Here is a 61,333-nt window from a genome sequence, read left to right as displayed (position 1 = left end):
ATGAGACATTTTCAGGGGGCTAGTAACCTAATGCACATTCTTGTCAGCCTATAGTCTATAGTCACCGCCCCCTCTTAATTATCTGGTCCTGCCAGTACTACTCCCATTTTAGAGAGGCCATAAACCATGAACAATACACAACCCCTGGAGGGAGTTATCAGTGCTGGCGCCAGGCCAGGCCTTTAAGATGTGGTCTCATGGCACCCACCCCAACACACAGGGCTTTTTGCAAAGCCCGCGAAAGACCCAGAAGTCCCATCCCATATTTGGGGGACAAAGAAACCAAAGGGCAGGGGTCCTCAAACTTTTTAAACAGGGGCCAGTTCACTGTCCCTCAGACCGTTGGAGGGCCGGACTATAGTTTAAAAAAAAAACTATGAACAAATTCCTATGCACACTGCGGGCCCGGGACAAGTCGGCTGCTAAGCAGGACAGGCAGCGGCACGGCGGGCCGGATAAATGTCCTCGTCTGGCCGGATGTGGTCCACGAGCCGTAGTTTGAGGACCCCTGCCAAAGGGTATAAAGGGAAAGCTTCCTCCATATTGGCTTGCTCAGGATTTGGAGAGAAACAGCCTCCCCTGAGTCCTGTTCTAGTCCATGTGAAACGTCTGAAATTAAATGGTTTTTCCTGTGCTTCTGGTACTCCTGCGTATTTTTCAGTCACCTGGTAAATTCTGTAACACTTCCATGTCACTTTTCAAAGTTTCCTTATGTATATTCAAACTCATATGACTACAGATCCTTATTTCTCAACCACTTTTTCACAACAGGTAGCCTATGATACACAGTGTTCTGTCCATTAACAATTTTTTACAATGAATTTGTGGTGGGCTTCCGTATCAGTACACAGACAGTGCCATGGCTAGTCAGATGGGCTGATGAAAGAACTTAAGGTCTCATCTAAACTGCAAACCCTACATCCACATAAACAGAAGTGCCTAAGTACCTCCCCACATGCAGCCTCAAAGCAAGGAGAGGCCCTTACTACTCTCCCCAACCCTAACAAGACCCTGCCATACACTCTATCCAGGATTTTGGGAGCTTCCCTTGACCACCTAATGGTTTGCACATATATGTTCCCAATGTTTCCTAGCAGTAGTTTGCATACTTTCTCGATAATGCAGAAAGTGGATTCCTATCAGCCTTGAGCAGAGGAGGGAGCTAAGTAGACAGTAGAGTGGAAACTCAGTTGCTACTCAGACTCAATTAAAATATTTTCCCTAAACATTTAATCAAGTTAACACATGCACACAGATTTTAAAAAGTTAAATGGCACCAAATGGCTTAAAATGAACAATTCATCTGCTGTGTTTATAGGTTTTTGTATGTACATATTCCTAGTCACTCACAAAATATTATACAACAGCTAAGACATTCTGGTTGAAGCACCTTGGCTGCCCAAGACTTCAGTGAGAGCATTTTTGATTTGTTGGTTTGCCTTTTCTTATATTTACTTAAAAGTGTATGTACCAGCCCACCAAACCTTCCAATACAAGACAGATCAGGTATTCACTGAAGAGACAGATTCCACAGATGGAGGTGATGGCAGACCTGGTTCCTAGCAGAGCAGCCCTAAAACTTGAACTCTGGAATCTGCCTTAGTCCTGGTAGTAGCCAAAAGAAGAGGGGGTGGTCTGACAGGTGGAAAAGCAAAATGTGCCAGACTGCCTTTTTTTGGATTGGTGGAGACATTCTGGAAAGAGGAGCGGGAGTGCTGGGATAAGATTACCCTGAAAGTTTACACAATCTCCCATAGTCTTCCCTTTTATAGTTAGTGATTTACATACCATTAGCTTTTGGAGTATGTATTTGGTGATGGGGATAGGGGTGGGGGGGCATGGGTTGCTGGGAAAGTAATTTATTCACAGGAAGGAAAGTGTCCATGGAATTGCTAGAGGGGTTAGTGGGAGGAAAGAAAAAAAAAGGCTTATAAATGACTGTATTCCCTTGCTTAGTTGATAATTGACTTTCCATGGAGAACAACTTGGCTAGATGTAAATTTCTTATGTTAATTTTTCCCTCAGAAAACTCTAGACCTTGTTCTACTGTTATCTGGCATTAAATATTACTTTGGAGAAGTTCAAGGTCAACCAAGTTCATTTCTTCTTGTATATGCCTGCTGTATAGTAAAAACTGTGTCTTTTGTTCCTGGTTTCCAAGTCCTTGGAGACTCTTTATCCTTGGAACTTCCTGAGTAATAGGAGGGCCTTTGCTATTCATGACTCCTTAAGTCACACCTGAGCTCATGCTGGCAGGATGACCCAGATGAGGGGTCCGCTCACCAGAAATCATGTGATTAGAAGGCTGGGGCTTTAACGTTAGCTCAACCTCTGGGGAGACGGAGTTTAGTCATATGACTGACTTGTCGATCAATCATGCCTACATAATGAAAACCCCAATAAAAACTCAGAGAAGTTCCTGGATGGTGAACACATCCATGTGCCAGGAGAGTGACAGTTCTTGGGAGAGGGCGTGGAGATTTGCATTTGGGATTCTCCCAGACCTCTTAGCCTATGTTTCTCTTCATTTGACTGGTCCTGATCTGTATCTTTTATAATAAAACTGCAATCTTAAGTATACCACTTTCCTGAATTCTGGGAGTTGTTCTAATGAATTAACAAACATGAAGGGGTTGTGGGACCAGTTGGTCAGAGATATGGGTGGCCTGGGGACCTCCAAACTTGTAGTCTTGCTGGGGACTGTGTCCTTAAAGCTGTGGGATCCAATGCTAAGCCCATACAGTTAGTGTCAGAATTGAGTTGAAATGCAGTAATGTAGTGCTTTACTTAGTATGCCCAGGTGCTTATATAATTCTTTTTTAAAATAGTATTTATTAAATTAATTGGGGTGACATTGGTCAATATGAACACACAGGTTTCAGGTGTGGGTTTCTATGGTACAAGATCTGTATATTGCACCATGTGGCTACCACCCAAAGTCAAATCTTCTCCTGTCACCATATACTAGTATTAGAACACTTTTTCCCTCTGGTAATCACCACACTGCTGTTTGTGTTCATGAGTTTCAGTTTTATATCCCACATGAGTGAAATCATATAGTTCTTAGCTTTTTAGTGACTTATTTCACTTAGCATAATGTTCTCAAGGTCCATCCATGTTGTTGCAAATGGCGCCATTTCATCCTCTCTTATAGCTGAGTAGTATTCCTTTGTGTGTATGGACCACATCTTCTTTATCCAGTTCTCTATTGCAGGACACTTTGGTTGTTTTGATTGTTTTTTAGCCACCACGAATAATGCTGCAATGAACATAGGGGTGCATAGATCTTTGCAAATATATGATTTCGAGTTTTTTGGATACGTTTATACCCAGGAGAGGGATTGCTGGGTTGTATGGTATCTCTAATCTTTTTTTAAAATATATTTTTATTGATTTCAGAGAGGAAGGGGAGAGGGAGAGAGAGATAGAAATATCAATGATGAGAAAGAATCATCGATCAGCTGCCTCCTGCACGCCCCCTACTGGGGATCAAGCCTGCAACCTGGGCATGTGTCCTTGACCAAAATTGAACCCAGGACCCTTCAGTCTGCAGGCTGATGCTCTATCCACTGAGCCAAACCAATTAGGGCTCTATTCTTAATTTTTTGAGGAATCACCAGACTGCTTTCCACAGTGGTTGTATCAGTCTACACTTCCACCAGCAGGGAATGAGGGTTCCCTTTTTCTACAACGTCTCCAATACTTGTTATTGCTTTTCTTGTTGATAATGGCCACATTAACAGGTGTAAGTTTTGATTTGCATTTCCCTAATTGCCAATGAGGTTTAACATCTTTTCATATATCTAGTGGCTGTTCATATGTCTTCTTGGGAGAGGTGTATTTTCAGGTCCTCTACCCACTTTGTGATTAGGTTGTTTGTTTGGTGTTGAGTTTTACGAATTCTTTATATATTTTGGAAATTAAACCTTTGTCAGAGCTACTGTTTGCTGATATCATCTTCCATCTGGTTGGCTGCCTCTTAGTTTTGTTGTTCGTTTCTTTTGCTGTGCAGAAGCTTTTCAGTTTGATATAGTCCCATTCATTTATTTTTGCCTTTACTTCCCTTGCATTTGGGGTCAAGTTCATAAAATGTTCTCTATGACCAAGGTCCATAAGTTTAGTACCTATATTTTCTTCTATGTGACTTATTGTTTTGGGTCTTATATTTAGATCTTTGGCTCATTTTGAATTAATTTTTGTTCATTTTGTTCATTTGTTTGCATGTGGCTTTCCAGTTTCCCCAGCACCATTTATTAAAGAGACTATCTTTACTCCATTGTGTGATTCTGGCCCCTTTGTTGAAAATTATCTGCCCATATACATGTGATGTTATAGCTGAGCGCTCTATTCCATTCCATTGATCTGTGTGTGTGTTTCTCAGCCAATACCATGCTGTTTTGATTATGTAGCTCTGTGGTATAATTTGAAGTCAGCTAGCTGATACCTTCAGCTTCGTTCTTTTTTCTCAGGATTGCTTTGGCTACTTGGGGTCTTTTGTGGTTCCATACAAATCTGATGATTTCTTGTTCTATTTCCTTAAAAAATGACATTGCGATTTTGATGGGGATTGAATTAACTTTGTATATTGCTTTGGGTAATATAGTCATTGTAACTATGTTGATTCTTCCAATCCATGAACATGGATATTTTCCCATTTTGTTGTGTCTTTTTCAACCTCTTTTAATAATGCTTTGTAATTTTCAGTATATAGGTCTTTCACGTTCTTTGTTAAGTTTATTCCTAGGTATTTTATCCTTTTGATTGCAACTGCAAAAGGAATTGTTTTTTTTTTCTTCATTTCTTTTTCTGAAGTTTTGTTGTTAGTATACAGGAAGGCAATCAATTTTGCACATTGATTTGATATCCTGCAACTTGACTGTATTTTTTTATTGTTTCTAACAGTTTTTTGATGGAGTCTTTAGGGTTTTCTGTATTTAGAATCATGTCATCTACATGTAACTCAGCTGGTTGGGCATCCTCCATGCACTGAAAAGTTGCCCATTCGATTCCCCGTGAAGGCACATGTTCGGGTTTCGGGCTCCATCTCTGGTAGCAGGTGTGCAGAAGGCAGCCAATCAATGTTTCATGTTCACATGGATGTTTCTCTCTCACATGGATGTTTTTCTCTCCCTCTTCCTCCCCCCCCCAAAAAAAAAGAAATATTTCCAACATTGCCAAGGGAATTACTTTCTTAATGAAATAATGATGTAGTCATGGAGAAAAAATAAAAAGGAATAAACAAAGAAAAATAATCAAGAATAAGCAAAGGCTGAGTACTTCAGAGCTGGACTAAGGACCTGGTTCAGAAGAAAATAAGTGGAAGTGTTATCTGTGATTGCCAAGGGATGGAGGGGCATTGCAATTCTAACATCTAGACTGGGGGTAGAAGATATGCATATTTTTCTGACCTAATAGGGGTACTCCTAGCATAGTCAGCACATATGAAATACAATAAATTGAGTTTGGTTTTTCAAGTTTGCCTCCTGATTTGCAATTCCGGCATGGAGGACACAAATATGCTTGGAACTCAAAGTGAGTAGAAGGAAGGAAATAATAAATATCAGAATAGAGCCTGGCTAGTGTGGCTCAGTGGCTGATCATTGACCTACAAACCAGGAGATCACAGTGCGATTCCTGCTCACGGCACATGCCCAGGTTGTGGGCTCGATTGCCAGTGCAGGGTATGAAGGAGGCAGCTAATCAATGATTCTCTCTCATCATTAATGTTTTGTTGTGTTAATTTTTTTATTTTATTGATTTCAGAGAGGAAGGGAGGGGGGAGAGAGATAGAAACATCAATGATGAGAGAGAATCATTGATCGGCTGCCTCCTGCACGCCCCCTACTGGAGATTGAGCCTGCAACTCCTGGCATGTGCCCCTGACCAGAATCGAACCCAGGACCCTTTGGTCCGCACGCTGACGCTCTATCCACTGAACCAAACCAACTAGGGCATCATTAATGTTTTTATCTTTATCTCCCTTTCCCTTTCTCTCTGAAATCAATAAAAATGTATTTTAAATAAATAAACAAATGAATAAATAAGTAAATAAATAATATTAGAGTAGAAACAAATGAAATGGAGACAAAAAATAGACAAACTATCAATGAAACCAAGAGCTGGTTCTTTGAAAAGATAAACAAGGTTGATAAATCTTTAAGCATACTCATCAGGAGGGGGGAGGGCCAAGTAAATAAACTAGAAATGAAAGAATAGTAATAACTGACACTACAGAAATACAAAGAATCATAAGAAAATATTATGAGCAATATGTCAACAGATTGGACAATCTAGAAGAAATGAATAAATTCCTACACATATACAATCTTCCAAGACTGAATCAAGGAGAGAGAGAAAATCTGAACATGCCTATTACAAGCAACAAAATTGAAGCAGTAATTGAAAGAACTTCCAAAAAAACAAAAGTCCATGTGGCTTCACAGGTGAATTTTATCAAGCATTCAAAGACTAACACTTATTCTTCTCAAACTATTTCAAAAAATTCAAGAGGAGAGAAGACTCAAGCTCATTTTACGAGACCAGCATTGTCCTAATTCCAAAACCAGAAAAGACACTATCATGAAAGAAAATTATAGGCCAATATATTTTTTGAACATAGATGCAAAAATCCTAAACAAAATATTAGCAAGCTGAATTCGGCAAAACATTAAAAAGATCATATACCATGACCAAGTGGGATTCATTCCTGTGATGCAAGAACAGTTCAACATCCACAAATCATTTATTGTGAAACACCACATAAAGTGAAAGAGAAAAATTATATGGTCATATCAATAGATGTAGAAAAGCATTTGACAAAATCCAGCACCCATTTATAACTCTCAGGAAAATGGGATTAGAGGGAACATATCTAAACATAATAAAGGCCATATATGACAAACCCACAGCCAAAATCATATTCAACATTATAAGACACTGAAGAAGATACAAATAAATGGAAGCACATACAGTGTTCATGGATAGGAAGAATTAATCTTGTTAAAATCACTCTTATTCAACATAGTGCTGGAAGTGCTAGCCACAGAAATCAGAAAAGAAGAAACGATAAAACGCATCCAAATTGGAAATGAATAAATAAAACTGTCATTATCTGCAGAGGACATGATACTATATACAGAGAACCCTAAAGATCCCATCAAAAAACTACTAGACCTGATAAATAAATTCAGTAAAGTAGTAGGATATAAAATAAATATTCAGAGATCAGTTACATTTTTAAAAATATATTTTATTGATTTTTAGACAGAGAGAAAGGGAGAGGGGGCAGAGAGAAAGAGAGAGCGAGAGAGAGAGAGAGAGAGAGAGAGAGAGAGAGAGAGAAACATGGATGAGAGAGAGAAACACTGATTGATTGCCTCCTGTATGCACCCACAACTGGGATAGAACCCACAACCTGGGTATGTGCCCTGACTGGGAATTGAACCAGTGACCTTTCGGTGCCCAAGATGACACTCAACCAACTGAGCCACACTGACCAGGCCTTGGTTGCATTTCTATAAACCAATAATGAATGATCAGAAAGGGAAACTAAGAAAACAATTCCATTTACATTTGTATCAAAAAGACAGACAAACAAACAAACAAAACACACCTAGGAATAAATTTAACTAAGGATATAAAAGTCCTATACTTGGAAAATTATAAGACACTGAAGAAGATACAAATAAATGGAAGCACTTACCGTGCTCATGGATAGGAAGAATTAATCTTGTTAAAATGTTCATACTATCCAAAGCAATTTATAGATTCAATATAATGATTATCAAAATACCAATGGCATTTTTCACAGATCTAGAACAAATAATTCAAACATTTATATGGAACCACGAAAGACTAAAATAGCCACAGCAATCTGGAGGAAAAAGAAAAAAGTTGGAGGTATCTTGGCACCTGATACCAAACTGTACTACAAGGATTCCTAGTAATCAAACAGCATGGTATTGGCATAAAAATAGACACACAGACCAATGGAACCAAACAGAAATAAACCCACACTTATATGGTCAATTAATAAATGACAACGGCGATAAGAACATACAGTGTGATAAAGGCCGTGTATTCAATAAATGGTGTTAAAAATATTGGACAAGTACATGCAAAAAAATGAAACCTTCTTATACCATATACAAGAATAAACTCAAAATGGATTAGACTTCAATTTAAGACTCAAAACCATAAAACTAGAAGAAAAGATAGGTAATAAAAATCTCAGAAGAGGCATCCAAATTGGAAATGAAGAAGTAAAACTGTCATTATTTGCAGATGACATGATACTGTATATAGAGAACCCTAAAGATTCCACAAAACACTAGTAGAAATGTCATTTGGAAATGTCATTTGGATGATATTTCTCTTAGTGATATTTTTTCTGACATCTTCAGAAGGGCAAGGGAAACAAAAGAAAAACTAAACAAATGGGACTACAGTAAACTAAAAAATTTTTGCACAGCAAGAGAAACCATCAACAAAATGAAGAGACAACCTACAGAATGGGAGAATATATTCACCAATGATACATCTGATAAGGGATTAATATCCAAAATTTATAAAGAACTCATATCGCTCAACACCAAAACAAACAAACAAACAAACAAACAAACAACCCACTTAAAAAAATGGGCATAGGACCTGAATAGACACTTCACCAAAGATGTCATACAGATGGCCAACAGATATATGAAAAAAATGCTCAATGTTACTAATCATTAGAAAAATGCAAATCACAACCTATCAGATGGCTATCCTATCTAATAAAGAGGAAATATGCAAATTGACTGTCACACTGTCACAAAGATGGAGGCGCCCACAGTGGAGGCGGGGTTTTCATAACACAAGATGGCTGCACCCACAGCAGAGGCCGAGTTCCCTTAATGAGCCTTAAGGAGCAATCAGCAGGGACCTGAGCCTGTGCCCCCCACCAGGTGGGGCTTGACAGGGGACTTCAAGCAGTACCCACCCACCCCCACCCGGCAGGGCTTGATGGGGGACCTCAGGCCGCCCTGCCCGCCCTGCAGGGCTTGACAGGGGCCCTGAAGCTGCATCCCCCACCCGGCGCCGGATCAGGGGACCTGAGGTTGCGCCCCCCGCCTGGCGGGGTTTGACAAGGATGGGGCCGGCTGGGTCTGGATCTCACCCAATGGGGGTGGGGCTGACTGGGTCTGGGTCTTGTGCAATTATGAGGTGCCGCGAGTGGGCGGGGACTTAACTCTGGGTCCTGCAGTATACCCCAGATGCTGACAAGAGGAAGATTTTTCATATACATTTTACTTATTTTCTTTCATCTCTGACACTTCAATTATAGAGAAAGGGCAAATAGAAATCCTATCTAATAAAAGAGTAATATGCAAATTGACTGTCACTCCAATGCACAAGATGGCCGCCCCCATGTGGTCAAAGATGGCTGCCACAAGATGGCTGGCAGGGGAGGGCAGTTGTGGGCAATCAGGCCAGCAGGGGAGGGCAGTTGGGAGGGACCAGGCCTGCAAGGGAAGGCAGTTGGGGGTGATCAGGCCTGCAAAGAAGGTCCGTTAGGGGTGACCGGGCTGGCAGAGGAGGGCAGTTGGGGGTGACTGATCCTGCAGGGGAAGGCAGTTGGGAGGTCCCAGGCCTGCAGGGGATGGCAGTTGGGGGGACCAGGCCGGCAGGGGAGGGCAGTTGGGGGGGACCAGGCCTGCAGGGGAGGGCAGGTGGGGGCGACCAGGCCGGCAGGGGAGGGCAGTTAGGGGTGACCAGGCCTGTAGGGGAGGGCAGTTAGAAGCAACCAGGCCAGCAGGGGAGGGCAATTAGGGGCAATCGGGCAAGCAGCAGAGCAGTTAGGTGTCGATCAGGCTGGCAGGGGAGTGTTTAGGGGTGATCAGGCTGGCAGGCAGAAGTGGTTAGGGGCTATCAGGCAGGCAGGCAGGCGAGTGTTTGGGAGCCAGCAGTCCTGGATTGTGAGAGGGATGTCGGTGGGATTGGGCCTAAACGGGCAGTCGGACATCCTTTGAGGGGTCCCAGATTGGAGAGGGTGCTAGCTGGACTGAGGGACACCCCCCCCCCATGGATTTCATGCACCGGGCCTCTAGTATTAAAATATTTCCTCTAATTAATCCCCCTTTAATGTGCATGAAGTTCATGCACCGGGCCACTAGTCATTAATAAATCAACAAAGAACAAGTGTTGCTGAGGATGTGGAGAAAAAGGAACCCTAGTGCACTGCTGGTGGGAATGCAGATTGGTGCAACCACTCTAGAAAACAGTATGGAGGGTCCTCAAAAAATAAAAAATGAAATAGCCTTAAACCTAGCAATTTCTCTTCTGGGTATTTATCTGAAGAAACGGAAAACACTTTTATTACAGTTTTATTTACAATAGCCAAGAAATGGAAGCAACCCAAGTGCCCATCATTAGATGAGTAGATAAAAAAGTTTTGTGCATATATATATATATATATATATATACACACACATATATATATATATGATTGAATATTACTTGGCCATAAGAAAGAATGAAATCTTAACTTTTGGGACAGCATGGATGAATCCAGAAGGTATTATGCTAAGTAAAATAAGTCAAACAGAACAACAAACACCCTATGACTTCACTTATATGTGGAATATAGAAATAAAATGAAACAACAAAAACCAACTCATAGGCACAGAGAACAGACTGGTAGTTGCCAGAGGGGATGAGGGTTGAAGGGCTGGGTGAAAAGGGTGAAGGGATTAAGAAGTACAAATTGGGCCCTAACTGGTTTGGCTCAGTGGATAGAGTGTCGGCCTGTGGACTGAAAGGTCCCAGGTTCAATTCCGGTCAAGGGCATGTACCTTGGTTGCGGGCACATCCCCAGTAGGAGGTATGCAGGAGGCAGCTGATCGATGTTTCACTCTCATTGATGTTTCTAACTCTCTATCCCTCTCCCTTCCTCTTTGTAAAAAATCAATAAAAATATATTAAAAAAAAAAAAGAAGTACAAATTGGTAGTTACACAATAGTCATGGGATGTGAAGTACAGCATAGGGAATATAGTTAATAATACTGTATTGTGTCAGGGGTACTAGACTTTTTAGGGGCATTACTTCATAAGTTATATAAATGTGTAACCACTATGCTGTATACCTGAAACTAATTACAAAATAAATCATATTGAAAAATAAAATATATACTTGGGGCTCAAATTATACAGTGTTTTTATTTTTATCTGTTTGCCAACTTCTAAGATCCTGGTGCCAGAGGGCAGTATATGGGCAACGGAAATGTAGCCAGAAGAAAGTCAGACTCTTTGGGAGACCAATGCCCTTTTCTAGCTTGGTTCAGTGAGGTGAGGACTTGGGTGTATTTTCCTTCTTAAGCTTTCCTTGATTATCTTTTTCTTTTTCATGTTAGTTCAATTTGACAACATTTTTTGATTATTTAATATGGACAGGGCACTATGCTAGGCACTTAGGATGAAAGGATAAATAAAACAAGTTTCAGCCAGCTCTTTCTCTGCTTCCTGACACCACAGCAATGCCACCTAATGAGATTCTTCTTCACAACCAACCAAGGACCTCTAGAAATCTGTGCTATGCAATCTCCACCAATGGCATTCTGAAAAGTAAAGGCTGCTCTCAAACTATAGGTAGAAGCAAAAAATCAGTGTTGACATACTTTTCGGAGACTGGTAGATTTGGGGTTAGAACCAAAAGTGAGGAATGTGGTTTCCTGCCCAAATCAAGTGCACCTGGAACAGTAATTCACCAAAAGGTTACTGTCCCTTGTTGCAAGATCAGTGTCAAATAAACGTGTGTGAAGAATCTGATAGACAGTATTTTTGGTATTAATATAAATGTATTTCACAAATTAAAATGTTCCCATAGAGACAATTTAATGTTAAGAAGTTTGGCTAAGTTTCCTTGTATTTTTTATTTCTCATTGTGATAATCAGGTTTCTGACTTCAAGAGATCCTTGTACTTTGTGTCCTGTTTTTCTTTGTACCTTGGGCTGAGGTCCTGCAATAGGAGTATTAAAGAAAGAAAAGTGTATTGAAAATGCACATTTTAATAGGAGCAAAAAATAGGGTGTTTTGGAAGGCCCCGTTGACTTCTAAGAAACGTTGGCTTGTAAGAGGAATGTAAGAAGTGTGTCTTGCTTTTCAATAGCCTCTACCTCAGTATAGGGCAATTACTGGCACATAGGTGCTTAATAAATATTGAATCAATGAATATTAATACGTAAATGAAACGATGCTTTGCAAACTCCATCTATATGCCCTTAAAGACCAGCTTCACAGGCCACTGCTCCAGGGAAACCCCTCCTTCCGGGGCGAGGGTGGGGCGGAGGCGCGGGGGGGGGGGGGGGCGGGGGAGGGGACGGGGCGCCACCCCGCCCACCGGACCGCGGGCTTTAGGACCAGCGCAACCGGAAACAGCTTGGAGGCGGGGCTACGGGAGACCTTCGCGCGTCCCGGCGTGGCACCGGCGCCAGCGGAAGGGTCGCCACCGCCGCCGCGGAGCAGCGCGTTTCTCGCCGGCGCCCTGCGCGCACATGGCGAGCCCTGCGCAGCCACCCCCGCGCGGCGGCGGAAAACGCAAGGGGAAGGCGCAGTATGTGCCAGCCAAGCGCGCCCGGCACGGCGACGGCGCGGGCCCGCGGCAGCTGGAGCCCGGGCTGCAGGGCGTCCTCATTACCTGCAACATGAACGAGCGCAGGTGTGTGGAGGAAGCCTACAGCCTGCTCAACGAGTATGGAGACGACTTGTATGGGCCGGAGAAGGTAGGGCCTGCGCCGGGGGCTACCGTCAGGCTTTTGAACAAGGAAGGCCGCCCGCCTTCAGACGCATGCGCGAGCCCCGCGCCTGCGCGGGAGGGGCGTGGCCTCTCACTTCCTGCCCCCTCGCATTTTCCGGTAGCGGAGCCGTGTGGCGTTTTGAGCGGGAAATGCTGCCATCTTGCATTTGCTTCCGGTTATTAATCGCGGCGGCCCCTACCTATAGACTGCTTCTTGCGGTCCAGGCTTGTGTTTCTCACGAGCGCCTTGTGAAGTGATGTTCAGGAGAACACCGAGGGTTAAGTAGGTGAAGGAGAGGGCCCAAGGTCACAAGAAGCAAACTTGATTGGTCCGCATGGATTTTGCCATGTGGTACCACTGTCTGAGCACCTTGGCTGTAGTAATGTCTGTCCTAATTGGTATCTCTGAAATAGTGGGTTTAGTATTAGTTCTAGTTATTTCTCAAATGCATGTATAAACACATTTTCAAAGTATAAACTTTTGTACTGTAGCACTTCAAATTTAATTGCCCCGTCGCAGTTTGCAAATCATTATATTCTTGGCTTAGGATCTAGACTAACACCTGTATGGACACCCCCCCAGAGTTAAATGAAGGAGGGCTGATACCCAGGGGCTCGGGCTTGGGCACAACATGCCATGTTATTCTGCTGACTTAGATAACAAAGAGAATAATGATAGTACTTTTTAAGGTTGACTGAAAAGTTGCTTATGTACATAAACTACCTCCTGATGTATGGTAATGGCCCCAGAAATGTGCACACTTACTAGTACCTGATTGGCAACTCCATTGAGGGGGCAGAGAACTGGGCAAGTAGTGCTTGTCCTTTCTACACTGCTACCTAGAGCAAGTTCCTTGAATTATTTGTTTCCTGTTCTTCATTAGAACACGAATAACCGTTTTTAATTCCACAACAACATGGTCTAATCTCACCCAAGGGAGAGTGTCATTAGGCACAAAGGTATCTAGGGATGGGATGAAGGTCCACCCTGGAATGATTTATCTGATGATCATATTTCTCTCTGTCCCTGACTGTTAAGGTGTTTTTGGAAACATTTTCAAATGATAAGCACCACAATCCTCATTTTGGAAGAAGTGATATCTCAGTATCTTAATGAAAAGTTTTGTTGTCAATATTGAGCTGTCTGCCACTGGGGGTTTCACATAAGTAGTTTATTACAGCTTTTCACATGCGCTGTTACGGCTTCTCTGCTCATTAGTTTTATGCAAACAGTTTACAGACAAGGATCAGCAGCCCTCTGGAAGCGAGGGAGAGGACGACGATGTGGAGGCCGCCTTGAAGCAAGAAGTTGGTGACATTAAAGCGTCTACGGAGATGAGGCTGAGAAGATTCCAGTCAGTGGAGAGTGGAGCGAATAATGTAGTCTTCATCAGGACACTTGGGATAGGTGTGTCTGGCTAATATGCCTTGAGATTACTGATCCTATAATATCTGGCCATCTCCCCATCACAGAGCACTAGCTCCCTCACTACAGTCTTAAGCACGAGGCATACAGAAAGGCAGAATGGGGTGGTGGACATAGCACTGGCTCAGGAGTAGAAACTTGGGTTTGCCATTTTCTTTGTATGTAACTTTAGATAAAACAAGTACATGCACTATCTAAAAGGGGCAGCCGCTACCCTGCTCCAGCCCATTTGGAATGGCTTCCGACTCTAGGGAATGTGGTCCTGGTAGGGCCACATCTTCTGGTTTTTCAAAAGAAGTTGGAATTCTGGAGAAGTTCCTAGATTTTTAAATGCAGTTAACTAATTTAAACGTATTGAAAGCACTGAGCAGCCCCAATCAGATTTGTATATTATTAGGATGTGACCTAAGGACTACCGCCTGACCTTGTGCAGGTCATGGTCTGGGGCTCTTCTAAGGTCTGAGATCTAGATTTATGTACAAACTTAGCTTCTGGATTGATTAAATCTTTTTAAGTGATTTGCAGATTCTTGCTTGTTTTTGTAAAATGTGTACTATTTATTGTTTGTTACTTAGATAGTTGCCATTTTTTATAGGAAAACAGTATGGTTTTATCATTGAATAAGTCAGATATCATAAAAATGTAACTCCGCTATCTTCCTGAACAGTTGTTTTTGGTAAAAGCAGTAATGCTGAAGAGTTAAAATACTAGATATGGTATTAATACATAGTAGGCATTGAAGAAATACTAGTTGGAAAACATGGTTGGTTAGACTTATTTAAAATTCATTATGATCACTTCTTATACTCTATTGTCCACTTATGTCACTGACAATGAAAATTCATTTTAGAGAGTTTGAAGAGGCTTTAAAATGTCTGAAAACTTAGATTCTCAACTTGTCTGTTTTGTGCTGTTTTTTTTTCCTTTTCTCGTAGAACCTGAGAAACTAGTACATCATATTCTCCAGGATATGTACAAAACCAAGAAGAAGAAGACCCGGGTTATTCTACGAATGTTACCCATCTCAGGCACATGCAAGGCTTTCTTAGAAGATATGAAAAAATATGCAGAAACTTTTTTGGAACCCTGGTTTAAAGCTCCAAATAAAGGGACATTTCAGATTATATATAAAGCTCGAAATAACAGTCATGTGAATAGAGAAGAAGTTATCAAAGAATTGGCAGGTAAATTTCTCTTAGTGATTTTACATTGGGGTGCAAGGTAATTCTTATTCTTGTTTGTACGAATTTTTTTTAGGAAACTCCACACTGTTTTCCAAAGTGATTGCACCAGTCTACATTCCCACCAACAGTGCTCCCTTTTCTTCACATTTTCAACAGCTCTTGTTGATTGATTTATTGATGATAGCCATTCTGACAGGTGTGAAGTGTTATCTAATTGTGGTGTGATTTGCATCTCTCTAATGATTAGTGACGTTGAGCATCTTTTCATGTGTCTATTAGCCATCTGTGTGTTGCCTTTGGAGAAGTGTCTACACAGGTCTTCTGCCCACTTTATATATATATATATATATGTATATATATATTTTAATTGATTTCAGAGAGGAAGGAAGAGAGAGATAGAGAGATAGAAACATCAATAATGAGAGAGAATCATTGATTGGCTGCCTCCTGCACGTCCCATGCTGAGGATCGAGTCTGAAACCCAGGCATGGGCAGTGACCGGGAATCAAACTGTGACCACCTGGTTCATAGGTTGACCATCAACCACTGAGCCACGCTGGCTGGCCCCACTTTTTAATTGGGTTGTTTGTTTTTCTGGTTTTGAATTGTCTGAGTTCTTTATAAATTTTGATATTAATCCCTTATTGGACATGTCATTGGTGATTATGCTCTCCCATTCTGTAAATTGTCTCTTCATTTTGCTGTACAAAAATTTTTTAGTTTACTGTAGTCCCATTTGTTTATTTTTTCTTTGTTTTCTTTGCCCAAGAAGAGGTGTTGGAAGAATATCGCTACGAGAAACGTCCGAGATGTTCTTCTAGGGGTTTTATGGTTTCGAGAGTTCAAATTTATGTTTTTAATCCATTTTGAGTTTATTCTTTTTTAAAAAATATATATTTTATTGATTTTTTACAGAGAGGAAGGGAGAGGGATAGAGAGAAACATCCATGAGAGAGAAACATAGATCAGCTGCCTCCTGCACACCTCCTACTGGGATGTGCCTGCAACCAAGGTACATGCCCTTGACCAGAATTGAACCTGGGACCCTTCAGCCCGCAGGCCGACGCTCTATCCACTGAGCCAAATCGGTTAGGGCTTGAGTTTATTCTTACGTATGAAGTAAGAAAGTGGTCTGGTTTTCTTTTCTTTTTTTTTTTTTTGGCATGTATTCATCCAATTTTTCCAGCACCATTTATTGAATAGACTGTTTTTGTCCCATTGTACGTTCTTGCTTCCTTTATCAAAGATTAATTGACTGGATAGGGGTGGGTTTATCTCTGGACTCTCTCTGGTTCCATGATCTATGTATCTGTTTTTATGCCTGTGCCATGCTGTATTGATTTCGATGGCTTTGTAGTATAGTTTGATATTAGGTAGTGTGATACTTCCCACTTTGTCTTCTTTTTTCAAGATATCTGTCGCTGTCCTGGTCCATGTGGCTTAGTTTGTTGGAGTGTGGTCCCATGCACCAAAGGGTTGTGGGTTCAGTTCCTGGTCAGGGCACATATCCAAGTTGTGGGTTTGATCCCCAGTCAGGGTGCATATGGGAGGCAGCCAATCGATGTTTCTCTGTTACATCTATCTTTCCCTCTCTCTCCCTCTCGCTTCCTCTCTCACTAAAATCAGTTAAAAAAAATAAAAGATTTCTGTCACTATTTGGGTCTTTTGTGTTTCCATACAAATTTTTGGATTATTTGTTCTAGTTCTGTGAAATATACCATTGGAATTTTGATAGGAATTGTGTTGAATCTATAGATTGCACGGTATATATTTCTACTTATTAGTATCTTCTTTGATTTATTTCTTCAATGTTTTATCATTTTCTGTAATCTCCTTGGTTAAATTTATCCCTAGGGCCCTGGCTGGTATGACTCATTTGGTTGGATAGTCAACCCATGCAATGGAAGGTCTTGGAGTTGATTCCCAGTCAGGGCACATACCTAGGTTGTGGGTTCAACCCCCAGTTGGGGCAAGAATGGGAGGCAACCGATTGATATAGTCTCTCACAGCCATGGTTCTCTCTCTCTTTCTCTCCCCCTTCCTCCCCCCATCTTTCTACCCCTCCCTTCCTCCTTCTCTGGAATCAATAAAATAAATTTATTCCTAGGTATCTTTTATGCAGTTGTAAATGGATGTGTTTTTAATTTTCCTTTCTGATAGTTCATTATCTATATATATAAAAGCCTAAGCGACCGTTATGACCAGTTGACCAGTCGCTATGATACACACTGACCACCACGAGGCAGACACTCAATGCAGGAGCTGCCCCCTGGTGTCAGTGCGCTCCCACAGCCGGACAACTTCCCCCAGCCAGGCGGCCGGCCAGCCTCCTGTGGCCTTCCCTCCCCCCCCTTGCCCCTCCCCTCCCCCCTGCTGGCAGGGACTGGGCGAGAAGGCCCTGATAGCCGGCCAGGCCTAGGGACCCTACCTGTGCACAAATTCATGGTCCGGGCCTCTAGTTGTCATATAAAAACGCAACTGATATTTGGGTATTTATTGTGTATCCTGCTACCTTACTGAATTCATGTATCAGTTTTAGTAGTTTTTTTGTGTGGAATATACAGGGCTCTCTATATACAGTATTGTGTCATCTGCAAATAATAACAGTTTTACTTATTCTTATCCAATTTGGATGCCTTTTTTTTTTAATTTCTTTATTGATTAAGGTATTACATATGTGTCCTTATTCCCCCATTACCTCCCACCTCCCATTCATGCCCCAACCCCCCTGTTGTTTGTGTCCATTGATTAGGCTTATATGCATGCATATAAGTCCTTCGGTTGATCTCTCCCCAGTTTGGATGCCTTTTATTTCTTCTTGTAGGATCACTGTGGCTAGGACTTCTAGTGCTATGTCGAATAAGAGTGGTGAAAGTGGACATCCCTGTCTTGTTTCTGACTTTAAGGGAAACACTTTTAGTTTTTCCTTATTGAGTATGCTGTTGGCTGTGAGTTTGTTATATGTGGCCTTTATTATGTAGAGACTAGTGGCCCAGTGCATAAAATTCATGCACATTAAAACGGGATTAATTAGAGGAAATATTTTAATATTGCTATTTGCCCTTTCTCTATAATAGAAGTGTCAGAGATGAAAGAAAATTAGTAGAATGTATATGAAAATCTTCCTCCTGTCAAAGTCTGGGGCGCACCACGAGTCAAGTCCCTGCCCACCCATGTGCACCTCAAAATTGCGCGAGACCCAAACCTGGCCGTCCCCCTCCCCCCTCCATTGGGCTAGATCCAGACCCAGCTGGTCCCACACTTGTCAAGCCCCGCCAGGCAGGGGGTGCAGCCTCAAGTCCCCAGGCCCGGCACCAGGGCAGGGGCACAGCTTGAGGTCCCACAGCCTGGGCCGGGGGTCCAGCCTTGAGGTCCCCCGTCAAGCCACGTCAGGTGGGGGACACGGCCTGAGATCCCCTGTCAAGCCCCGCTGGGCGGCGGGCTCAGTCTCCGGTCTCCCGGCCTGGCACTGGGAGGGGGGTGCAGCCTCAGGTCCCCCAGCCTCGCGCCAGGATGGGGGGCGTGGCCTGAGGTCCCTTGGCCCAGCACCAGGGCCAGAGGCACACCTTGAGGTCCCCTGTCAAGCCCCACCGGGCAGGGGGTGAGGCCTCAGGTCCCCAGGCCCGGCGCCAAGGCGAGAGGCACTGCCTGAGGTCCTCCGGCCTGGCGCCAAGACGGGGAGCACAGCCTGAGGTCCCCCAGCTTGGCACCAGGGCCGGAGATGTGGCCTGAGGTCTCCCGTCAAGCCCTGCTGGGTGGGGGGCGCGACCTGAGGTCCCCTGTCAAGCCCTAAGGGGCAGGGCGGGGTGGGGGCAGCCTCAGGTCCCTGGTGATTGCTCATTAAGGTCTCCGCTGTGGGTGCAGCCATCTTGTGTTATGGAAACCCCGCCTCCACTGTGGGCACAACCATCTTGTGTTACGGAAACCACCTGCCTCCACTGGGGGTGCCGCCACCTTTGTGGCAGAGGTATGGTCAATTTGCATATCCCCTCTTTATTATATAGGATATGTTTCCTCTGTTCCCACTTTGCTGAGAGTTTTTATCATAAATGGGTGCTGGATTTTGTCAAATGCTTTTTTGCATCTATTGATATAAAGAATTGACCTATGACCCAGCGATTCCAGTCCTGAAAATATGTCCAAAGAAGCCCAAAACACTAATTCGAAAGAATGTATGCATTACCATGTTCATTGCAGCATTATTTACAATAGCCAAGATATGGAAGCAACCCAAGTGCTCATCAATAAACAAGTGTATAGAAAACCTATGATACATCTACATAACACACAATGGAGTACTACTTGGGTTGTACTTTTTGCGACAGCACAGATGGATCTAGAGCAGTGGTTCTCAACCTTCCTAATGTCGCGACCCACAGGTTGAGAACCGCTTGAAGGGTCGCCTAAGTCCATCGGAAAACACAGATATTTACATTACGATTCATTAACAGTAGCAAAATTACAGTTATGAAGTAGCAACGAAAATAATTTTATGGTTGGGGTCATCACAACTTGAGGAACTGTATTAAAGGGTCGCGGCATTAGGAAGGTTGAGAACCACTAATCTAGAGGATATTATGCTAAGTGAAAAAAGTCAGACAGAGAAAGACAAATACCATATAATTTCACTTATATGTGGAATCTGAAGAACAGAATAAATCTAGAGACTCAGGTACAGCGAACAGAGTGACGATTGATAGAGGGGAGGGGGTTGGAGGACTGGGTGAAAAGGTGAAGGGATTAAGAAGTACAAATTGGTAGTTAAAGAATAGTCACAGGAATGTAAAGCACCACATAAGGAATATAGTCAACAATATAATTATGATAAAAGGGTAATATGCTAACTAGACTGGGAGACCTTCAGATGTCTTTCCGGACAAAGCCATGGTGGTGGGGCCGAGGCAGAGGTGGTTAGGAGCAATCAGGCTAGGAGGGGAGGGCAGTTGGGGGTGATCAGGTCAGTGGGGAGGGGCAGTAGTTGGGGGCAAGCAGGCTGACGGGCGGGGCAGTTGGATGCTATCAGGCCAGCAGTTGGGGGCGAGCAGGCTGGCAGGGAGGGCAGTTGGGGGCGAGCAGGCTGGCAAGGGGGCAGTTGGGGGTGAGCAGGCCAGCATGGGGGGGGCAGTTGGGGGCAATCAGGCAAGCAAGCAGAGTGGTTAGGGGCGATCAGGCAGGGAGGCAGGTGAGCAGTTAGGAGCCAGTGGTCCCGGATTGTGAGAGGGATGTCCGACTGCCGGTTTAGGCCCGGTGGGATCGGGCCTAAACCAGCAGTCAGACATCCCCCGAGGGGTCCCAGATTGGTGAGGGTGCAGGCTGGGCTGAGGGACACCGCTCCCACCCCCACCCCCCGTGCACGAATTTCATGCACTGGGCCACTAGTATGATTATGAATGAGGTCAGGTGGGTAATATCGGTGGGGGTCAGGGGGACCATTCCATAAATTATGTGTTTGTCAAACCACTATACTGTTCTTCTGAAACTAATACAGAATAATATCAAATGTAAATTATAATTGAAAAAAATAATTTTGTAGAAATAAGTTTTTAAAGGTTTAAGGCTTACATTTTTTAGTGTAGAGCAAATACATAAAAATGTCTTTAAAATAATATCAAACCTAACTGATTTCTGTATGTTGGATATGAGGTTTTCTGATAGTTAGATATTAACTCTTTTCCAAACCAAGATTGAATTTTTCTTTGGAAAATAATTACTCTTATTAAAGGGTTTCATTTGCATTTATTTTTTGAAAGAGTTCAGGGTATGTGACAGGCCTATGTGGAAGAGTGGACTTGTTTTGGTTTAACAAGTCCCAGGCAGAGAGATGAAAGAAAGTTTTTGTATCCATGAAGCTTCACAGTATCCTCTCAGCCTAAGTTTTTCCCTCTTCTTTTTGTTACAGGAATAGTAGGAAGCCTCAACTCAGAAAACAAAGTGGATCTTACCAACCCACAGTACACAGTGGTAGTAGAAATCATTAAAGCTGTCTGCTGCCTGAGTGTTGTGAAAGATTACGTGTTGTTCAGGAAGTATAATCTCCAGGAGGTGGCCAAGAGCGCTCAGGACCCGCAGCCGCTTGACCCCAAGCAGACAGCCCAAGCAGGAAATGGGGAAGAAGCTAAATTGGAAGCTGGTGACAGATCAAATCAAAATGACCCAGAAGGAGGAAAAAATAGCCAGCAGGTACCAGAGAATAGTGAGGAGCAGGGGCAGGCAGAACCTGTATCTGAGACACAGGTGGCAAACGAGGGAGAAGCTAAACCTGAACTTGCAAGTCAAGTCACAGAAGGATCAGAGTCATAGGAAAAAAAGTCATTTGATGTTGGAGGTGAGTTTCTCTACTGGGATTCTGCGAGCTGTTGCTGGGGTTCCATATAAAATTGCTACTGAAAATTTTGTTTTTGAACTTGTGCTTGTATAACGCCGTGCTGACATAGTGAGCAGTGACGGAGCAGCCCTGCTGACAGTTTCCTTAGAACAGTGGTTCTCAGCCTTCCTAATGCCGCGACCCTTTAATACAGTCCTCATGTTGTGGTGACCCCCCAACCATAAAATTATTTTCATTGCTACTTCATAACTGTAATTTTGCTACTGTTATGAATCGTAATGTAAATATCTGTGTTTTCCAATGGTCTTAGGTGACCCCTGTGAAAGGGTCGTTCGACCCCCAAAGTGGTCACGACCCACAGGTTGAGAACCGCTGCCTTAGAGATTGTGTCCGCCTGTATGGCAGAGTGCAGTGGGCCCCCACTGGGGTGAGCTAGACGCTGTGGTGATTGGCGAGCACCATTCACAAAGGGAGTGTGGTAGGAGTGGGACATTGCCACTCCCTCCTGACTACCTGTCACAGCATTGCTCACTGACTAATGGGGGCGAACTTCGAGGGAAATTTTCATTCTAAGGAACGAATTATTGTGTGTTGCAACTCAGTTGTCTCCTGATACTTTGTTGTAAACTGCAAAAACATGGGTTATAAAGTTTAGAAGTGAATTGTTTTGTGAAGTTTTTGAACTTTTTGTGATTTCTTATTTAGCTGTTATGCCCGTTTCGTATTTTATTAAAAATAAAATTTGTTTATTCCAAACAAATCTGATGGTCCGGTGCAAGCATTTTTGAAGGCAAGGTGTGAGGTAGAAGAGGACTGTGCTAGGCATAGAACACAGACATTTCTGATAAGGTTAGTGATGAAGAATTATAGTCTTTTGAGTTACTTGAGTATATTAGTGCAACAAGGGACAGAAAGAAATTCTTTCTTTACAGTGAAAGCTACTTCGTAATGGTTTTATATGGACGTATAATCCAAGCTGTCCTATCCCAGGGTACATTGTCTGGAATGCACCCTATAAACCTAGCATTTGGTCCAGCAGTTGTAACTAAATCATAGCCATTTGATAAGTAAAGGTGATGATTATTTTAAACGATTTTTGGAATATTAAAATAGTAAAGCTTTTTTCAAAAAATCACATTCAGTGAAAAGGTTAGGAAGCAAATTATCTAGTAGCAGAACTTATTCCACAAAATAAAATCTCACATAGTTGGTAAGAATCTAATAATACCAACATTGAAATGCTAGGGCAAGAAGTTAAATTGAAAATATTTTATCCAATTTAATAAATTGACTTATATATCACATGATGCTAAAAAGTTTTCTTTTGTCATTAACTGCAAAGTAGCAATTTATCTGGGTTGATGAGTCAACAGATTCCACAAATATTTTTTAATTTACTTTTAATTTTTCAAGTACAGTTGACATTCAATATTATATTAGTTTCAGGTATATAGCATAGTGGTTAGACCAGGGGTGGGCAAACTTTTTGACTCGAGGGCCACAATGGGTTCTTAAACTGGACCGGAGGGCCGGAACAAAAGCATGGATGGAGTGTTTGTGTGAACTAATATAAATTTCAAAGTAAAGGAGCAGAGGGGAGAGCCAAGAGAACCGGATAGAACAGCCGGATCTGGCCCGTGGGCCGTAGTTTGCCCATGGCTGGGTTAGACATTCATATAACTATGATGAATATTTGACATAGTGCAGCAAGACAGGATTGATAAATGATGATGAAATTCAAGAAAACTTTTCTGCTGCTAGATGCCTCCCAAAACAAAGGCCAATATAAATTTAATCGGTCTTCATATCTGAAAAGCAAAGGTCTGTCATCTGTACTCCAGTGCCGATCAGTGGTTGGCTTCATGACACGTTTTGCCTCATTTAAAAAAAAATCTAATGTTGATATAGCACACTGCTCTCTCCACAGAGGTGCTGATATAAAACACTAGATGGAAGTTTTGGATAATGCTGCACAATGGTTACTTTATTAAAGACTTCACTTATGCAAGGATATATTTTTTAAACCCCTAAACTAAAACCTGAACAAAGAGCACACGACTCTCTTACATATAGAAGCCCTTGGGTTGAAGGTGAATTACCAGAGTACATACAAGAAAATACTGGGCCAGGTTTTGCTGAAGATGAAGAATGGCTAAGATATTTCTCATTGCATGAACAAACAAATATGTTTCTGCAAGGTCCTAGAGAAAAGATTTTTTCTTAAAAGTGACAAGATTCTTAGATTAAAAAGAAACGGACTCTGGAACAACCACTTGGGCTTGAGAGTGAAGAAAGTAACAAGTCCCAAGCCACTAACTCTCCTGGAAGAACTGCAAAACCAAATTAAATAGCATTTCCCTCCTTTGCCTAACACTTGTGTATGGCTGGGAGAGGAACCCCTTTCTGAGTCTCAGCCTGAGATTTTGTCTGGGAGAAGAAAATGAACTGCGTCCTACTCTGACACTGGATTTCTGTGACATAGAGTACCCTTCAGTTTAATGCTCTCATCAGACCATGAGGGTTCCTTTAATTTGAACGTTTTTTCAAGGGTTCCTCCAGGGCAAAACTGAAAAAAGCCGGAAGAGGCAGACACCAAAGGGGGTTGCAAAATTAAGAATATTAAAGGGCTGTGAAGTTAGCTTTTGAAGATTGATTCTTAAAAAAAAAAAAATTTGGAAATGCCCATCTAGTGTAGTTCAGTAGTTGAGCATTAACCCATGAACCAGGGCCCTGCCCGCCCCCCCCCCCCCAAAAAAAAAACACACCCTGTTTGATTGCCAGTTGGGGCCATGCAGGAGGCAGACAATGGATGTCTCTCATCAATGTTTCTATCTCTATCCCTCTCCCTCTCTATCTAAAATCAATAAAAACATTTTTTAAAAAAGTTTGGAAGTTTTACAAATGGTAAGTCTTCCCTCACCAATGGCTATGTTTGTTTAGAGCAGTGGTTCTCAACCTTCCTAATGGCGCAACCCTTTAATACAATTCCTCATGTTGTGGTGACCCCCAACCATAAAATTATTTTCGTTGCTACTTCATAACTAATTTTGCTACTGTTATGAATCGTAATGTAAATATCTGTGTTTTCTGATGGTCTTAGGCGACCCCTGTGAAAGGGTCGTTCGACCCCCAAAGGGGTCGTGACCCACAGGTTGAGAACCGCTGGTTTAGGGACTAGTGAGCATGTGTTGGCAAACCACACTAGAAGATTTGGATGGGCAAGGGGAATAGACAGGGCTGCTAATGCAGGTGAGGCTGGGACTTCCCTGCATGTCCTTACATACTTAGAATGTCAGCTCCTAATAGGTTGAAGTCAACTTGAAAGGATGATAAGAGCATTCAAAGTATCATTTTGGGGAACAGGATAGGATTCTGGTGCCTTCATCAGACTTGATCCAAGTCAAAGATTATTTTTATTTCAACAGTGCAAGACTCTGGGACTTGGAATTAAAGTGGCTGTACCTGCACCTGCAGAGCTGGGTTCCTTTAATTTCGTGAAAGCTGCTACTACAGGAAGATTCAGGTGTAGTCGTTTGTTTTACTCCCCACTGTGTTTGTTACGTTCAGGAGACCCGAGTGTGACCAGAGCTGACCTCCCAGCTGTAAAGGGCTGTGTTCTGTTGGAATCTGAGTTCATCCAGTGAGACTCATTTTCAAGGTTACCAACTTCATTTTCACTGACATTTGAGCATGTTATTCTATAAGTGACTAGGTTCCAGGTTAGAATTGAATGCTTTCTTTAAATTTTTCTTTTAAAAAAATTATGTCAGTTTTAAAAAGTAACCGTAATGTTGTGGTCCAGTAAACTTGTTTTGCTCTATGGAGAAATGAGCATTAAACTTGCTACTTTCAAACATGTTTCTCTAAAATTAAACATGATTTCTGAATGTTATTCTTACTTGCATTGCTTTTGGTTTTACTTGTCCTGATTTTGGTACAGCCAAATATCGAGCTTGTTTTTTTATAGTTTCTGATATTTTTAGAAAAAAATCAAAATAAAATTGTTCCATAAAGATTGGTGTTCTGTACTTTTTTTTCTCTTTCTGCCTCTTAATAAATCTCTTGCTTTATAGTAGACATAGCACAAAAGATGTTTATATGTCAAATTGTCTTGTATATCTATAAAAGGCTAATATGCAAAGTGTCCCCTCCGGAGTTCAACCGGGAGGCCGGAAGTTCGATTGCTCGCTATGACATGTGCTGACCACCAGGGGGTGGCGTGGAACATGGTGGGTGACCTGTGGCAGCAGCGTGGCACTGAGGGAGCCAGGGAAGGAGGAGGCAGGGAGGTGGGGAACCTGATCACCAGCCAGGCCTAGGGACCCTACCCGGTGCACAAGTTTCATGTACCGGGCCTCTAGGGTATTGATAAAAGTTATTACATTGTCCTTAAAAGTAAAGATACAAAAATTTATTTTTAATAATTACTTTCAAGTGGTCCAAGTTTCAGATATTTTATAGTGAATCTACTTCAGAATGATAACTAGTAATATAGTACTTAATTAAATTTACTTACTGGCTTTTGAATTACATGTTTATTTCTTGTTTTAACATTAATATTTTAATCCCTCTTAAAGAATTAGTAATATATAAATATATTAAGCAGAATTCTGTCTTCAACGTTTCTCTCAGAATACTTCTAATCTTTATTTTTGTTTAATCAGGCACAGAATAAATTCATTGTCCACTGTGTATTTCCAAGCAATCATTTGATCCCTGCAATTTTAAACACTATTAATCATAATCATTGCCTGTGTCGGTTTAGTTATCATAACAATTTTCTTCCCAATATTTAGATTTTTATTTATTTTTTGGCTAAGTACAAAACAGACTCAGTTGAGTTTTCAACCAGGAAAAATCTTACACATTTTAAGAGAGTTGTCACTGAACCATCAGGAAACAGAAAGCTGCTCTGTCGGTACTTCACGCTCGCTTCCATCTGGTCATGTCCGCCCCCACTCCTGGTCTCTTAGGACGTTGCGCTTGATTTTCCCTGTGATGGTCTTCGGGAGCTGTTCAACAAATTCCACCTAATCAACAAAACATCATGAGACATTTGATTCCATTGGACTTGTCCCAACTGTCAGTACAAGGCCTATGCTTTGAATTTCCAAGTATATTAGGCCCAAGAGCACTCTGGTAGCTGAATCTGGTACTATCTTTAGGAACAATTTGCCACCATTTTTTCCCCCTCATATGTAATGGGACTGATTTAGTCATATGAGGCTTCTTACTAGTTACTCAGTACTGCAGAGTTAATTAAAACTTCTGGTTTAGCAAGCATTTGTAGTGTCCTAGTATAAAATATTTTAAAGCAAAACTCCTAGAGCTTAACAAATTGGAATGCATATCTTCTGTATATAATGAGAAAAAAGGGGACATATGTAATCCTTTCACAGTAAAGATTTTAAAAAATTAAAATTAAATAAAAAGCTAATAAGATCTAGATGTACCAGTTAATGTGGATTTTTTTCAATAGGTGGAGTTACACATATGTTGATATATATGCGATTTGATATGTATGCTATTTTGTTGTATTGACAGCAAGCTTCAAAACTTCATATGTCAAATTTGCTCAAGGTGTTAACATCATAGATATTTTTACACTTAAAAATGTTGAATTTTGTGCCAAAAAAAGAGCATTTGTGGGAAGTTTTAATTCATTACTTTATTTTGAAGAAAAAGTTATTGTATACTTTGGGAAGCTTATGGTGAACATGCTCCATCTCAAGATACTTGTGAACGTTGGTTTAAACGCTTTAAAAGTGATGATTTCAATGTGAAAGACAACGTCCAGGTCAACCGAAAAAATTTGAAGACCAACAATTATGAGCATTATTGGATGAAGATGCATGTCAAACTCAAAAACAACTTGCAGAAAGATTAAATGTTGCTCAGCAAACAATTTCCGATCGTTTACAAGCAATGGGAAAGATTTTAAAGGAAGGAAAGTGGGTGCCGCCACATCAACTGAACAAAAGACAAATGGGAAACCGAAAAGTCATCAGTAAAATGTTGCTTCAACGGCAAGAAAGAAAGTCTTTTTTGCATCAAATTGTGACTGGCGATGAAAAGTGGATTTATTTTGAGAATCCCAAATGCACAAAATCATGGGTTGATCCAGGTCAACATCGACTGCGAAGCCAAATTGTTTCGGAAAGAAGACAATGCTCTGCGTTTGGTGGGATCAAGAAGGTGTGGTGTATTATGAGCTGCTAAACCTAGGTGAAGCTGTTAATACTGATGGCTACCGACAACAAATAATCAATTTGAACCACGCTTTGATCATGAAACGACCAGAATGGTCCAGAAGACACAGCAAAGTAATTTTGCTTCATGGTGACGCACCATCACACACTTTAAACCAGTTAAAAACACGTTAAAAGATCTTGCCTGGGAAGTATTAACCCACCCGCCATATTCACCAGACCTTGCCCCTTCAGATTACCATTTGTTCCGATTGATAGCACACGTACTTTCTGAGCAGCACTTCAAAATGTATGAAGAAGTGGAAAATTGGGTCTCTGAGTGGTTTGCCTCAAAACAAGAAAAGTTCTATTGGGAAGGTAGCCACAAATTACCTGAAAGATGGGGGAAATGTGTAGCTAGCGATGGACATTACTTTGAATAAAGCACTTCTGATGTTTCTCTTGAAATTATTGTGTTTTCTTTGATTACAAAATTCGCATTATTAACTGGTACACCTAGTATATACTTACTAGCTTAGACCCTTGTTTGGTCACATACACTTAACTTTGGGGCAAAATACTTGCCTTTCTTGGATATTTGTACGGAGCAGTTACTTTTTTCACATGCTTCTGAAGCTCAAGAGTTAATTTCTCTGGGTCGGATGATTTGAAGGGCGCAGATAAGACCACAAAAGCTTTCACTACCTGCAGGAGGAGAATAAGAGTTGGGAACCAGTCAGGACACAGGCACTCATGGTTTGCTAGCAGCAGCTGAGTGGTGAGAGCAGCGAAGCCAGATTCCCCTCTGAGTCTGAACAAGCGTGGGCACAGTGAGGCTGGAGGTCTAACCCACAGGAACAGTCTGCACGGGAGCCAGGGGTTCAGTAAAGCTGAAGTTTTCTTACTTCTATGTCACACGTGTATTTGCATTGCAGTCTCACAGATGCCCCCTCACTGTATCAAACCTGCACCGCTAGGAAGCATGAGTGGCACAAATGGAGGTTCTGGAGAATGTGTTGTGAAAGGGGCTTGGAAGAATGAAGGGGGATGGTGTTTGCTGGGAGATGGAATCTTGAGGAGGATTGAGCTACCTTTGAAAGGTCTTGTTTGCCTGCTATTTTTCGCTTCTCTTTGTAATACTGTTTAAGACCCACCAGTTAGGTAATTATTAAGGTTAGCAAGTATAGTTTAAATTTAATTCACACATTGACTCTAATTTGTGTTTACTTTTGAAGCTCAGCTGAAATCAGTTATGTTGAGAGGATGAGAAGATGGTGGCAGGAGAACAATATTTTGGAGACGAACCCACTGAGTAGAACTGGTACAGGGTACACGGGTCTGGGATCCAGGGGCACTGCAGAGGGCACTGCTATGTGAGGGGTAGAGAAAGAGCTGTGGGAGGATACTGACAGGCAAAGTAATTTTGAAACGTTGCCCTACTGAGTGTAGGAAACGTCTGTGAGGAAAGGAATCTCTTCCATCCCACGTGCTTCCTCCTAGAGCTGAGCTACTGCCGTCATTCCCCAGGCTTCCTGTCATCACGTTCTAGGTCGGCTCGTGGGGCTTGTTTGGCAACCTGGCCAGCATCTCCTGTTTGCATTGTTTCTGTGAGAAAATATGTTCTGAGTCCATGACAATGTACATACAGTACAACCCGCAGCCCTTGCTTGTGCAGTATCTGTCACTCCCTTTTTGGTAACAGTGCCCTGATTTTCCTGAGGAGGGTTACCCTAACCTCTGGGGGCGTTGACTCTTAACTACTGCCTCCAGTGACCAGCATATGATCCTGGTCTGGCCAGTCCGCATCACCATCCTGGACCACTTTGGTTAGAGACGTGATCTAAGACCAGGCACATGGATTCCGGGAGTTGCTTGAGACTTGGCAAGGAAGCTGTCCCCTTCCCTGAGGTGGTGAAGCTGTGCATATCTGGAACTGACTGCTGTCGAGTAAACCGCGCCCCCGCCCCCAAATGGAGGCACCATGAAGAACAGCAGAGTCAGTAAATCAGCCGTTCTCAACCTGTGGGTTGCGACCCCTTTGGGGGTCGAACGACCCTTTCACAGGAGTCGCCTAAGACCATCGGAAAACACAGATATTTACATTACGATTCATAACAGTAGCAAAATTACAGTTATGAAGTAGCAATGAAAATAATTTTATGGTTGGGGGTCACCACAACATGAGGACTGTATTAAAGGGTCGCGGCATTAGGAAGGTTGAGAACCACTGCAGTAAATGGAGACGCTAGGTTTTGCCAACTGCATGTGAACCCTTGGGTGTGGCTGTACCTGTAGGCCTCACTTGTGGTAAGCCAATAAATTCCTTTTAAAAAAAAAAAGTCAGTTTGAGTTGCATTTTTATCACTTGCCACCAAAAGAATCCTAATACATCCCCTTTGGGACACGATCCACGTGGGATGTGGATGCCAGTGTACATTTTTGCCACGTGTGTGCCTCATAATGAGAATTACATGGCTACTCTTGATTCACTCTTTAGAGTGGCCAAATGGACAGAGCTTGAAAGTATGAAGTTGCTGCTTCCATTAGCGGCATTCACGCTACCTCTCCCCTGATGGGGTCTGGACTGCTGACCACGGCTGACTCCACAACTGCGGGGTGCTCAATCAGCGCGCTCTCCACTTCAAAGGGCCCGATGCGGTACCTAGAAGAAGAGAGACAGGTACAGCCCTGCACCACCGAGTCGAAGGCTCCCCTGGAGAGGGACTGCTCTCTAGCTGTGGCAAATGTACCAACCCGGAGGTTATGATGACATCATCAGCTCTGCCAACAAACCAGAAGTACCCGTCACTGTCCATCACGCCTCTGTCTCCAGTGACATAAAAATTCCCTCTTACCGTGGCGGCGGTTTTCCCTGGATTGTCCTAGGAATCAAAGGTGACACGGGGGTTAATTTGGTCAGAATAGAAAAGGCACCCATGAAGTGACTAATACACTGCACATCCTAATTCTAAAAGAAGGGAATTCTTAAAAAGGTAGCTTATAGTGTAGAACACAGAAGGCCCAAGAGTATAACACAGTCAATCTCTCACCTCTAGGGCCTTATCCCCCTCCCCAGCAGCCTGTCGGGGGTACTTTCTGAAGATAGCCGCCGCACAGGTTTCTAACATGCAGACTTTGATATTTACAAAACTGAGGAGACAGAAGATATTCTCCCTTTACAGCTGAGATAGACTTGGATGCTGTGACTGGCCCAAGGTTCCATGCAGAACCTGGTAGTAAATCTGGACCCGGGTCTGTCTGAATCCCTACGCCAGCTTTTCTGTTAAAGCGTAAGTAGCATGCTCTGCATTCTCGTACCACATATTCTGAGAAGAAAGAGAAGGGCCGGGTAGGCTTTAGCGCGAGGGCAATATCTCCTTCTTTGCCAGTTGGTAGGATGTTGCCATTTTCATCTATAATCTAGAATGAAAGAATCAACTTAGGTTCTTTAAGTTTTCTTTTCACAAAATGGAAATGGGTTAGGAACCGTTCTATAATGATCAGCGGAAAACGCTATAAAACATTCTTTATTGAACCAGTCGGATGTCACCCACCTGGACATCATAGGGCAAGACTCCCTTCCCCATCGAGCCCGGTTTAATGTCCTGTCCTTTCAGATTGGCACAAATGATGCCCTGTAGGGAGCACATTTTATATAAGCAAGCAAAGATTCCTTTTCAGCAGCTATTTATATACAACAATGCAACTAGGACTCGGTTTTTACCAATTTTCCCAGTATGTGAACTCATATTCTAAAGCACTTTAGACTAGTGGTTCTCAAACTTGAGTGTTTGTCAGAATCGCCTGGGGTTTGTTAAAACACAGGTTCTGGGCCCATCCCAGAGTTTCTAACTCAGTAGGTCTGGAGGGGGATTCTGAGAATTTGTATTTCTACCAAATTCCCACATGCTGCTGACACTGCAGGTTTGAGGCCCACACTGTGAAGACCATTCCTTTAGGCTAAGGTACCGTGACAGGCACCTATCTGGGTCCTTCGAGTGTGATGGAAAGGGGAGTTGCAGAGCCCTGGTGGGGTAGCTCACTTGGAGAGCATCGTCCTGATATGCCAAGGTTGTGGGTTTGATCCCCAGACAGGGCACATACAAGAATCAACCAATGAATACACAACTAAATGGAACAACAAGTCAATGTTTCCCTCTCAAAATCAATAAGTAACAACAACAGTAATAATAAATAAAGATGAGCTGCACAAAGCTGAACCTCTGCAATCCCTCGCCCTCTAAAACTGGGTGGGGAGGAGACAGGAAGACTATAAGGAACAATCACAATTCCTCTCCAGCCAGCCCTGACTGGGTAATTCAGAAGTTTTGATAACTATTGGCAGGGGAAGGAGCGCCCTAAAAACTTCAAGCATGATAGGGACACTCCAGGGGCTTGGCTGTGCCCCCTGCACGTACCACTTCCGTCTGTCCATAGCCCTCGTGCAGGTCCAGCCCCGTCTGCCCCTTCCACTGCTCCCGCACTTCTGCGTTGAGGGGCTCCCCTCCCGTCAAGCAGCGATGCAGCTTCAGGAATTTGTATCTTGAGAGACAAAGAGCTGCGTGAGATCTTGGAGTGGGGGGGGGGGGGGGGCGGGACCTGAGTGGCTTTCAGCACAAGATATTAGGATGTTCTAGCAACAAGCAAACAGGCTGGGGAGGCATGCCTCCCAGGAGGTTACCTGAGGAGCATTTGCTGAGCACCTCCGTCTTGCCACCTTGCCACATGCTATTCTACGCATGTAAATGATGAAAACAGTTTCCTGGCAGAGCGGACACCTTAGCAGGTTAGTAAAGAGGAGAAGGGGTAGGAGGAAATGCTGATAATGCTAGTAATCCCTGGCTGTGAGCATTTACAAGTGATGGGACAACACTAGCCGTGGCTGAGCGCTGACTGGTTGAAGGGCTTTAGGAGCAGTCTCATAACCCTGAGCCCCTTTGACGGGGGAGGAAACTGAGGCTGAGAGGCATACGGAGCCTCCCAAGGCCTCACAGGGAGGGCGGAGCTGGCTGCTCTTGGTGAGACACTGGCAGGTGCCTCCCCAGGCTGACACCACGTCCTCACCACAGCCATGAGGTGCTCTTAGTCCTCTTAGGGTGGAGGTAAAGGGAGCTTAGTGAGGTCGCTGTGGGCCTGAGGGCGCACTGTTGGTCAGGAGCACAGCCCCGCCTTGTTTACTTCGGAGCGGGAGCTTCTAACCACAGGACTCAGGTGAGAGGCTGGAGCAGCCTGGCTCTGCCCCAGGGAGGTTCCCACGGGCCGGAGGTGTGCAGGCCGTGAGTGGCCTCTCCCACATGCCCAAGCAGCCTGCGAGTCACTCCTGAAATGGGGCCAAGGGGCCGCATCTGAGGGCCAGCCACACGGGAGCTGACACTGACTCAAGGGAAGGTTCAACATCGGCTCTGTTCGGCCTCTCACAGCCTCTCGCCTTCTGGTGTCAACACCTCACGGAGCAGAGGGCGGGCGAGCCTGCGCCACTTAAAGCGTTTCTCTCCTCCTGACATTGCAACTCCACTGGACTTTCAGGTGATTTGGCCAAATTGAGCAGAACTTCGAATCATAAGGCTTCAGGCTTCTCGTCGGGACAGTATAAATGTAGTTATGGCTGTTTCTGGGGGTGGGAGGTGGTGGGGGTGCTGGAACTGTAGGGCTCTGGTTGTCCCTGGAAAATGTTCAATGTCCCCTAGAGGCTACCCCTGTTATTCTTAAACTGGGGGGCATTTTTGTCCCTCCCCCTTCCCCGAGATTTTAACAGGAGTGGGAAACGTCCGGCCCACGGGCTGTAGAAGGCTTTCAAAATCGTTTGGTCTGGGCCTGCCAAGGCATTAGGGGTGAGTTATTAAATGTTGGACCAAACAGAGCAGGGTAATTTTCAAGCTGATAATTTTCCATGGCCTGTGAATGAGGCTATACATATCCACATGGCCCTGGCAGAGAGAGGGTCAACCCCTGCTTTAGGCACTATATGGAGACCCTTTTCATGGTCACGGCTGGCAGAGAGGGAGGTCTACCAGCACCCAGTAGGTGGAGGCCAGGGATGCTGCTCAACCTCCACATGCACAGGATGCCCTGCGGAGAGAGAGTTTTGCTCCCATTATAGCTTTGCTTATAGCTCAGATGGAGATTCCTACCCACGCACCTCTTAAGGTCTTTCTGCACGAGCATCCGGTACACAGTGGGCGCGCAGCACAAGGTGGTGATGGGGTAAGTGGTGAGTGTCTGGACAACAGAGAGAGACACAGGTGTCAGATGTGGCTGATTAAAGGCCACGACCAGAGCTGATGTCTACAGCCCCAAATTCTCTTGTGTCCATCTCACAGGGATAACAAAGCAAATACTAGTGACTGTATGTCTGTTGGAAATTTTCAATTATTGGAAGGAATCTATATATATAAAAAAGCAGCTACCGTAACGGCCCTAACGACCTAACAACCAGTCGCTATGATGCCCACTGTGGCCACCGAACCGCCCGATCAGGGGGTGGGGCTGGCAGCTAACCTTGAGACCTCTCCCCCCTGCCAGCCTGCCCCTGATTGGACTCTCCCACCCTGATAAAGAGCAGGGCCTGCCAACCAAATGCCCTCTCCCTTACTCCCCCTCCCCCAGCCAGCTGCACCTCTGATCAGCCCACCCAACCATGATAGGCCCGCCCCTGATTGCACCCACCCAATAGGGGGCAGGGCTGGCCAGCCAACCTTCTGCAGCCTCTCCCCCTGGCCAGCCATGCCCCCGATGGGCCCCCACCATCCTGATTGGCGTGCAGCCCCTCCCCCAAGCTGGCCCCACCCCTGATCGCCCCCAACCCTGATTAGGGGCAGGGCTGGCTGGCCAACCACCCATGGCCCCTCCCCCAGGCCGCTGGCCCCCAATCGGCACTCCCCACCCACCCCAATTGGCGGCAGGGCCCACCAGCCAATCACGGCCCCTTCCCCCAGCCAGCCTGGCCCTGATCGGGGGCCCTGATCAGGCCCTGATCCAGGTGGGCCAGCTGGCCAACCTCCCGCCATCTCCTCCTCCCAACAGGCCCAGCCCCGATCCACCCTGAATGGAGCTGGCCTGGCCAGACCCCACCCATGCATGAATTCGTGTACTGGGCCTCTAGTATGTATATGTTACAGTAATAGACATGCATAATCAAATCCAACAGAAAGTGAACTGTTGAATTTGAGAACCACCCCAAACTGGTTTATTCTACTTTGGGGCCGCAAATGACCTCTCCTGGGGGAATTTTGAAGTGCTGACCCCTGGACAGCACCAACCCGGATCTGTAAGTGAACCTACCCCAACCTTCCCAGCACTGCTTCTATAGGACTTCAGTCCTGTTGAGTGGACTGGTGAAATGCATAAGCAAGGCTTTTTCAGGCCTTTGATTAGCTGCTTCAGACTTGCAGGGCTCATTATGCCTCTAGCTCAGCCATGGGCAAACTACGGCCCGCGGGCCAGATCCGGCTGTTCTATCCGGTTCTCTTGCTCTCCCCTCCACTCCTTTACTTTGAATTTATATTAGTTCACACAAACACTCCATCCATGCTTTTGTTCCGGCCCTCCGGTCCAGTTTAAGAACCCATTGTGGCCCTCGAGTCAAAAAGTTTGCCCACCCCTGCTCTAGCTCCTTAAAATCAAAGGCATCTCACATCTGGAGAAATACTCATGTTTCAAGGTCCTCTTTCTAGACAGGGCCCACTCTGTCCCATGACCGACAGTCCATCCGCATTGAATGTAAGCGTCAGAGAGCACGCTCTCCAGATGGGTGTCTAGGCCACCTGGGTGTCATGGACCAAGTATGACGCTCACCTGTAAGCAAGCATTTCTACTGTATGTGCTTGCTTCCTGGATTCCAGCTGTTCTCAGTAAGTGGATGTCTCTGACTAAGAATAGTGCAAATCCATAAATGCTTTCATAGCACTTAAAATGCACACATTGTATTTGTATAATAAGAATGTTCTTTTTTTTCTTTTTTTAGAGAGAGAGAGAGTGGGAGAGACAGAGAGAAAGAAACATCAATATGAGAGAGACACATCAATCGGTTGCCTCCTGCATGCACCCTGACTGGGGCCAGAGATCTAGCCTGCAACCAAGGGTTCAGTGCCCTTGACCAGAACTGAACCCGAGACCCTTCAGTCCAAGGGCTGACACTCTAACCCAGGGGTGGGCAAACTTTTTGACTCGAGGGCCACAATGGGTTCTTAAACTGGACCGGAGGGCCGGAACAAAAGCATGGATGGAGTGTTTGTGTGAACTAATATAAATTCAAAGTAAAGGAGCGGAGGGGAGAGCAAGAGAACCCTCCGCTCTTTCGGCTCCGCGGGCCAGATAGAACAGCCGAACGGGCCGGATCCAGCCCGCGGGCCATAGTTTGCCCACGGCTGCTCTAACCGTGAGTAAAACAGGCTAGGGCAAGAATGTTCTTATTTTAATATTTTATGTAATGTTATGTTAAATACAATTAATTGCATAACCTATCATTATATTAATATACCAATTAATAATATTAACAATTAATATATTGTTAATAGATCTTACATAATATTATATTAAGCACTAGAGGCTCAATGCACGAAGATGTGTGCAAGAATGGGCCTTCCTTCCCCTGACTGCTGGCACCGCCTTCGCTCCAGCCAGAGCCGCCTTTCTGCCTTCCCACGCTGCCCAGAGGCCTGGGGCAGCTGGGGCAATGCGGAATGCCTGCATCATCACCATGGTGATGACGCAAGCATCCCACCTCGCCCCTGGCTGCTCGGTGCCTGCATATGCAAATTAACCTGCCATCTTTGTTGGGTTAATTTGCATACTCGCTCCTGATTGGCTGGTGGGTGTCACAAAGGTACGGTCAATTTGCATCTTACTCTATTATTAGTATAGATAATATATTAAAGGTGCCTTTAAACAAAAAAATTTTAAGTATAAAATATTTAATATTTTATAAAGACATATTTATTTTAGCCCTGGCAAGTGTGGCTCAGTTGGTTGGAGTGTTGTCTCATGTCCCAAAGGTCCACAGGTTTGATTCTGGGTCACAGCACATATATCTCAGTGCTTTTTTAATCTATGATTTTTTTTTTTTAAGTTTTAGGTTTTGGGTTTGATCCCCTTTTGGGGTGTGTTTGGGAGGCAACCAATCGATGTTTCCGATGTTTATCACATCAGTGTTTCTCTCTCTCCTCCCTCTTCTCTCTCTGATATCAATAAAAACATATTAGGTAAGGACTATATATATATATGTGTGTGTGTGTATGTGTGTGTGTGTGTGTGTACAGTATATATATACATATATATATACTGTATATATATGTATATATATATGTATATATGTATACATATATATATACATATATATACATATATATATATATATATACACACACATATATATATATGTATATTTACAAATGCAGGTTTGAAACTGCAGAGTTAACTTGTGTACCTCAGGACATTTTGTACACTTGCTGTGAGATTCTAGTTCTTACATTCCCGACATTCCTGTTAAGATGGCAAGCCATCTCGTCAGGCCACCTAACAAAATAGCAGGGTGAGACGAGCCTTTCTGCCCACACAGGAGTGGTGTTCATTTAATGATATGTGTTTCTTAAACTTAATTGGTGTTTCATGGTGGAAAATAATTGGCCTGAGTCCCCTTTTCTAAAGGTTAAAGGCGGGGCATCTACTCTGCAACCTGGCTGAGTGGAGGGGCTGCTGGCTCCAGGCCACGGGTCCTGAGAGTTAGCAGAGTCTCTCCTGGGGAGAAGAAGCGGCTGCTCTGGCAGCAGGTAACCCCACCTCCAGCCTTCTCCACACAGGGGTCTGGATTTGTCAGTCACGGTCTTTGTTTCGCTAATCAGAAACCACAGATTTGTTTAGACTTAAGACTTTTAATTTGTTATCTAGAGTCAGATTCTTCAGCAGCCATGGATGTAGTGACAATAGCAAATCCTGAACAATTTGAAGCACAAGATTGGGTTTTATGCCCAAGAGTGTGATGCATGTTCCCTCTCCACTCTGGTGAAAGTACATTCAAAAGCCCCCGAAAGTGCTCGCTTCAGCAGCACATATACTAAAATTGGAATGATACAGAGAAGATTAGCATGGCCCCTGTGCAAGGATGACACGCAAATTTGTGAAGTGTTCCATATTTAAAAAAAGAAAAAAAGCCCCCAAGAGTCTGTGTTTTACAAAGAAGTGACTTTGCTCAGCCAGTGTGGCACAGTGGGTTGGAGCACCAAGAGGTAGCAAGTTCGATTTCCAGTCAGGACACTTACCCAGGTTGCAGGTTTAATTTCAATCCCTGGTCAGGGCATGTGCAGGAGGCAACTGGTCCATGTTTCTCCCCCCCCCCCCCTTTTCTGGGGATTCATTTCTTTCTCTCTTTTTTTTTGAGGGAAGACAAAGGAAAGCTGCAGCTAGAAGTTGAGACTTACATCTAGGAAAGTGTCAGTGTCAAACTGGGCCATCTGATGCACAAAGACACAGGCTCCCTGGAGCCAGGGAGCAAACACGCTGCCAATGGCGGCCTTGATCCAGCCAGTGTCGGACATGTTCCATATGGTATCTGAGGACTTCAGATCCAGCCAGTACCTAAATGACATGGAGAAGAACAAGACAGAACAAAACAGCCAGGGAAGCCAACAGACTGGTGTCTTTGAGGACTGGCAGGAACCTCAATGACTACAAAGAAGGGTCAAAAGAAGCCCCAAGGAAAATGAATGCTTCTACCTCCCACTTTTGGTAGAAGACTGTTCAGAATCCTAGGTAGTCTGAGAGTGGAGTGGGAGGCTGGGCTTGGCATAATTTTCTGAGTTTGTCCATTGATGCAACAAATATTTACTGAGCAAACATTATATGCTAGGCACCTTCTACAAGCATAGTGAGCAGGACTGGCCAGATCTCCACTCTTATTTTAGGGAGGAGACGGTGAGGAAGCACAAGATGAATTAGTGTGTAAATCAGTATCGTGGTTTCACATAGTGATGTGCTGTGAGGGAAATGAATGGGGTGGGGTGATCATGTGGGGATACCTATGAAGGCTTTCTGGGTGCGTCAATGTACCTGGCGGAGAGGAGGAGCCAGATGGATTCTCCCGTGGGGACTGAGCCAGGCAGGTTCCTGAGCTCCTGCCTGATGAGGAGCCGCTCATGGAGCTAAGGTTGGGCAGGGGCCCCGAGAGCTGTTTTGTACATGTTACATGGGAGCTATCCACGCAGCAGGGGTGTCAACTAGGCAGTTAGACACACGTGTCAGCAGCCCAGGGCAGACTAGCAGAATCGGCGTTTTCTCCTACCTTCCACAGAGAGTGTACCCAATGCCAAGGCTGCTGTGAGAGTGCTGGGCCATCTTAGGCGAGCCTGTGGTCCCGCTGGTGAAGTATATGGCCGCCGGTTCCCGGCTGCCCGTCTCCACACGACTGTGCTCTGCAGAGGCGCATCTGTAAGGCATGGACCACCTGATGTGGCTGATGTCGGCAGCCCAGTTCAGCTCTGGCGTCCTTTTGCTCTCTACTTATGCCCTCTTGGTCCCGAAGACAGTTAATAGAACAGAACCTAATCCAAAGCCTCCTGAGAGGCTTTCTCAGGCGTGGAGAGGGGCTTTGCAGACCAGTGCTGAGGTTAACAGCTACTTCTCTCTAAGCTCCACCTCCCTGTAGACCAAAGGCATGGCCAAGATCACTTTCAATTAAAAGAAAGAGCAAGATGCCAGCTGGCATGGCTCGGTGGTTGAGTGTCGACCTATGAACCAAGAGGTCACAGTTCAATTTCCAGTCAGGGCACATACCCAGGTTGCGGGTTTGATCCCCAGTAGGGGCGTGCAGGAGGCAGTTGGTCCATGATTCTCTCTCATCACTGATGTTTCTATTTCTCTCCCTTCCTCTCTGAAATCAATAAAAATGTTTTAAAAGAGATGTGTACTTTATTTAAACTTCTTTTTTCTCAGTGCTTTTTTAATCTATGAATTTTTTTAAAGTTTTGAATCTATACATTGTTATTAGCATTTCAGGAGTTTTTATGATTTAAAGGGAGATCTTTGGTATTTGAATCAGTTTTCAATACTTTTTATTTAATATCTTCAATATTGCTGACACAGTTAATTGCTTACCAAAGAGACCCCATCCTCCTTGCATTGGTAAAACTCTGATCTTGTCAGGTATGTGGCAGCCATGTGCTTCAGCAGGGACTGGGGGTCAGGGAGAGGGTGGGGCTGAGTCTTGTTAACCTAAGCCAAACATGGTTTAGGGATGGGCACAAGAGGCAGTTCCGGTCAGAGAGACTCACAGGCTTTATGGGGAATGTTTCCTTGTTCTAGAAAGAGCCAGGAGGAAGGGCTGCTGCCCCCCCTCCCCACCCCGTCTTGTTCTCTGGCCTTTGGATGTTGCTGTGAAAGTGCAGGGGTCTGGAACTACCCAGCCATGCTGGGGTCCCCTGGGGGTTGGCAGACACCCAAGGTGGCCTGGTGGGAAGATGAGTGAACCTGGATCCTTGTCAATCATCAAACCACTTGCTCAGCCAGCTCTCACCCACAGCTCCACTTTGTGTAATAAAGCGGCATTGTTTGCCCACTTTTGCTTGGTCTCCCGTGGACCCGCAGACCTCGCCCTGGTCCTCCCTGTGGGGCGGGGCTGGCTCGGGCTCCCGGGACCAGTGGCTGTGCAGGCGCCAGGCCCAAGCCTAGCTCCGGCGGCTTCACTTTCACCTTCACTGGGAGGAGCAGGCATCTGGTACAGACGTTCAGAGAGTCCCGCTGAGAGAGAGGCTGTGGAGGCAGTGAGGCGCCCCAGCCAGCACGCCTGGCCCCCCACGCCCAGCCCAGTGGATGCCGGTCGGCTGCCTGCGGAGCCTGCGCCGACGCCAGCCCAGCATTTTGAGCAGATGAGGGATGGCTGTTTGACACAGTTTCGGGGCGTTTGGTTACTCAGTAGATAACTGATAAAATGCCTCCAAGCCTGTGAGACTCTTGTATCATAGTTTCAAGTTCCTGGGCCGAAGGGAACAGGGTTGAGGACACCATGTTAGCTCATCTTGACGAACGAACAGTATTGCCATTGAAACGCAAACAGTGAGACTGAGGATATGACCACCCCTGTACTGTCTATGTGGTTTCATAAAACATGAAAGTGGTTTTCCTGCTGACGTGCCTCTTCCCCCCAAAGTAAAAAACAAAGCACAACACAGCGCCATCCGCTGCATCGGTCCCTCTCCGCCTCTGTGGGAAGAACCGCTCACCGCATCCACCCTGTGAACACACCTCCTGCTCTGAATGCTTCTCAGTCCGCTCAAAGACGCTTGGATATAAGGCTTTTCATTCTTTTTATTTTATTTTTTACTAAAAGCAGAGCTATTCCAGTCTGTGAGTGACAAGGAGATTTTCAAGCAGGACTCCACGGTCTGCCTCCCTTTCTTGGAGACTTGAGTCATATCCTTCGGAGCTGATTAAATGCTGATGAGTTCCAGAATTGTATCTTTATCTCCTTGAGTCCGAAATGCACATCTCCACCTGCTGGGTGTCTGGCTGTTCACGGGCCATCTCAGCCTGCCCAACCTGGCACTCTTCCTCCCTGATGGGATCCACCCCGCAGTCGCCAATTAACCAGCAGGTCAGCTGGGCTCCTGCCTTCATCCTCCAGATCCAACCAGCCTCCAGGTCCTGCTGGGCTTCAGCGCCTCCTTCCTCTGTCCCATTCACCAGAGTCAGACGCTCCTCGTCTGCCCCCACATTAGGCTCCAGGACCGTCTCTCTGACTCCAATTTGGTCCTTCGCAAATTCGCCTCCTGCACAGCTGCCGGGGAAATCCATGGAGACCCAGAAATGACCTGGCACTTCCCTTCCAAACACTCGTCAGCAGCCTCCCTTGCTTGTAGGGTGAAGGTCAGGACTGAGCAGGTGAGGTCCTTAGAGGAGAGGCCAGCCCCTGCCTCGCTGCGGGTCAGCTTCGCGCCCCTGCCACCCACACTGTCTTGCTCCACACCTCTGAGGGCGCTTCCGCTTCCACCCTCTCTGCTGTCCCTCTGCCGGGAGCACGGCTTCAGTCCCGCGGGACCAGAATCCAGGGATCCGGACCCACAGGGAGGAGCCCTTGCTGCCAGGGTGGGAAAGGAGGAAGCCCAACCTGGCCCATAATCTGACCTTCCCCACATCCTGTTATAAATGTCCTGGAAAGCGTTCGTGGACTTCTGTCCCTGGGAGGCAGGAGGAGGGGACCTCCTTGACAGAACATTGGCCCTAACAGTGCGACCTTAGCCCGATCTCGCTGGGGGTGGGTTTCTGAACGACGGCCTGTGTCGGCAAGGCCAGCGCTCCGTCCCGTGGCTTCAGAGAAGCAGTCCGTGACCCTTTTGGAGCATGTCGCACCTAAGTCGTTCATTCCAGTGGCGCTCCCTTTGTCCTGGAAAACACCCCAGTGTGAAGTTTCCCATTCTAACTTTGCCTGAGTTCAAAAGTATTTTCTTTTGTCGTCTTTGCGGCCCATTTAAGGTTCTGGGGCCTAGCAGCACGCTGCAGGCTGGGGCGCGGTGCCAGGGTCTGCGGCTCAGCGGGGACTGTGGCGGAGGAAACCGGGAGAACTCCGAGTGCATGTGGTCCGGTACCTGTCCTTTCACATGTTTCTCTTTTACACTGCACGATGCACAGAAGCACACGGTCCTGATTGGGAAGCAAGTGCACACACGTGTGTCGGGGAGCATGCTGGAAACCCTTTCCCATGGGGATGTGCATCAGGCCTCTGCAGCCAGCGCCCGGGGCCTGCGCCGGGAGGACCTCGATGTGAAGACGGCCAGGAGGGCGACGATAACCCCTGGCCCCGCCAGGCTCTGAGCCGCCCTGCACATGCTTCGCCACTCGGCCGCTTCCACACCCCGAGGGAGGCCCCCGCCTGCTTTCTGGAGAAGACACAGGCTCAGGGATGCCTCCTGATTGCCAAAGTGACACAGCTTATAAAACACAACAGCATTGCTGGCATGGCCCTGGAAGAGAATTTGGGGATTGGCCAGTCGGATTTGGTTTATATCATTAGCTGGATAAAACTTCATTCCCACAAAGGAAACTGCTCTGTTACTCAACAGGGTTTCATGTTTTCCTCTATACATTTCTACAGAACAATTGTTTTCAACATGAGCCACCTAACAGCTGCTTGAGGGATCAGACCACCTATCAGTATTCCACGCCCTTTCGCAGTTTAGGAACCACTTTCTCACACGAGCGATGTCCTCAGCGCCCCGAGACGCTGTGCAGAGCAGTCATTCCCTTTGCACATGTGAAGGAACGGAGGGACATGACCCGTTCTGGTCATTCCTTCGGTAAATACTGTTCACGCGCCAACTTAAGTAGGAAACGGGGACAGCGTGATCAACAACAGCCTCTGCCCTCATGGGCTCAGTTGGGGGCAGGAGTCGGCGAGCTGTTTCTGCAGAGGCCGGACAGGAACATCTCAGGCTGTGCGCCTTAAGGTCTCTGTTGCATCTGCTCAACTTGGCTCTGGTAAGACGTGGACAATGTGTAGACAATGCATGTGGCTGTGTTCCAATAAAACTTTATTTACAAGAGCAGGTGCCCTGCCAGAATTGGCCCATGGTCCCTAATTTGTCCATCTCTGCGGTACAGGAGCAAACCACTAAATGGGGAAAGTGTCGGGACATGATATTTAGGGAGCGTCGAGGGCTGTGAAGAGAATAGCACCCACGTTCGGGAGTGGCGTGGACTCCTGCCTAGATGGGTGGCCCAGAACGGCTCACGGAGGGGAAGACATTTGAGCTGAAATCTGACAGGAAGGACTGGGAAGAGCATCCCAGGTAGGAGACACAGTGATACAAAGGCCCTGAGGTAGGACGTGGTTGAGGAATAAAAGGGAGGCCAGAGGGCATTAGGCAGTGAGAGTGTGGGAGGTGTGGGCCACAAGGGAGGCAAGGCCACCCGTGCAGGGCACTCACCACAGGCCGTGGTGGGCGCAGGGAAAGGACACAGAGCTGCACCTTCCCTTTCACCCTTAGGACCTTCCAGCAGGTGATTCTCTTCTGGAAAGGATCCCAGATCAACGCACAGTATTGCTTGAGGCGAGCTCACCCCACACCTCAAGGAGACTCTGGGAGGCGGGGTGGGGTACTCACTGAAATAACTCCTGGAAGCTGAGCCACCCGGGCCGGCTGCGCGGAGACACCAGGAGCTTGGTCTTCAAGTCAGGACACTCAGACATGATGGACTCCACTGCTGGGGCCACCTCCTCACTGGCCACGAGGCCCTTGGCCTTGGAGGCCCGCAGCCGGTAGAGGATGTCCTTGGCGGTCAGCTGCGTGGTGCCCGGCATGAAGACAAGCCCTGGGAAGGAGAGGCTCCCACTGAGCAGGACTGTGGTCCCCTGGGTGAGACTGTGGCCTGTGGCCGCTCGGGCTTTGTCCCCATGGGGAGGAGCTGTGCAATCGCTGTCAGCCGCCTGCCCTCCCGGGGCCCCGCAGGACCCTGGCCCGGGAAGGAGGGGGGATCCTAGAGCCCTGTGCTCAGAGGCCAGCAGGCCCTGGGCCTGGAGCTGTCCTTGCGCCTTCCTGTCTTTGTGACCTTGAGCATGTTACTGGGTCTCTCGGTGCCTTCCTTTCCTGATCGGTAAAATGGGGGGATAATAGTAAGTGTCTGGCATATAGGAGGCATTATAACATGGGCCATTGTTGTGCAGCATTTTCATGGGACATTTTAATCATTATCATATCACACTTAAATAGCTCTATAGCTTCTAACACATTCTCATGGACACTTTTGAACCAGTGGTTCCCAAAGTGAGTTTTGCAAGATAATCCACAGGGGATGAAGAATTTAAAATTAAAAAAAAATTATTGAAATGTTAGAATTCTTTTTACCTCATTTTTGTACATATTTTAGAACATGCATGCAATATTACAATATAAATAACTGTATCCAGATGGGAGGGTGTGTGTTGCAGGAAGCCACTGCACACCAGCCCTGTCATGAGCGTGCACCAAGGCACACGGGAGGCCGAGGCGCCTGAGTGTTGGCAGGGCTGGCGCTGGGCACCGAGTGTTTGTGTGGAGATGGCGGTGGCTCGGAGCAATCTCCTGACCTGGTAGCCTCCAAGACAGTGTTTCCTGATCTTGTGCCCTTCACTGCCCTTTAGACGGCCTGTCTGCTGTGCCTGCCGTCCTTTGCCGAGGGCAGGATGTGCACCTGAAACTGAATAAAAGCGGACGAGGCCAGGACTCGGGGTGCCTCTTTAGGAAAGAGACTCCACCTGGCTCCACCCCTTAATAAAGTCATATTTCTTGTCTAGCATTTTCATTTGTGCACCGGCCCCTCCTGCAGATCCTGAACCCCGCCGTGCAGGTCGGGGCAGTGTGTCCCAAATATTTTTATTGGTAAATTGCGTGGCCAGAAAAGCCTGGAGACCACTGTTCCACGCAGCTGCATGGGTCGCAGTGGCTGCCAGTGAGGGCCCATGAGACGGGCTGGTGAGCGGCAGAGTCGGCCCTCACGCCTAGGCTTCCCAGCAGCCCGCGTCCTGGCGGAGCACCGCACTGCTCAGGCTGAGCTCACCCCATGCTCAGCCGTCCTAGACTCTGGCTGGAGGCAGGCCAGCTCCTAGGGGCGAGCAGAGGGAGGTGGGGGAGGAGGTGGAAGGCGGTGGAAAGGCGGCTGTTCTGTCTGCAGTGAATCAGCGGGAAGGAGGCAGCGTGTGTGTGAAGAGCCACTCTCCCTGACTGAGCACTCATGTGCCTGGCATCTCACTTAAAACCAGTCCCACTTGACGACGTGACAGCGGGGCTGCGGGCGCAGTCAGCAAGTGGCAGAGCCGGACTCGGAGGTTCATGTCTGAGACTCCCAAGACTTGTACGGACCCGAGACCTATTTCCTGGTGAGTTCCCTGAAGTCAGCTAAATAGGAGGAGGTAAAGTTGAATTCCTAGGAAGGAGACTTTATTCAAAGAATATATTTTAAAGCTCTTACATATCATCCCCTCTTGAGAAAACAGGTAAATATGCGATGATGAGGAAGTAAGAAAACACCTTAGAGCCGAGCTGGCATGGCTCAGTGGTTGAGCATCGACCTATGAAGCAGGAGGTCCCAGGTTCGATTCCTGGGCAGGGCACATGCCCGGGTTGAGTGCTTGAACCCCAGTAGGGAGCGTGCAGGAGGCAGGGGATCAATGATTCTCTCTCATCATTGATGTTTCTATCTCTCCCTCTCTCTTCCTCTCTGAAATCAATAAAAATATATTTAAAAACAAAAAACAAAACAAAACAAAAATAGATGGCAAACTCATAGGCCATGGTTTTTGCTGCCCTCTGTCCTAGAGGAGAGAAGAACCCTGTAGGATTTGGGGTACAGTATAAATGACATCTTTGGAGAAAACGTGTTGTTGAGTACATTCACCTTTTTGTCTGGAAAGAGGCAGAGGTTTTCCAACTGGGTCCACGGTCATACTTTCACAAGTCCTTGCTTTCTAAAATGCCTTCGCCTCTTTTTGTATTTTCATATCAGGGAGAATTCAAAGATACCAGAGACCTAATTTCTGGATCACCTGGGTAAACATTTCACAGTACAGCACTGCGAAGAGGCGTCGGCACCCACACTGGCTTTGGTAGAGCTTTGTGTTTAAATCTCAATGGCATAACTTTGTAGCTGTGTGACTTTGGGCAAACTTCTTAACCTCTCTGAACCTCAGTTTCCTCTCTTGCAAAACAATAATGTCATAATACCAAAGGTAGTTCATTATTGTTACTAAGGTAGTTTACTGTTATTATTTAGGTAGTTTTATTATTATTATTACATGGTTGCCCTTAGTTTCAGCTCTGATTTTGCTGTGCTTGTATACATTGCTTCAGTCAGAACTAACAATTCAGAAAAACCTCACCTTCCAGTCTCGCTCTGTTCTGTCTGGTTTACAAAAGTTAAATATGGACACTGACCTGTTCGCATACAAGCCACGTTGACCAGCCACCACTCCGGGACGCGGGGCAGAATGACTGCCACTCGGTCGCCTCTCTCAAGGCCGCAAGGCTCGGTGAGCACGTTGGCGGCCTTTCGGGACAGGGTGCCCAGCTCTCCGAAGCTCCACTTCACCTCGCCCCCTTTGCCATTCACCCACCACAGGGCGGGGCTGGCTGGTCTCTCTCCTGTCTGGCCACAGGCACATGAAAGAGAGGAGAAGGCTTAGGACTGGTCACCAAGTAGAGGGACATCCACTGTCGCGCCCTTCGCCCCTGTGCTGGTGGGTCAGGGCACAGCACCCAACTCGTCTTTGGGGGACTCCTCTCCTACTGAGTACAGTCTTGGTGCTTTTCCTTCCCTGGCCGCTGGCTGGCCATGCGACCCCGTCAGGCCGATGAGTCTCTCTGGGACCATCAGCTCTTGGTGTGGTGTGTCCTCAGGTCGTCCTGGCCTCTGTCCTCATGAGGACGGACACTCCAGCTTCCAGCCCCCCCATATCCCTGCAATAAAGCTCTTTCTTGCTGACATTAAACCCTGTTCCACCTAAATAACCCCCATGGGTGCCACAAGCTAGCGGCATCGGTGTACACCCTCAGGGCGGCATGGGCTTCATGGGCAGCAGACGGGCTGGGGGGTCGTGCTGGGAAGAGGCTGCAGGTTGACTGATTGATTTCTGGAGGAAACATCTCACCAAGGTTTTACACAGTCAGTGGTCAGTGCTGCAGAAGCTCTGATGCATACCCTCCCCTCCCCTCCCAGGATGCTCTTTACATACCACCCGCCCTCTGGAAAGCCTCCCGCAGCCCCCTTCTCCCACAGCCCTCTCTCTCTCTGTTCCCTCAGCCTTATCTCTCTCTGTTCCCGCAGCTCTCTCTCTCTCTCTCTGTTCTCACAGCCCCCTCTCTCTCTGTTCCCCAACCCCTCCCATCTCTAAGTTCCTGCAGCCCTCTCTCTCTATTCCCCCAGCCCTCTCTCTCTGTTCCCCAAGCTCTCTCTGTTCCCCCAGCCCTCTTTCTCTCTGTTCCCACAGCCCTCTCTCTGTCTGTTCCCCCAGCCCTCTCTCTCTCTCTGTTCCCACAGCCCTCTCTCTGTCTGTTCCCACAGCCCTCTCTCTCTGTTCCCCAAGATCTCTCTCTCTGTTTCCCCAGCCCTCTCTCTCTGTTCCCACAGCCCTCTCTCTCTCTGTTCCCCCAACCCTCTCTCTCTCTCTGTTCCCACAGCCCTCTCTCTGTCTGTTCCCACAGCCCTCTCTCTCTGTTCCCCAAGATCTCTCTCTCTGTTTCCCCAGCCCTCTCTCTCTGTTCCCCAAGATCTCTCTCTGTTTCCCCAGCCCTCTCTCTCTGTTCCCACAGCCCCCTCTCTCTGTTTCCCCAGACCTCTCTCTCTGTTCCCACAGCCCTCTCTCTCTGTTCCCACAGCCCTCTCTCTCTCTATTCCCCCAGCCCTCTCTCTCTGTTCCCACAGCCCTCTCTCTCTCTATTCCCCCAGCCCTCTCTCTCTGTTCCCGCAACACTCTCTCTCTGTTCCCGCAGCCCTCTCTCTATGTTCCCACAGCCCTCTCTCTCTGTTCCCACAGCCCTCTCTCTCTGTTCCCACAGCCCTCTCTCTCTCTATTCCCCCAGCCCTCTCTCTCTCTGTTCCCGCAACACTCTCTCTCTGTTCCCGCAGCCCTCTCTCTATGTTCCCACAGCCCTCTCTCTCTCTGTTCCCCAAGCTCTCTCTCTCTATTCCCACTGCCCTCTCTCTCTGTTCCCCAAGCCCTCTCTCTCTGTTCCCCCAGCCCTCTCTCTCTCTATTCCCACAGCCCTCTCTCTCTCTTCCCACAGCCCTCTCTCTCTGTTCCCCAAGCTCTCTCTCTCTGTTCCCCCAGCCCTCTCTCTCTCTATTCCCACAGCCCTCTCTCTCTGTTCCCATAGCCCTCTCTCTCTGTTCCCCCAGCCCTCTCTCTCTCTATTCCCACAGCCCTCTCTCTCTCTTCCCACAGCCCTCTCTCTCTGTTCCCCAAGCTCTCTCTCTCTGTTCCCCCAGCCCTCTCTCTCTCTATTCCCACAGCCCTCTCTCTCTGTTCCCCAAGCCCTCTCTCTCTGTTCCCCCAGCCCTCTCTCTCTCTATTCCCACAGCCCTCTCTCTCTGTTCCCATAGCCCTCTCTCTCTCTATTCCCACAGCCCTCTCTCTCACTATTCCCCTAACCCCCTCTCTCTCTGTTTCCCTAGCCCTCTCTCTCTGTTCCCACAGCCCTCTCTCTCTATTCCCACAGCCCTCTCTCTCTCTATTCCCACAGCCCTCTCTCTCTGTTCCCCCAGCCCTCTCTCTCTGTTCCCACAGCCCTCTCTCTCTCTATTCCCCCAGCCCTCTCTCTCTGTTCCCCCAGCCCTCTCTCTCTCTGTTCCCGCAACACTCTCTCTCTGTTCCCGCAGCCCTCTCTCTATGTTCCCACAGCCCTCTCTCTCTCTGTTCCCCAAGCTCTCTCTCTCTATTCCCACTGCCCTCTCTCTCTGTTCCCCCAGCCCTCTCTCTCTGTTCCCCAAGCCCTCTCTCTCTGTTCCCCCAGCCCTCTCTCTCTGTTCCCCAAGCCCTCTCTCTCTGTTCCCCCAGCCCTCTCTCTCTGTTCCCCAAGCCCTCTCTCTCTGTTCCCCCAGCCCTCTCTCTCTCTATTCCCACAGCCCTCTCTCTCTGTTCCCACAGCCCTCTCTCTCTGTTCCCACAGCCCTCTCTCTCTGTTCCCCAAGCCCTCTCTCTCTCTGTTCCCGCAACACTCTCTCTCTGTTCCCGCAGCCCTCTCTCTATGTTCCCACAGCCCTCTCTCTCTCTGTTCCCCAAGCTCTCTCTCTCTATTCCCACTGCCCTCTCTCTCTGTTCCCCCAGCCCTCTCTCTCTGTTCCCCAAGCCCTCTCTCTCTGTTCCCCCAGCCCTCTCTCTCTCTATTCCCACAGCCCTCTCTCTCTGTTCCCCCAGCCCTCTCTCTCTCTGTTCCCGCAACACTCTCTCTCTGTTCCCGCAGCCCTCTCTCTATGTTCCCACAGCCCTCTCTCTCTCTGTTCCCCAAGCTCTCTCTCTCTCTATTCCCACTGCCCTCTCTCTCTGTTCCCCCAGCCCTCTCTCTCTGTTCCCCAAGCCCTCTCTCTCTGTTCCCACAGCCCTCTCTCTCTATTCCCACAGCCCTCTCTCTCACTATTCCCCTAGCCCCCTCTCTCTCTGTTTCCCTAGCCCTCTCTCTCTGTTCCCACAGCCCTCTCTCTCTATTCCCACAGCCCTCTCTCTCTCTATTCCCACAGCCCTCTCTCTCTGTTCCCCCAGCCCTCTCTCTCTGTTCCTACAGTCCTCTCTCTCTCTGTTCCCGAAGCCCTCTCTCTCTCTATTCCCACAGCCCTCTCTCTCTCTGTTTCCCCAGCCCTCTCTCTCTCTGTTCCCACAGCCCTCTCTCTCTCTCTGTTCCATCAGCCCTCTCTCTCTCTATTCCCACAGCCCTCTCTCTCACTATTCCCCTAACCCCCTCTCTCTCTGTTTCCCTAGCCCTCTCTCTCTGTTCCCACAGCCCTCTCTCTCTATTCCCACAGCCCTCTCTCTCTCTATTCCCACAGCCCTCTCTCTCTGTTCCCCCAGCCCTCTCTCTCTGTTCCCACAGCCCTCTCTCTCTCTATTCCCCCAGCCCTCTCTCTCTGTTCCCCCAGCCCTCTCTCTCTCTGTTCCCGCAACACTCTCTCTCTGTTCCCGCAGCCCTCTCTCTATGTTCCCACAGCCCTCTCTCTCTCTGTTCCCCAAGCTCTCTCTCTCTATTCCCACTGCCCTCTCTCTCTGTTCCCCCAGCCCTCTCTCTCTGTTCCCCAAGCCCTCTCTCTCTGTTCCCCCAGCCCTCTCTCTCTGTTCCCCAAGCCCTCTCTCTCTGTTCCCCCAGCCCTCTCTCTCTCTATTCCCACAGCCCTCTCTCTCTGTTCCCACAGCCCTCTCTCTCTGTTCCCACAGCCCTCTCTCTCTGTTCCCCAAGCCCTCTCTCTCTGTTCCCACAGCCCTCTCTCTCTATTCCCACAGCCCTCTCTCTCACTATTCCCCTAGCCCCCTCTCTCTCTGTTTCCCTAGCCCTCTCTCTCTGTTCCCACAGCCCTCTCTCTCTATTCCCACAGCCCTCTCTCTCTCTATTCCCACAGCCCTCTCTCTCTGTTCCCCCAGCCCTCTCTCTCTGTTCCTACAGTCCTCTCTCTCTCTGTTCCCGAAGCCCTCTCTCTCTCTATTCCCACAGCCCTCTCTCTCTCTGTTTCCCCAGCCCTCTCTCTCTCTGTTCCCACAGCCCTCTCTCTCTCTCTGTTCCATCAGCCCTCTCTCTCTCTATTCCCACAGCCCTCTCTCTCACTATTCCCCTAACCCCCTCTCTCTCTGTTTCCCTAGCCCTCTCTCTCTGTTCCCACAGCCCTCTCTCTCTATTCCCACAGCCCTCTCTCTCTCTATTCCCACAGCCCTCTCTCTCTGTTCCCCCAGCCCTCTCTCTCTGTTCCCACAGCCCTCTCTCTCTCTATTCCCCCAGCCCTCTCTCTCTGTTCCCCCAGCCCTCTCTCTCTCTGTTCCCGCAACACTCTCTCTCTGTTCCCGCAGCCCTCTCTCTATGTTCCCACAGCCCTCTCTCTCTCTGTTCCCCAAGCTCTCTCTCTCTATTCCCACTGCCCTCTCTCTCTGTTCCCCCAGCCCTCTCTCTCTGTTCCCCAAGCCCTCTCTCTCTGTTCCCCCAGCCCTCTCTCTCTGTTCCCCAAGCCCTCTCTCTCTGTTCCCCCAGCCCTCTCTCTCTCTATTCCCACAGCCCTCTCTCTCTGTTCCCACAGCCCTCTCTCTCTGTTCCCACAGCCCTCTCTCTCTGTTCCCCAAGCCCTCTCTCTCTCTGTTCCCGCAACACTCTCTCTCTGTTCCCGCAGCCCTCTCTCTATGTTCCCACAGCCCTCTCTCTCTCTGTTCCCCAAGCTCTCTCTCTCTATTCCCACTGCCCTCTCTCTCTGTTCCCCCAGCCCTCTCTCTCTGTTCCCCAAGCCCTCTCTCTCTGTTCCCCCAGCCCTCTCTCTCTCTATTCCCACAGCCCTCTCTCTCTGTTCCCCCAGCCCTCTCTCTCTCTGTTCCCGCAACACTCTCTCTCTGTTCCCGCAGCCCTCTCTCTATGTTCCCACAGCCCTCTCTCTCTCTGTTCCCCAAGCTCTCTCTCTCTATTCCCACTGCCCTCTCTCTCTGTTCCCCCAGCCCTCTCTCTCTGTTCCCCAAGCCCTCTCTCTCTGTTCCCACAGCCCTCTCTCTCTATTCCCACAGCCCTCTCTCTCACTATTCCCCTAGCCCCCTCTCTCTCTGTTTCCCTAGCCCTCTCTCTCTGTTCCCACAGCCCTCTCTCTCTATTCCCACAGCCCTCTCTCTCTCTATTCCCACAGCCCTCTCTCTCTGTTCCCCCAGCCCTCTCTCTCTGTTCCTACAGTCCTCTCTCTCTCTGTTCCCGAAGCCCTCTCTCTCTCTATTCCCACAGCCCTCTCTCTCTCTGTTTCCCCAGCCCTCTCTCTCTCTGTTCCCACAGCCCTCTCTCTCTCTCTGTTCCATCAGCCCTCTCTCTCTCTATTCCCACAGCCCTCTCTCTCTCTATTCCCACAGCCCTCTCTCTCTCTGTTCCCCCAGCCCTCTCTCTCTCTGTTCCTACAGCCCTCTCTCTCTCTCTGTTCCATCAGCCCTCTCTCTCTCTATTCCCACAACCCTCTCTCTCTGTGTTCCTACAGCCCTCTCTCTATTCACCCAGCCCTCTCTCTCTCTGTTTCCGCAGCCCTGTGCTCCTCCCTCCCCAGGTACTGTAGTGATGCCTGCATCACAGATGCACCTGGCCCTCCCTGCAGACCGAGCTCTATGAGGTTGGGCTGGTTCAGGTACCTTTGGAACGGATGACCTTGCATAAGTTGCTTAACTTCTACAAGGTCAAGTTCCTCATCTGCAACCTCCAGGGGTGATGGGAATTGGATAAATAATATAGGTCAGTATTTCTCAACCTTTAGCCATCTGAGTATCACTAACGGTTGCCAGGTTGGTGTGCACTTGTGCTATTGTTCTTACACAGACTCACCTTTACTTGTATATAGTACCTGAAAAGGAACCGTGTTTACTCACCACCTCAGTGGGAAATCAGCTCCTCTTGCTAAGGGAGCTTACTGAAAAGTAAGTATATTGAAAACAGTGCGTCTTTAAATGCTATCTACTCTCTGTACAAAAGAGAGTGTAGCGAGTGTTAGAGGGGTGTTACAGCATGAAGGGTCACCCCAGCCGGTGTTGCTCAATGGATAGAGCAGAGACCTGCCGAACAAAGGGTCCGGGTTCGATTTCGGACAAGGGCACGTACCTCGGTTACAGGGCCCTCCCCGCCCGGGCCCTTGTCAGGGCGCGTGCAGGAGGCAACCCATCGATGTGTTTCTCTCTGTCTTTCCCTCTCTCTTCCACTCTCTCTGAAATCAATGGGAAAATATCCTCAGGTGAGGATTAAACAAAGAAACCAAAAACACATAAGAGACTGAAAGGAGACTCTCCTGGGGAGGGAAGGGTGACAGCATCAGTCAGTCCTGTGTCCAGGGCTCTGAAAGCCACCTCGGAAGCACAGGGCACCCGGGGAGGCAGGGGCAGGGGCCTGACCGAGGCTACACTGAGATGCTGCGGGGATTTGTTCTCCCCTAACCACTCCCGCGGAGTGGCCCTCAGACCAGAGCTCGGCTTAGTGTTCGGGGTAAGCGGGCGAGCAGCCTGAACCAGTGGGGAGAGCAGGGAGCTCCTGTGTGCGGCCTGGAGGAAAATGAAGGGAACGAGGAGGCTCCAGAGAAAGGCAGCCTCGCTGAGGCTCCGTCTTCCCTGGGGAGAGCAGAGCAGTTGGGACCGAAACCCAGGGCAGAGAGGCCCGAATTAAAGGGGGCAAGTGGGCCCAGAACCAAGGGGAGGGACGCCACGCACCCCCGAAATCACCACCACGTACCTTCTCCTTCTGGGCCCACTGGTCCAGCACATCCCCAGCAAAGTTAAAGCTCTCAGGCAGTGGCCTCTCACAGCGGTTTATGGCTTCAAAGTCAGCAAGGGTCAGGGGCGCCAGGAGCCGGTGACCCGCGTGAAGGCGCCGGCGCACCGGCACCAGCGGGGCAAGCCAGAAGTGCCAGAGTGCCCAGCAGCGGGAAGTGATCCGCATGGTGCCCCGAGGGACTGTGACTGCACAGGGGGCAGTACCACCACCTGTGGGGAGGCACGGGGTGTGGGGGAGAGGCGCGGGCAGTGTCAGTCTCTCCCCACACTCCTGGGGAAACTGCCAAGTGGACTGTGGGCCCCTGAAAGGGTAGACACCTGGAAAACACCCCTCCTCTTCAGAGCTGCAGGAGCCAGCCACCGCCAGCCCCCCCACCTGCTACTAGCCTCCCTCCACCACCAGCCCCCCACCTGCTGCCAGCCTCCCCCCATCGCCAGCCCCTCCACCTTCTACTAGCCTCCCCCCACCGCCAGCCCCACCACCTGCTGTCAGCCTACCCCCACTGCCAGCCCCCTCACCTGCTGCCAGCCTCCCCCCACCCACCTGCTGTCAGCCTCCCCCCACCGCCAGTCCCCCACCTGCTACTAGCCTTCCCCCACCACCAGCCCCCCACCTGCTGCCAGCCTCCCCCCACCACCAGCCCCCCACCTCTGCCAGCCTCCCCCCACCACCAGCCCCCCACCTGCTGCCAGCATCCCACCACCACCAGCCCCCCCACCTGCTGCCAGCCTCCCCCCACTGCCAGCCCCCCGCCTGGTGCCAACCTCCCCCACTGCTCAGCCTCCTCGCCACTGGGCTCTCCCTCTTCATTTTGTCAGTGACCAGATTAGCCTTAAAAAAAAAAAATTCCATCCTGGCCAGGTGGCTCACTTGGTTGGAGCTTCGTCACGTACATCAAAAGGGTTCAGGTTCGATTCCTGGTCCAGGCACATACCTCGGTTGCGTGTTGGGGCGTGTATGAGAGGCACCCAATCGATCTTTCTCTCTCAAGTCGATAAAAACATAGCATCAGGCGAGGGTAAAATATCCCTCAGCTGAGGGCTGTCACGCTCCTGTCCTCAGTCTCAGCTTCTCCCCAACCAAACACTAGACAGACACTTGCTGCCTGGACCCACATTCGAGGCCTCCATCTATCTGCCTTGTACTCTTCTCGAACTCCTCTACTTGAACTTCCTCTTCTAGTAAAAGTCGCTCATTCGCGCTTCATAATCTGCCATTCTCCTTGCCTTTGGCTGCCGTACTTCCTCCCCCATTCAGTCCTCCATCATAGCTGGTTAGGAACCTCCACTTAGTCCTGCCTCAGCCCTTCTCTGGCTGGGACTTTGGAAGAATTACTTTATCCCTTCTGCACCTCAATTTTCTCATCTGTGAAATGGGGAAATATACCTCTCTCCAGGGTTATTGAGGATTTAAAAAGATAATGCATGTAAAATGCATAGCATGTAGAAAAGACGTCCAAGTGTTAACTAATGCCATTATCAGGGTCTTTTCATTAGTGCTGTCATGGCCTTGGCTATGGAGCAGCCCGACAGTGAGTCAGGAGGCCTGGACTTTAGTCCCAACGCTTTCAAAACCTGCCTTGGGACATGGGCCAAGTCACCGCCTCACTGGGCTGCAAACTGTAATCTAGCCTCTTTTGTTCTAATTCTGTGATTATTTCTTCCTTTGAGTTTCCATGACATGCATCGATACTTCTCACGTGACAGTTGTCTGTCTTTAATTATTGATTGTTGTTGCTAACACATGTGCCGTCTCTCACCTCCGAGGGTGGTGTGGGTAGAGGCGAGGAACTGCTGCCTCAGCCGCAGCCTGACAGTCCCCTCCGGGGGAACAGCCGTGTTTATTAAGTGCTGGTGTGGACCAGTGCCTTACATTCCTGATGGTGTTCACATTAGGGCAAGCTTGTGAGGCCAGGGCTAGCATCATCCCCATTTTACAGATGGGAAGACTGAGGCCCAGGGAGACTTAAGTAGCCTGCCCCAGGTCATCTGTCTCATGATGCAGAGGCAAGGGTTGACCCCACGTGGTCTTGTCTGCTCACCCTTTCTGTTGTCGCCTCCTCTGTGCCACCTTCTCCAGTAGAGTTCACGTTGGCGCAGCTCCCCCTGCACCGCCCACACCCCCCCACACACACACCTCAGGCCTATCTGCTGCCTTGTGGAGTGGAAGACATGCCTGCAGCGCAAGGATGCCTGAGCCCTCAGATGGAGAACCTGCGCACAGCAGGACGGGGCAAGTGGCGGTTGTTGCCAAGCCCCCTTTGCTGCTCAGAATGACATCTGGGAAGGGAGCGGCCCATTCGGTGCAAACGCAAATTTACTGTGGCCTGGAAAGTCCCTGTTACATAAGATACACAGGAGAGGGACACGCATGGGAGTAAAAGCTAGAGTAAAGGAGAGGGACACACATGGGAGTAAAGGCTAGGGTAAAGGAGAGGGGCGTAGAGGGCCTTGCCCGGGAGTTAGCACCCTCCTGACAGTGGGGCCCAGCTCCCTCCTAAACATGGACATTCACAAGGACACGCACGCGCATGCGCACACGCACGCCACATATGTACTTGCACCCACGCGTGCCTCTCTGGGTGACCTTTGCCAAGTTGCTTAACATTCCCAAGTGTCATTTCATCTGTGCAAGGAGAGCAATGCTACTGCTTTCCTTACTGGCTCCTCATGGTGCGAGGGGCGCCTCAGCACGGTGCCTGGTAGGCGCCAGGATTCAGTAAACACGGGCATTCAAAGGCAGCCCTCAGGCTCTCCAGGCCAAGGCTTCACTGCAGACATGCACAAAACATCACGGTGGCTTCTCTCATCCTCGCCTCTTTCAGTGCCCAGTCGCTGTGCTCCAGCCCTAGGCACTGAACTGACCCCCACAAGCCTGAGGCATTCAGCCCTGGCTTCCAGCGTTGTGATCTCTCCTGGTCCAAGTGTAATGTGAGTGGAAAGACTCTCAAGATTCGGGCATGTGGACGTTCTTGCTTCCCGAGAACAGTGAGGGGTGCTGTGGCTGCTCCAGTGCCTCTCTCCTCTCCATCTCCTCAACATGGAAACATGACTTTTCATGAATTGCTCTTATTTCCCATACCTCCATGGACAAATTTTTTATTTCTAAATAAATCATCAAATTAACATGCCAAATATCTGAAACTATTTTTAAACTAGAGGCCAGGTGCACAAAATTCATGCACGAGTAGGGTCCCTAGGCCTGACTGGTGATCAGGGCCAATTGAAGCCTTCCAGCTGCCAGCTGGGGCCTTCCTTCATTCCACGCCGCGCCCTGGTGGTCAGCACATGTCATAGCAAGCAATCGAACTCCCGGTCTCCCAGTCGAACTCCCGAGGGGACACTTTGCATATTAGTCTTTTATATATATAGACTAGAGGCCTGGTGCATGAAATTCATGCACTCAGGGCAGAGGTGGGGGGTGTCTCTCAGCCTGGCCTGTGCCCTCTCGCAGTCCAGGAGCCCTTGGGGATGTCCAACTGATGGCTTGGACCCACTCTGCAGGTCCAAGCCATCAGTCAGATATCCTTAGCGCTACCGCAGAGGTGGGAGAGGCTCCTGCCACTGCCGCTGTGCTCGCCAGCCATGAGCTCAGCTTCTGGCTGAGCAGTACTCCCCTTGTGGGAGTGCACTGATCACCAGGGAGCAGCTCCTGTGTTGAGCATCTGCACCCTGGTGGTCAGTGCGCATCTTAGCGACCAGTCATTCTGCCGTTTGGTCGATTTGCATTTTAGCCTTTTCTTATATAGGATTAACATGTAGCCCTTAGTTTGGCAAAGTCTCTGCTTACAGTTCTGTATTTACATGACCATGTTTTGCTGTGCAAGCTTGTTGCTTTGTAAAAATGAGCAAGTAGTCCCATATCTATCCGTCCAATAGTCATTTTGAAAGCCTGCATAAGAATGAACTTTAGTGTGTAAAAACTACTCTCTGCACTGTCAAAAAATTCTTATGCAGGCTTTAAAAATAACTATTTTGAAAGCCTGCATAAGAATGAACTTTAGTGTGGGAAAACTACTCTCTGCACTGTGTCTATTTGTATATTTACAAAAGCATATCAGTTTCCAGAACGACACTGAAGTGTACATTTAAAAATCCGTAATATACAGGGTGTGTTGCCAGGTTTCAGAAAAAAAGGTAGGGATTAGATACTGCAAAGAAAACAACTAGACAATCCCAATATATTAAAAAGAAAGGAAGAAAGAGAGGAAGAAAGATATGAAGTGCAAAGGAAACTAGCTCGCTTGGGCTGGCAAATGCTCCCACTGACCGTCACGGCCTGCTGCTGTCTGGCAGCAGCCTTTGCGTGCACCTCTCGGGCCTCGGAGCGCAGTGGCTGCCTGCCCAGCAGGTACTCCCCATGCACAATGCTATCCTGTCAAAGTGGTTTCCCAAAAAAGATATTGAAAGGAACCATGCAGTTCTGATACAAAAGAAATTTGTAATAAAGCTAAATAACACTAAAGTAAAAGGAAATATTATAGCATCTGTTTCTCAATTTGTATGATCACACTTGTTTATTTCTCTGTTCACTTCTGGTCTCCATAATGAAAAATATTTTTATACAAAATGTACTAAAATTTTATGCAGACTAGATTTGAATGTATATTTAGTAGTTCCTGTGTTATGTGAAATAGGTCTTGCTTATGTAAACACAACCTTGTACTAATAAAGTACAAACCAAAATATCACAGAGGAGGATTTTTCACTTCCCCTTGAGCTTACTTTGCCAGTGACTTGCCTTCTCTCTGTCTCGCTGGTGCACTTTTTTCTGAGTAGGTGCCTGTGGACAGGCCTTTGAAGCAGACCACAGAGCTCCGACGGCCACCACTTCCCATTACATAACCACTTCCTGACTTGGGATTTTGTGGGAAGGCATATGATCTCAGGTTTTAATCTGATCATTTGAGCTCATGACATGATCTTCGCAGAAAATTCTGTATAAACGTGTTTAATAGAATATCTCCCAAAAGCACCTGTGGAAGTGAGAGTTGGGCGAGGCGGTTTCTAAGTCTGAGTGATTGCCAGGGTTAACGGTAAGGGAACCTACAGGGGGAACCTCGGGGAAATGGTGTGTGCTCGGTGGTGTGTTATCTCCGGAGAGAGTCTTGTTTAAGACCAGGCATTTATTTTACACACCAGACGACCGAGGCACTGAGAGGTGAGCAATTTATCAAAAGCCCTTCAACTGGCACGCAGCACAAATTCCCGCTGAGTGTGTCCCCAAAGCCACTGCCAGGAAACGCGGTCACAGATTTGCTGCATCCCTACCACCATCACACAGTAGGAGGACAGCCCTTTCCTGTCAAAGGGCCACTTACCCAGGGCTGGGTCTACAGTTACTGATTATGGCAACACCGTGTGACTCTCCCCTTCCTGCTGCTCTAAGATTTGCACGCACTCTCGCTCCTCGCTTGCTAGAAATATCCCCACGCGTCCTCGGGCCACTCCTTACCAGGCCGCAGGCAGTGAGGCAGCGGCAGGGGCTCCTCACAGGGATGCGGCTGTGCATCTGCCAGAAGACTCGTTCCTCCCGCCCATCCTTCTGTCAGCACCTGTGCCTGGGAGCCGCCTCTGGGGCACAGTGGGGAGGGTCATAATCCCCTGAGGAGGCTTGTCGTTTCTCTGGACATGCTGTGGTTAAAGGGACAGCAACTTATAAGGCACAGCTGTGGGGGCGGGGTGGGGAAACGCAGGGGCAACTCCTCTCATGACCCTGTGTCCAGCAAAAGCTGAGCCCAGCACATTAGTAAATTATTCTCCTCCGCACAGCTGGTGGTGCAAGGTCCACACTCTCCCTGGCCAGCGGCTGCGCTGAGCCCGGACACCGCAGGCTCCGTGCCTGTGGGTAACGGGCCTGGCCTGCCCAGCCTGTGGGCCTGTCCCAGGACTCACATCTGAACTCTCAACTCATTGATCAGCGGACATCACATAAAAACCCCTGGACCCCTGGCTTCCATTGAGCACCGACCCTGTGCCAGCCAGTGTTTGTCCTGAGCTTTATCTCACGTGGGAATTACTTTGTGACAATGTTGCTGGCTGGCGTGAACATGAATTTTGCCTGTCTGTGCCCTTGTGAATGCCAGGTCTTGGCAACAGGAATCGGGGTTCTTGAGGTCTATGCCTACCGGTTACTTGTTGGTGACAGTGACGTGACGGTGGCCAGACGCAGCACTTTCCACCTTAAGAGTTCACACCTCACAGGATACCCAGAAGAGAGCGTCTCTTACGAGTGCAGAAGGAAATGAAGGGGCTGAAGTCAATGAGGTCCTGGCTCAGCCCAGTGTGGTGGACTAGATAAAGGCCCTCAAAGGCGCCGCGTCCTAATCCAGGCCCTATGAGCACATTAGCTTGTACAGCAAAAGGGACTGAACGGATGTAACGAGGTTAAGGGTGAGGCGGAGGTCACTCTAGACCAGTGGTCAGCAAACTGTGGCTTGCGAGCCACATGCGGCTCTTTGGCCCCTTGAGTGTGGCTCTTCCACAAAATACCACAGCCTGGGCGAGTCTATTTTGAAGAAGTGGCGTTAGAAGAAGTTTAAGTTTAAAAAATTTGGCTCTCAAAAGAAATTTCAATCGTTGTACTGTTGATATTTGATTCTGTTGACTAATGAGTTTGCCGACCACTGCTCTAGACTATTGGGTGCCTGATGCAATGACAAGGTCCTTATAGGAGGACTGCAGCGCCTGGCCAGCGTGGTGGCGATGGTGGAGGACAGAGCTGAGAAGACAGGTTACAGAAGACCTTAGATGCCAGGCAAAGACGTTTTCACTTTATTCTGTGATTAATAGGGAGGCTGATGGTTTTGAGCTTTTGATCAATAGCGGTAACAGCAATAGTTTATTAATTTATTTCTAATCTGTCTTTACAAAACCTGATGAAACTGAGTGAAATTAAAATAGTTAGGAAAAAACTGTATACAGAATTTTTGTTGTTGTTAATCTTCAACTGAAGATATTTTTCTCCCATTGATTTTTAGAGAAAGTGGAAGGAGGGGGAAGAAGGGAGGGAGAAAGAGAGAGAGGAGAGAGAGAGAGAGAGAGAGAGAGAGAGAGAGAGAGAGAGAGAGAGAGAGAGGTGAGAGAGACACATTGATTGATTGCCTCCCGCCCACACCCCAACCAGGGCTGGGGATCAAACCCACAACCCAGGTATGTGCCCTTGATCAGAAATGGAACCCGTGACCCTTCCTGTGTGTGCTGATGCTATAGCCATTTAGCCACACCACCCAGGGCTAACAGAATTTTGTAAGTAGTCTGGACTTGAGCTAGACTGGACCTGATGCAGGGTTGAGAATGCATTACAGTGACAACTAAGAAAGGGCAAAAGTTACTCTCTTTGCTTTACTACAGAACCAAGAAACAACCAATGCAAAGAATATCAAGGTCAAGGATGTGCAGGGGTGCATCCCACCAAGAGCAAGAGATAATGGGATAATGGGATAATGGGATAATGGAGGACTGCCAGCACTCAGGACAGTAAAGTGCTGGTAAATGTTTGACAACTGGCTTTCT

General features: G+C 47.4%; 2 protein-coding genes across 3 annotated transcripts; one reads left to right on the top strand and one right to left on the bottom strand.

The window, feature by feature from the left end:
• The first annotated feature begins 12,417 nt into the window (after window positions 1-12,417).
• Window positions 12,418-25,738, top strand: THUMPD1 (THUMP domain 1 NAT10 acetyltransferase adaptor). Its single transcript, XM_080681877.1, has 5 exons — window positions 12,418-12,757; window positions 14,005-14,179; window positions 15,133-15,381; window positions 21,281-21,706; window positions 25,132-25,738. Exons 1-4 carry the CDS (start codon window positions 12,530-12,532, stop codon window positions 21,679-21,681), a joined length of 1,053 nt encoding a protein of 350 aa, XP_080538003.1. The 5' UTR covers window positions 12,418-12,529; the 3' UTR covers window positions 21,682-21,706; window positions 25,132-25,738.
• A 274-nt stretch (window positions 25,739-26,012) lies between these two features.
• LOC308255047 (acyl-coenzyme A synthetase ACSM4, mitochondrial-like) lies at window positions 26,013-59,542 on the bottom strand. 2 transcript variants are annotated; one of them, XM_080681875.1, is made up of 14 exons: window positions 59,274-59,542; window positions 53,778-54,028; window positions 46,788-46,998; window positions 43,983-44,190; window positions 39,170-39,313; window positions 38,310-38,466; window positions 34,034-34,113; window positions 32,313-32,436; window positions 31,449-31,529; window positions 31,213-31,314; window positions 30,649-30,776; window positions 30,457-30,556; window positions 28,480-28,599; window positions 26,013-26,736 (listed from the first exon to the last, which is right to left on the bottom strand). In XM_080681875.1, the coding sequence occupies exons 2-14, from the start codon at window positions 53,982-53,984 to the stop codon at window positions 26,650-26,652; spliced, it is 1,749 nt and encodes a 582-aa protein (XP_080538001.1). In that variant the 5' UTR covers window positions 53,985-54,028; window positions 59,274-59,542; the 3' UTR covers window positions 26,013-26,649. The 2 variants fall into 2 exon arrangements, with proteins under 2 accessions (XP_080538001.1, XP_080538002.1); XM_080681876.1 differs by lacking the exon at window positions 31,449-31,529.
• Window positions 59,543-61,333: the final 1,791 nt, after the last annotated feature.

Source organism: Plecotus auritus (assembly GCF_963455305.1).
Source record: "Plecotus auritus genome assembly, chromosome: 7".
Classification (NCBI taxonomy): Eukaryota; Metazoa; Chordata; class Mammalia; order Chiroptera; family Vespertilionidae; genus Plecotus; species Plecotus auritus.
The sequence above is the reverse complement of the archived record's forward strand: the minus strand, read 5'-3'. Positions and strand labels throughout refer to the sequence as shown.

Excerpts from the sequence above, each read along its gene's own strand:
- LOC308255047 (XM_080681875.1), bottom strand. The coding sequence starts at position 53,984 with ATGCGGATCACTTCCCGCTGCTGGGCACTCTGGCACTTCTGGCTTGCC. Across the intron at positions 39,314-43,982 it reads AGCTTCCAGGAGTTATTTCA|ATGCGCCTCTGCAGAGCACA; the intron begins GTGAGTACCCCA and ends CATGCCTTACAG. Across the intron at positions 30,777-31,212 it reads CTTTCTTCTCAGAATATGTG|GACAATCCAGGGAAAACCGC; the intron begins GTACGAGAATGC and ends TTTGATTCCTAG.
- THUMPD1 (XM_080681877.1), top strand. The coding sequence starts at position 12,530 with ATGGCGAGCCCTGCGCAGCCACCCCCGCGCGGCGGCGGAAAACGCAAG. Across the intron at positions 12,758-14,004 it reads ACTTGTATGGGCCGGAGAAG|TTTACAGACAAGGATCAGCA; the intron begins GTAGGGCCTGCG and ends TTATGCAAACAG. Across the intron at positions 14,180-15,132 it reads CATCAGGACACTTGGGATAG|AACCTGAGAAACTAGTACAT; the intron begins GTGTGTCTGGCT and ends CTTTTCTCGTAG.